The sequence below is a fragment of the Amborella trichopoda genome, chromosome 8 (assembly GCF_054954075.1).
Source record: "Amborella trichopoda isolate Santa Cruz 75 chromosome 8, AtrichopodaSantaCruz75HAP2 v2.0, whole genome shotgun sequence".
Classification (NCBI taxonomy): Eukaryota; Viridiplantae; Streptophyta; class Magnoliopsida; order Amborellales; family Amborellaceae; genus Amborella; species Amborella trichopoda.
Genome location: NC_142343.1, coordinates 2039639 through 2111021, shown reverse-complemented (window position 1 = coordinate 2111021; position 71383 = coordinate 2039639). Strand labels below are relative to the sequence as shown.

Below are 71383 nucleotides of genomic sequence, written 5' to 3'. Positions count from 1 at the left end.
CTTTCCCAACCACCTTATGGTATTGAGCCTTCTCAATTGTAGGTTTCTCTTTTCTGATACCACGGGATCTTGATAGCATCATTGACTATCTTGCTGTAATTGATATTCCAAAAATGGGTGTTGTGCTGGGAAAATCTTCAAAAGTGCATCTTTGGAATATATGGCTAGAGCGCAGCAGAAGAACTTTTGAGGGGGGCTCCCTATGTGCTGAGCGGGTCAAGGATCTTATTTTGCAATCTCTTTGGAACTGGTTTTCTGTTACCCTTTATGGTAGGGGTGTTCTTCGGTCGGATATTTATATAAACCTCAAAGCTCTAGTTAATTCTTGCTTTGCCACTAACCGACCGAACAGGATATGGGTTGTGCCTCCAGAAGGCTGCTTCAAACTTAACTTTGATGGTAGTTCATTTGGTAACCTAGGTCCAGCTGGTGTTAGAGGCCTGCGGCGAGATAATTCAGGAGGGGTGTGCTTCTCATTCTCTCACCCTTGTAGCTCCACTACTGCCAATGAAGCTGAAATGATGGCTCTCCTTCAAGGTCTTCAAATTGTCATTGACAAAGGATTTATTGGAGACATTGTAGTGGAAGAGGATTTACTAAACATCATCAAACGGTGTAGGAGAGATCAAAGAGTATCGTGGTCCCTTTTTACTCTCTAGATCAAAATCCAAAATCTTGCAAGAAACCATCATTGAAGATCTATTTTATCCACACCCTTGGGGGAAGCAAATGATAGTGAGATGGTCTTGTTAAAATGGGTGTCTCCCTTCCCTCTCTACTTGTTTCCAACTCTATGATATCATTGTAATTCCATGCTCTTGAAACAATTTTTTTGATAAAAGCTCATAACATTCGTCAAAAAAAAAAAAAAAAACACTTGTACATTTTATCAAACACTTGTGATAATTTTACAAGGGTACGGTTTGAATAAAGTGGCAATTTTACTTGTAGAAATAAAGTAGCAATTTTACTTGTAGAATGGCAATTTTACTTGTAGAAATAAAGTAGCAATTTTACTTGTAGAAGTAAGGAGTAAGGAGGGGGGTGAATGCTTAAGTTGTGATAGCAAAACTTTAGATTTCTATATAGAGGGAGAGATGTAAGATTTCCTTAGAGAGAGAGAGAGAAAGATGGATAGTATAGAGAGAGGGGGGTGGGGGAATTCATTATATTGCTCAAATGTTATATATATATATATATAGATGGATAGACATATAGACAGAGGGGGGTGGGGGAATTTATTATATTGCTCAAATGTTATATATATATATATATATATATATATATAGTGCTTACATTGAGATGTTGGGTGTCTACATATTAAAAAAGCAATGTGTATTTTCATGGCTGGGCCACCCGAATCCATGTCCCTATACTTTTTGCTCTTTATTCCCTTGCATGCATGCCTCGCAAAACCCTAGCACTAACCCTAACCCTAAAAACAAAACTTCACTTTATGAGGCACCACCCACCATATGTGAACAAAACCCTAATCCTGCCAAAGGAGGTGGTTGGTCACACGTGGGAACCGCCACATGACCAGATCTCGTGTGGTAGTTAATGTTACCACCGTTTTTTTTCTCCCAGGAGGAGCACGTGTATTATGCTCCCGCGGGAGCAATATTGTATACCTACTCCCTCCTTATGACTCCCATAGATGACCTGCTCGGTTATTTTGTAGAAATTTGGGAACCTAGATGATTATTTTTTGAAAAAAATTGGATTTTGAGTTGTTTAACACTTAGATATCACCCTCTAAAATTTGGTATATATGGAAGCCACTACACAATACCTAAGGGGAAAATGAACAACATTTTCACCCATAGGCTCGGCGCTGTCCGATTTTTTTAGACGGTGTGGAATAAAAAATTGCAACAGACATAGTAGGTCCATTGCAATCAATTTTCATGCAAAAAACATGGGATTTCGCCACGGAAATACTGGAGATGTTGCGCTTGTCAAGCAAAAAAGCAAACGTGCAACGGCAAGCGAAACACTATTCAAATTCAACCATAGGTGTTTTTAAGACTTTTCCTGTATATATATATATATATATATATATGGGTGTGGTTTCTATAAAGTTACAACCTTAAACAATCCAATTACGGCGTACCTCCAAATTTTATCATAACATATAATTTTGGTGTACAAAAGTATTAGGATTATCTCAAAATCTATTTTCATAACTTACTATAAAATTTTAAAATCCAAAAATGGTTAAAATCAAGTCGATCTATAAACACATGAAAATCTTGAAAATGGACGGTCTAGATAATGTGTTGCAAGATGCACTATTTCTAAGACGCAAAATATTTTTTTTTTTCAAATTCATATATCTCGATATCGAGATGATCAATTAGAAGGTTTTTCAATATTAAAATAACATTTTCCGATGGATTTTTGAGGTGCATCTGTAATTCTACATTTGAAGGTTGCAATCTTATATAAACTTTTTCATACATATATATATATATATATATATATATATATATATATATATGAGTAATGATACTATGAGACCCTTCTACACCCATGTGAGTAGAACCCCAAAGGATCACTATTAAATTTTGTGAGTAGGATCCCAAAGGATCACTATTAAATTTTGATACAGATCTCTAGAAAAATTATCAATAAACTCATTCACCTAAGTCTCACACCCATGTGATAACTTTCTAGAGATCTGTGTTAAATTTAATGGTGATCTTTTGGGGTCCTACTCATATGGGTGTGGGAGGGTCTCATAGTGTCATTACTATATATATATATATATATATATATATATATATATATGTTTGAGCTTGGTCAATGGAATAATTGTAGCCGCCCAATTTCATATCCAATGGTTAAGATTAATGTGACTACTTTGTATTAAAGGTAAATGATATCATTTTATTGTATCAATAAATTTTGAAGTACTAAAAGGACGCAATTTCTGTAAGGCCTAGGCTTTGTGAAACAAAGTAAAGTCTCGCTTTGTATCCTAATCTGGATCCATAACGGCTCTAAAATCAATTTCCAATGCAGATTATGAGAAACGTAAAAAATAGTATAGATCTTGTAGATTCGTGAATACTTTTTTTTTGGGCGAAATTGACGATCTATTTGATTATGTTATAATATATATTATTTTTAAGACTTGAAATCCTATTTTTTTTTACAACCATGATGGTTAAAATCTTGTGAGTCGTGGGATGAGGCTTTACGTATTTTGATAAGAGTATTGCCCTATCAAAATATTTGTCGTACTAATACTCCTAAATTGAATTTTAATGGAGGGAATAAATAGACAGCACCCTCCCACTTTTGGCTAAAGGAGAACTACGAATCACTAGCTTTCGAAATATCTTAATATTTCGGTCCAATGGTTCAAAATGCCTGACCATAGTTATTGACTTTAATGTTAACACAGTTGATTGACTCACATTAGAGGCCAATTTAAAAAGGTCACGGTTTTTATGAAAAAGAAACAAAAAAAATAAAAACAAAAAGGGACATTTTTTTTATGAGTACGCTGACTGCTACGTAGATATGCGTCTCCTCTTCATGATCCATTTTTTAGATGGATTTTGGATTTAATTTTTTAAAAAATATATAATGGGAAAGTATATAATGATATCATTTACCTTTAGTACAAGATGGTCACAATAAATCTTGACCATTGGATGTAGAATTGGATGGCTTTATTTATTTCATTGACCAAGCTCAAAGTTCAAAAGAATTTTTCTCGAACTTTGTGACACACCCCATCTATAGATTTCACATGGAATGGTTGTAAGTAATTGTAACCTCCCTATTCTAAAGGTAAATGGTATCCTTTTATACAATTCCATATATAATATCCAATATGAAGGTCACTAATACAAAAAGTAAATAAATTTTAAAACTAAAAATGATAATTTTTTGTAGAAAATTTTTGAACCCTCGGATTTTCTTTTTTTTGAGGGACCACAACTTTACATCCATCTTTAAGAGGGATGTTTTATGCATCCGGGGATGCAAATTTAGAATTGCATCACCAGATGTATAAAACACTTTTTTATTTAAAAACGGGAATCAGAACCCAAATTTGGGATCACCGGATACAACTAGCATGATTTTAAAGTTAGATTTGGCTATACTAGACACAAAAAGATAATAAAAGCCGGAAATTGGGAGAAAATAAGTTATTTTGAGGATCCATGAAGTGGAATCACCTCTTTTTTATTCTAATTTAAAGAGACATTTTGATCTGGATCATCAATTTTTCAAACTATGCAAAATAAACCATGCTAAATAATATAACTAAAAATAGGTAATTGAGTTTTGAAAATATTCCAGTAGGAAGCATGGACCTACATAGAATGTTACGACTATTGAAAAACATTGCATGAAAATAACGGTTGGCATAGGATCGCTCTTCCATTGAACCAATCCGGATCAATGATTTTAATACAAATTGGCCAATTCTCAGATGTCAAAAAATAAAGTATGGAAAAATATATTTAAAAATCAAACTCAGGTGACTAAATTTGGTGGGAATCAAGAATCGCCGATTCTTGAAAATGACCTAGATCTTTCATGGAGTTAGGTGTCTCCCAATATTGGATTGATTCTGGGTTCCATGAAGAAATCAAGTCAAGTCGGTCTACTACCAAAAATTTGATCCAAATCAACGATTTTCCAAATAAAGTTTAAGACAATGATAAAAATAAAAAATTATCAATGGAAATCGGGCAATTATAGGGCTCGCAATAACTGGGTCAGCCACCCATTGGTTCTAATCCAAATCGGCTAGTTCTGATCCATATCAATTGATCGGGATCAGCATTTTAAAACCCTTTGTTGCTGCCGAGGGGTGACAATGGACCCGACTAGACCTGATACCCAACAGGTATACCAGACCTTGGGTCCGCGTAAGGGTCCAAATTTTAGACCCGAAAGGTCAAGTCCGGGCTTGGCTAGAGTCCGAGTCCGAGTCCAAGTCTAGCCAGACCCAACTTGAATAATATGGATATATGTGGGTATTCATAAATGTTGCCAATACATTTGTTTCTTAGCAATTTTTATTACATAAAACAGTAAGGAATATGGGTATTCTTAAATATTGTGCAATACTGTAAATGTTGTTAATAATATGAGTATATGATGGTAAGAAAGAAAGGCCAAAAAAAAAAAAGAGTTCATAGTCATAGGGGGGCAATGGACCCGATCAGACCCAGGACCTGAGAGGTAGACCCGACCTCAGGTCCAAGTATGGGGTCCAAATTTTGGAACCGAAAGGTCCTGTTCGGGTCCAAAACCTACCCGAATGCTATTCAGGTTTTGGTCCAAAACCTACCCAAACGGGACCCGACCCGCTGCCTCACCTATTTCTGCCATTATGAAATGATAACATTTCAATTTCGGCTTCCATTCATGTTTCAAGCTACCTATTTGGATTAATGTTGCCTCGTTTGATCTCACACTAGAGTGTGTAAAAAAATAATAATTTCTAAGAATTTGGGCATAGGTAAAATATCACCAAAAAGAGACAAGGCCCAATGCCGAAATTTCGGCTAAAATGCGGGCCCCGACAGCCAACAATCCACTAACACACTTCATTTTTGCTTTCTCGAAATCCAGATTTCGGCGGAAATTCGTTGAAATTTTGAGGTATGAAATGTATACGAATGAAATTAAAATTTGTTTGTTATGTCATAATACCTATAAGTTTATTCCATTGCTTTATTGAGAGAGGAAATAAATGGGTTTAAGTTCATGTGAAGTTACATTCTTATTTTTTAAAAAAATGCAATGCATTTATTTTAGTTGGATGCTGGAGATTTGATTGTGTCTTTTAAATAAATGTAAAAAAAAATGATATAATTTTTAAGATAGTGCTAAATCTACATCATTCAAATAAAATTTATTCAAATAAAATATATGATGTGGATTACTGGTATGGATTACCATAATTATACTTCTACCACTAATATTACAACCATTGTTTCAAAGCTCAAGTCGGTGGGGTGGATTGTTCATCTACATACATGTCAAATCCTAGATTAGTGATTTGGATCGGGCGAATCACACATCGATGATCTAGAAAATTGATAAAAAATATAATAAAATAAAATTTAAAATTTATGGGATATGAATACAAAAAAAACTTTAAAAATATTAAATAAGTTATATATATATATATATATATATATATATATATATATATATATATATATATATATATATATATAAAGGATTTTATGGAGAGTGGCACCACGTCCCATATCATCGGGATTTTATGAGGAGCGGCACCACGCCCCATATCATCCCTGAATCAATTTAGCCCTAACCGATTGTTATCTAAATCGTAGATCCAAATTGGAAATTGTTCGGTTTAAAAAACAATGCTTGCAACCTTATATAACTTTTTTCTAAAATAAAAATAAATATGCAACGAAAGTGAAAAATATAAAATTGACCCAAAATACGAATTCATGCATGCAACGTAGCCGTAGGGATTACGCGATACACAGTGGGCCTACTCATTTTGTAATAATAGTACGGATTTGTAAAATAAATAATAGAAAGAAAATCCACATAGGCAAAAATATTTTTAAGTAATAAAAAAATAGTTAATTTAAGAGCAAGGGGTGGAAAAGGGGTTTTGTAACGGCTCCCCAGGCGACATAACGGGACCTCGAGATGGGACATTTTTAGGCTGTTTTTTTGTTTTAATTATGGAAAATAATGTAATTATTTATCGGCTTTCAATTATAATTTTTAGATTTTTTTTTGTTTTTTTGGTGCTTTTTATTGAGATGCCAAGTACGGACGCGGCCATTTTTAGGGGAATTTTTTGACCCAAAAGGCACCATGTTTCTTGTGTAAATGAGTAAGATCCTCAACTTTTCTGACAAAGTCAATTGGGGTCCCAATCTTTTTTCAAGTGACCTTTTGATCCCTGGACATGGTTTGAAGTTTCAGTTTTGAATATCAGATTCTCACTTTGTGGCTAGCATATTAAGATTTTTGTAGCCGGTCTCAATTAGTTGAAAAAAAAAAGCTTTGATGTTAATGATGATTCTGACTTTGTAGCTGTGATTGAAAAATTGGAAATCGGCCCAGAATTTCTAGGTGTTTGGTTTGACTCTGGCCATTATTGAAAAAAATTTTATTGCATATTTCCATCCTAGGGCTAGATACATTTTTTTTTGTTTGTCTAAAAAATCTTGGGTTCCCTTTAAATCCACTAGATCACCACTTCTAGAAAAAGAAAAAAAGAAAAAAAAATAGAATCTCCAGTTTCTAATCACTTAGATTTGACCATACAAAAATAGTGTTTATTTTTTATTTCAATTGGGGTTGGTAGCTAGCTTGAGGAGTTTACATACCCCAAAGCCTTAAGGTCCTAAAAATACACCTAAACATGAAGTAAATGTACAGTTTTCTTATTAATCAGAAAAAAATAACATTTTTCTTTTCAGTTTTATGATTGTCGACGTTGAGATGGTCAATCATCGTCAGAATCACATTTTTTGGCAAGAATTGAAATTCGATAGTTTAATAGAAGCCTCATCATAATTCTTGGATTTATTTGAAATCCCTCAAATTTTATTTGCTCAAAACTTTTGAGATAATTTTGTTGGAACTTGCATTATGGATAAATATAGCTTACACAATGTCCAAATTTACATTAAAAACAAGACTCAAGGTACATTGCTAAGGTCATTTATGGCATTGGCAGAAAAGTTATGCCCTCTTTTGGGGTGCTTGAAATTCAGTGGAGGGTGTTTTGGTCACTTCTCACTCACCAAAGAGAAAGTGGAGACCTAAAAACAAGAAGAATTCCAAAAAGAAGAGAGAGAGAGAGATAGTTCAATAAAAATAAGAGAGAGAAAAACAAAGCTCAATGAAAAGAAGAGAGAGAAGATAAATAAAAAGAAGAGAGAGAAAAACAAAGAAAAGGAAGAGAGAGAAAATAAATGTAAAAAACAAAGAAAAGCAGAGAGAAGAAAGAGAAAAGGAAAGGAGTGCAGGAGCACTAGTGGGGGTCTGATTGCTTTTGCTTTTTCGCTTTACAGGAATCTTTGAAAAATTGGGGGAAAAAAATGGACTCTTTGCTGCTCTCTCTCTCTCTATCCAGTAAGGGGATTGTTTTCTGGGGTTTTTCTGTTTCTGAACCAGCAAGCTTCTCTTTCTCTCTCTATGTCTACTCTTCTCTCTGACTACTCTCTCTCTCTTGCTCTGAAAAGTGGAAGCATTGAAACCCAGTCGTGCATTTTGTGCTAATGAACCAGCAAGCTTCTCTTTCTCTCTCTATTCCCATTGTTCTTTCTCTGTCTACTCTCTCTAGCTCTGAGAAGTGGGAGCATTGAAACCCAGTTGGGCGTTTTCTGTTTCTGAACCAGCAAGCTTCTCTCTCTGCTGTCTACTCTGTCTCTCTCTGATAAATGGTAGATTGAAACCCAGTTGGGGATTTTGTGTTTCTGTAACAGCAAGCTTCTCTTTCTCTCTCTATCTCTACTCTTATCTCTCTGTCTAGCTCTGAGAAGTGGGAGCATTGAAACCCAGTTGGGCATTTTTAGTATCTCTCTCTATGAAAGTGGAGCTGTGAAATACAGTGGGGCATTTCCTGTTAATGAAGCCAAGCTTTCTCTCTCTAGGAAGAACCTTACTTCATGAAAACTGGAGTTAGGGATTGCCCTGCGGTCTCTTCCTGCATCTGAAGTAGCAAGTATTTCTCTCTCTAGGGGCAACTGGGGGCTGTGAAATCCCTACCATGGAGTTTTTTCTGTTCCTGAAACAGTAAGATTCTCTCCCTTTCTCTCTCTAGAGTCTGGACTCGAAGGGGGCTGTGAAATCCTTTCTCGGTTTTCTGTGACTTTGTTATTTCTAAACCAGCATTTCTCACTCTCTTTTTTTATTTTTTTTGAGGCAATAGCATTTCTCACTCTCTTTTTTTTTTTTTTTTTTTTTGAGGCAATAGCATTTCTCACTTTCTTCTCTCTCTATCGAAAGATTTCAATGGGTACAGTAAAATGCGGCAAGGTTTTCCAATGGCTTCGCTCTTTCTAAACCAGCATTTCTCCCTCTCTCTCTCTCTCTCTCTCTCTAGATTAAACTGTGTAAGCTGGAAGGGGTTTTCGTGTTTCTGAACCAGCACTGCGTCTACTTTCTCTCTCTATAAAAAGGACTGAATGGTTGGGGTCTTTGGGTGTTTTCCCTGTTTCCTAACCAGCAATTAGCTGCATTACTCCTCTCTTTCTCTCTCTATTTCCATTTCTCTCTAGGGTGGCTGCCAAACCCCATAGCACTTTTCTTTTCCTTTCCCATTTGCTGAATCAGTAGTCTCTCTCTCTATACCACGCATTGGGAGCCTCAAAATCCAGAACAGTATCTGACTGACTCTCTCTCTCTCTACCCTCAACCATCACACCGCTCCTCCGCTCTCTCTCCATCTGTATACCTGTAATACGTTTTTCCTCTCTCTGAACCATCACTTCTCTCTCTCTCTCTCTCTCTCTCTTTCTCTTTCTCTTCCCCCTCTGAACCGTTATCCCCATCTCCCATCTCTCCTCTCTGAACATTCTCCCCCTTGTCTCTTGCCCCCCTCTATCTCTCCTCTCTTCTTCCTGAACCATCACCCCCCTTCTCTCTCTCTCCCCTCATTCTGAACCATCATTCCTACTCTCTCTCTCTACTCTATCCTACATCATCATCTTTTTACATACTGAGCCATCCTTTCTCTCTCTCTCTAGCATCATCTAGGTCTACTCTGTGAACCTCACACTCTCCTCTCTCTCTACTTTCTCTCTCTAACATGAGACCACGCTTCCTCTGAGATGAACCCCTCCGACCCGCCTCCGCCTGTCCCTCCCCGCCTCTCCAACTCGGCCAACACCAAATGCCCGCGCCACCCTGACGACCCCGTCACCGGCTTCTGCGCCGCATGCCTCTGCGAGCGCCTTGAGACCTTCAACCCCAATGCACCTCGCCTCCAGAAATCAAACAATGCCAAGCCATCATCATCTTCAATCAAATCCTTCCTCTTCTCGAATAACAATAACAGTTCTGTGAGGCCAATATCAAAGAATCAGCCCAATGATGCATCGACTGCTTCTTCTTCTTATTCGGCAGCAGCAAGCAATCTTTTGCCGCCTCAGCTGAGGCGTACAAAGTCGTTCTCCGCAACACGGGCAAACCCACCTCTTCCGTCATCCTCGTTCGAGCCCCAGAGGAAATCATGTGACGTTAGGGTGAGGAATACATTGTGGTCTCTGTTCTATTTGGATGATGAGATTAAGCCAATAAAGGAGGTTCATGGAGAGATTGAGGTGGAAATTGATGGCCCTGATGAGATTAAACCAATAAAGGAGGTTTATGGAGAGATTGAGGTGGAAATTGATGGCCCTAATGCTCTGAACCAGTTCCAGATTGCATCTGAGACATTCGATAATGGAGGTGGAAGGGGCTGTGAGCCTGAGATCAGGGTATCTGATGAGCCTGAAATTATGGTTTCTGATAAGCCTGAGATTAGGGTTTCTGATGAGCCTGAAGTTACAGTTTGCGACCAGCCTGAAATTAGGGTGTCTGAGGAGCCTGAAATGGGAGCTCCAAACCCCAAACTTTGGGCTCAGGACTCCAAATTTAGGGTTTCCGAACATGAAATTCGGGCTCGCGACCCTGACATTAAGATTTGTGAACAAGGAATTAAGGTCCGGGACCATGAGATTAGGCCTCGAGAGCATGATATGAGGGCTCGGGACCATGAGATTAGGGCTAGGGAGCATGAACTTAGGCTTAGGGTTCCTGAGGAGGTGCTGCCTATTGTTGAAGAATCTGAACCTGAGTTGAAAACTATGAAAGCTCACATTGATTTGGATTCTCAGTCTAGGGGATCAGGCCGAAAAAATTTGCCAGAAAAGAGAGGAGAACACCATGGGAGCTTTTGGTTAGCTTCGCTTTTTAGCAGGAAGTTACAGAAATGGCGTCGAAAAGGCAGGGGCTCGAAAAAAGCAGCTGAGGCAGAGGAGAAGAGGCCAAATGCTAGGCAATTTAGGGATACTCAATCTGAGATAATGGACGGTCCTCGTTTCTCATGTGATACCGGTCCCAGGTTCTCACTCGATCTTGGCCGTCCATCTTGGGATGAGCCTAGATATTCATGGGATGAGCCTCGAGCTTCTTGGGATGGTTACTTGACTGGAAAATTGTTCTTTAGGCCACCAATGTCAAGTGAAGATCCACCCATTAATCGATCCGATAAGCACTTAACAGTTGAACCAGTGAGATTGGCTACTGAAGATCCGGCTATACCCGGAGGCTCTGCTCAAACTAGAGATTACTATTCTGATTCTTCTTCTCAAAGAAGAAGGAGAAACAATCTCTCTGAAAAATCCGACTCTTCGAGTTCGAGGAAATTCAAGTTAGAGGATACTAGTAAGCATTGTTCGATAGATACCAAGAATAACAATACAACAAAGGTTTCTCCAGCCACTCTTGATGATTTGAGCAGTAAATTTGCAGCAACGGAGTCGAATTTTGGGGACCATTCTTTGAGAGACGACTATTCAGAGAGTTTTGGGAGTTCTTACAGGGAAATGAGAGGACCCAAGAAGTTGCAGAGATGGAGCAAGGCTTGGAATCGCACAATTGCCGGATCCATTTGGGGGCTCATCCATAGGCGAAGCAGCAAGGAAGAGGAGAGAGAAAGCAGGGGAGAGAGAGAATGCAGAGGAAATTTTATGGACCATTCATTTTCAGAGTCATGGCAAGAGAGAGAAAGTAATGGGGTTGGAGATCGAGTGCTCAGAATGAAGGAGCTTCGAAGTAACAGCAGTGTGAGCTCGAGGAGCTCTTATGGGAACGGGTGGACTGGGCGTAGGGGCAGTTTGGGGAATTTGCAGAGAGAAGGGTCTGCTCGCTATCAGAAGAAGAGGGATGAAATAGTAATTGAAAGGAACCGGAGCGCACGATATAGTCCTGGGCATCATAATATTGATAATGGGCTCTTGAGGTTTTACTTGACCCCCATGAGGAGCAGTCGAAGAAGTGGCCATTCAGGCAATAACCGGCTCAAGGATTCAAATTCATTTGCGAGAACTGTGCTTCGTCTCTATTGAGATAGAGAAACAGAATTCATGGAAGAGTTAGAGTTAGAGAGCATGGTTCAAGGATTTGTTGCCCATGGGCTTGGATAGTTAGCGGCAGTTAAATACGTGCTGGTGTAACATTCATGAGGAAGAGAGATAGATTCAGAGCCTTTGAGCAAGGAATAGAGGGAGAGTTTGATCATGAGTTCAGTGGAATCATTGCTCATGGGCTCTGCAGATTTTGACGAACGATTAATTGGGAGTTGAGGCCAAATTGGTGATCAAATTGTGGCATTTACATTAATCCTAATGACAAGACCAGTTATGGATGGTTATGTCCAAAGGCTGCTTATTGTAGATTTGAGCTCAAGACAAAGAAGGGCACCATCAGGTCTTATTTGTGCTAAGCTTTGTTATTGTCGTCATGTATTATATATATATATATATATATAATCCTTTGGTGATCATGTTAGATATGTGAAATGGATGCTATATATAGATATACGCATGCTTCTCCTTTTGGGAGCATGCAGTATGTTAGTATATGCTTATGTTAATTGCATAATAATGAAAATATTGTCATCTAGTTTTATCTGTTCTATGTGATTGTGTTTTTAGTTGATTCTGTTGAAATTTCAGAGTTGTTGCTGGCTAAGCTGTCTGACTTCTTGGTTTCTTGGTCTTTTGGTTGGATCTTATGACTCTTTGGACTTTTTTTAAAAAAAAAAATAAATTAAAGAAATCGGATATCTATTAAACTGTGAACTTGTTTGAAACTGATAATGTGGTTTTACCATGTTAGTATTCAGAAATTGTGGGCTATAGAATTTATAAATGTTAGTTTTTGTCAATTATTAAATGGACTGCATGAACCAATGACATGTTTGTGGTCAAAGGAGTTTCTTGGATTCTACAGAAAATTATCAAAATACACCTGACATATCAATTGTTTGACATTTTACCCTTTTGCAACTATTCGAAGTCATGATCATGTATATTTTTTAAATTAAATCAAAAGAAATGGGTACAAAGTTATATAGTGCATTTTGATAAATTTCCCTAGATTCTGTTTGAAATAGGAGAAATGTTATAGGAATTACATCTGTGAGGTTAATTGTTTTGATAATATAAAAGAAAGCTCAGAAAATTAGTTTTTAGATTGCAGCAAGAAAGGGACTGAAACCGTCGGGCAATTTAGTGAAAACATGTCTGGAACGTTTCAAAGACTCATCTCTTATGCTTGAATCCAGAACATATCGTCACTCAGAGCTTAACTTTTATGAGGCTTTTCTGGTTTTTTGAAGACCAGGAATCAGGCCGTTAGGGCAGAGGCTCTTGTATCTTGGGTTTTAAAAAAAGGTGCCATTTACTTATTTTCTCTGGTGGAGATTTGTTATATAGCCTCTTGCTATAAACCTCTGAAACTCTTCTACTAGCTCTTTTTTCATTTTTTAGAGTTTCCTTGTTGAGCGCTTGAGATCTTGCAGTTAGGAGATGAAAACAGAAGCTAACAGGGCTTTTGCAGTCACAACGTTACTGGTTTGTGGACATTTCTTTTTGTATATGAATTTCCATTGTGTTTTTTTCCCTATTCCTTGTAAATCATTTCTTTAGCAGTTCTACCAATTGGACTAGTTGAACCAGATAGAATGGTCACTTATTTCAGAATGCCTTATTTTATCGCTCTAAAAGTGGTGAGAAAACAGCATCATATAGAAAATGTCGGCTTAGGGAGCAAGTTAGAAACTCTACTAGATTAGAGCATGGGAAAGCATATACTATTGTGATCCTTAGGACCTCATGATCTATGCAGTCATAATATCATCCAATCACAGTGTTGGACTGTCATGGAGAGATGTGGGATAACCCCTTGATTAGATGGGAATTACTTTATGATTATATAATTTATGTGATTGTCTCATGGTGGAATACTTTCTCTAAGAATATTGGTAACAAGCATTAGAATATCCTAAGGGGTAGATTATTACTTCTTACTTCATGGAGCTCCCATTGTAGATGTATTTCAAGTCATAAAGAAGAAAAATCAGTACATTTTTCCATTGGATGGATTGATTTAATTAGGTTATATTATTTTTTAAAAGTATTTACAGTTGGTGTCTATCGTGGACATATGGGAGCTAATGTCATGGAGATCCTACTTAGATGTTTTTCAAACACAAGGCCATACCTTCTGCATTGGGCTTGTTTTTAATTAATATTATTTATAAAGGTCAGTGAAAATTTGTTCGCGAGATTGTACCTCCTTCGTACATTATAGGTGGTCTAAAACAAGGAACCAGACTTGGTAAATCCCCAGCTTGAGTCAGGTCTGACAAACTTGGCTGAGTTTGTACCTTAGGTTTTGGCTTCGTCGTAGACATATTGGTTTGGTTGAGGGAGGTCAAGGGTTGTTCAGACCCTTGGAGTTGTCCACAAAGCCCAACAAGCTAACCTAGCCATTTTTTTCTTTTTGAGTCTGTCATAGACTGACCTGAGTCCTAAAAGAAAAATTACATGAACAATATTAGAAACCTGTGAGATTCATCCGGTTTTAGGTTATACATGGCAGCCTGCTGAATCCAAGTAACTCAAGCAAGTCTAAATCGGACTCTCCAAGTTTTGATTCACTGCACATCACTCACAGGACCCGAATTAAGCATCAGTGCCACATTAAGATGAATGTTCTCAATTAGAGATGGTATTTTTGTCATAGAGAATTAGAGTTGTCCCCTAAGAATTCTCGGAGAAGCCATAGAGAAAGGGTTTTTGAGTGACAGGTTTTAAGCACTTTGGGTACCTCTGTCGGTGCGACCTTCTAGATCTTATTGCCTGTTTACAATGAGTGTTAAGTGGTTGTGGACTAAATTTCTAGAGGGTGATGGAAAAGGATATCATTGCGATCATGAAATAAAAATGAAAAGGAAGTATTTGTAGCCTAGTGGTAGGACAGTAGAATATAGGAGTCTAATTGTGCTGTCTGGGTCAGGCCCAACTAAGCAGGGTCTAAGGCAGACCCAGACCCGACCTATACCCGGTCTAGTCTAGGTCGATCAGACTTGGACCCAACCTGACCTGATTAGATGCGGACGCGGTCGGGTTGGGTTTTGGACAAATGGGCATGGACCCAATCCGCTGGTCCACTTGGCAGGTCCAGACCTGGGACCTAGGTTGGATTGACATGCACACCAATTATCACCCTTAAATGACTGATAACACCTTTGCTTTGGATATAATCATGGTCATTTGACTGCTCCGCAATTGTGGTTTGTACAAAATAATCAGGTATTTGTTATGGGGTCAGGCATGTTAACACTTCATGAATGTTGTCTCTTGGGCAGAATCATTGCTTGTTAGTGGGAACTTTCATTGTGACCTTATACTGATATGACAGCCATTAACATTACATAATAAATATCATATCTTAAGTTTTGGGTTGGATACATAACACACAGTCACCAATCAAAAGAAATCGCAAATGTATACAGTGAGACTATTTACCTTTTGGTGCAAGTCGGTCACAATTGTTATTGACCGTTAATGTGAAATCGAGTGGATAGGGATGTTTCATTGATCGGGAACGAAAGCCCCATATGAAATTTTTCGAATGTTGTGGAACATTTTAATTTGTTGGAGTTCACATTTAATGGCTAAGAATAATTGTGACCGCGTGCTAAAAATAAATGGTATTATAGTATGCAATCTCAAAGAAACAAGGAGAGAGAGAGAGAAAGAGAGAGAGAAGGTTCATATGTTATCAATAGATTATTTTAGCGAAAATATTTCCGTACCCCCCATTTTTACGTTTTATATCTCAATAAACCCAAGGTTTCAAAATATCTTGGTTCATAAAAATTATAAGTTTTGTATCTTTTAACCCCCTAAGCTAATTTTATCTCCTTTAAACTTTTTTTTTTGCCCCAAACAAATATAAGAAAGACATTCTTTCTAAACACCATTTTTTTTCTCTCTTCACTTGATTTTCCCTTAAATCTCACCTTCTACCTATTTTCCCGCAATCTCTCTCCCTTTTTAGAGAGACAAAAAAGGTGAATATTAGAGAGAGAAATTTGAGAAGAATCAATCACTCAAAGAGATGAAGGCTCCACAATGAACATGTTTTTTTTATATTTGTTAGGGCTAAAAAAAAAAGTTAAATGTGGGTAAAATTAGTCATGGGGTTAGAAGATATGTTTTGAACTTTTGGGTCGATTTGAGATAAAAAAACTTAACATGTGTTATTAGAATGACCACCGGACTATGAGGTTTTAGTCCAATCAAACCGGTTGAACCACTGGTTGAATCGGTTAGATTGTATTTTAGAAAAAAAGAAATCAAATTAGATATAATAGTTGAAAATATAAAATGTATTAAAATTTTTTTCCAACTTTAATTAGCTGGTCAAATTAGTTACAACTGGCTGGTCCGACTGGTCAAACATATATTTTTCTTTTCACCAATATTCAACCAAACTAAATTTTTACCTTAGATAAGATCGGCTAAGGCACTGGCCGGCATTACGCCAATCAAGCCTCCTTTTCAGTAAATCTTGATAACTATGATCTTTAACACCTCCTAGATGTTTTCTATCCTTAGGTTCTTTTCATGCATGTGATTTGAATTCTATTTAATGAATTTCATTGATGACAGAGAAAAATGAACGTTTCATTTGTCTGGCAACATCGGATTGCAACAAAGTGGAAGTACACTTTAATTGACTGTACCCAGAAGAATTGGGGTTCAAACCTGCACCCTCAAGTTTCAAACAACCTAGAGAGAAGGCAAAGTTTATTCTGCTCATAATATGGGGGGCATAGAAAAAGACCGAATTTTGTAGGGCTGCAGCATTACAAAGTACACATCACTTTTTCTTTTCTTTTTTTTTCATCAAATGCAATTCGGGTATCATAAATATTGTAAATTGATCATCTTAACCATTACAATCATGCATTTGTTTAAAAAAAAAAAAAAAGATTTCAAATTCTAAAAATAGTCTATTTTTAGAACATCTTTTCTTGAAAATGGTTTATTTCAAGTCTTTAAAGATCTGTTGTACATCATCATTGTTGGATCTTCGAATTCCAATAATTAAGTCAACAATAGATTTGCATGCCATCACAAGAGTTTTTTATGTCAAAACTATACTTTTCAGCAGCATTTTGAGGTGTGACTTTAGCAGATATCGTAAATCTGCAGCCTCAGAAAACGCAAGGTCAATAATTATTTTCCGTCAGTGATACATGGGTGGGACGAACAAGAGTGGGGACACACCTAGTGATGTGCACTATGGTTATCGCTAGGATACAATTTTGTGCACAAAGAAGAAAACAATGCTTTTATAAATAGAACTAATCATCTAATGGGGGAGAGAGAGCGAGAGAGTTGTTAATCATGTAAATCTGAATGATAGTTTTTTGGTGGTTGACTTAGTTTCTGTACGTGTGCAAGAGAGATTGATCCTAGGCAAATGAAATCATCATAAACAATGAAACGGAGAGAGCGACATTATGTAATAAAATTTTGCTGATATTTAACCATTCAGTGAAAGTGAAATTAAAAAAACAGTTAAGAGACAAATGGTGCATTTCATGATGGGAGGCAGATAATCATTTCTTGTATTGGAAGGGAAGCAGAATGATTATAAGAGAGAGAGAAGATACGACTGAGAGAGAGACTACAACCCCAAGTAGATTTGAGAGAGAGAGTGAGAGACCATCTGATAAAATCGAGAAATTGTACAGATTTTTCAAAGTTCAAAAAAAAAAGAAAAAAGAGGAAGAGAGGCTACAATCCCAGGTTCATTGAGAGAGAGAGAGAGAGAGAGAGAGAGAGAGAGAGAGAGAGAGGCCACCCAATGTAACTTGAGAGAGTGAGAGAGGTCCCACTCTATGTAACTTGAGAGAGAGAGAGAGAGAGAGAGCATTATCTTGAAGTATGGATCTGAACCATAACAGTTTGCCAACAAAAACAAAGAATAATGGAAACCCAAGTATGGAAATGAAGCAATTGACTAGTCCCTCAATTTCTCATCTTTATCACTTGGAGAAAGTTACAGCATCTCGTGGCTACAACAACGTTTCTCCTTCATTTGCCTCAGTTTCTCTTTCTACAATATGAAGGGCTCACCAATGTCTTAAAAGATAGAAAAGAATGAAAAAGTGAATTCACCCTGTACCTCCAAAATATGTAAACAGAAGCTTAAAACAACAGGAACCAAGTACACCTATCTCGATCTACAAGCTATAATGTCTTTTCATGTCTCTAAAACGAGCCACTGATTCCCAAGAACTTCCTCTATTCAAAATGCAACGACAAACTGAGAGAGAGAGAGAGAGAGAGAGAGAGAGAGAGAGATCCGAGATTTGACACTGCAAGTGCAACCTCTCAGGTCACTGAGATTAGACACTGTCACTTCTCAGGACACCTGTTTGGATCGAAAGCTAATCAGGTCCAACTAACGTTTCCCATAAAACACCAATTCTGCCATCCACCAAGTCCAGAAACACCTTCTCTCTGGCACAAACTGTAGTTTCAAGCTAAAATTTAGTTACACCACCCCATTTTACTGAACCCAAATCTAAGGCACCCCTCTCTGCACATAAGACTCCGACAAAATTGCCCTCTGTAAGTCTCTAACTCCACCTTCATCATCATCACTGTCAACTTTTCCATAGGCCATTCTAGTTTGAAAGCTCATCCTCCTCAAAACAAATACATTGAAGTAGTAGCTAACCAGGCTCTCTTTAGTCTTATCATAAAATCTCATGACCAGAGGCATCCAAAACCTCTTTTTCTTAGAAATTGGGTTAAGCCTCACGAGGCTGGTGAAGCTTTGCTCGTCTTTAAGGGTCCAATTCATTGCGACCTCCTCACCCATATCATTAAAGCCCCATTTGTCAAAGGCTGGACCCAACTCGCTCCTTAGCCTTTGCCTTGACTCAGCCACATGAACCCGAGCGCACTGAACTGATCCGGGCTGAGTGCACGAGCATCTATCAGGTCGACCTTTTCCAATCAAACCTTGATCTATAGTTAAGTTTAAGCCTTCTATGGGCCAAACTCGAGTACCCAACCACCTCGAGTCATCAAGTGTGTTCTGTTCATTAGTTGAACGTGCCCGTTTCCGAGATGGCTCGGTCCATTCGGGCACGTCAGCTTGGAAGAATGGGTCCACAGGGACACGCTTCCTAGGCTTGTCGCTGTTGATTTTTAGGTAAGTCATGAGCCTCTGTGATCTTTGAACTGATTGGTTAGGTTGGTCGGGTTTAGTTGAAGAAAGTAAGGAAGAAGGTTGAGAGAGATAATCACGTTGGCTTCTGGTGGATGGTGGGATGGCACGCCTGCTTGATTTCGCTGCCTTTTTCTGCGTTATCGAAGACATGCATACTTTACATGCAACTAACATGATATCATATAAACACGCAAATAACATAGGTTTTGAAACAACCATAACAGAAAAGCAACATTGCATTCGCAAGTATATGTTGTAGATAATGTCATTTTATTGGAGTTTCAGAAAGAAATTTTCCAAGCCCAATTGCATCGTGCATGCAAAAAACACAGTTTGTCTTGTTCAAGTTTGGAAGGAAAAATCACATAAAATATCGACATTTTGATAGCCAGTTTATGTACCAGCAATATGTCCCCTGAAGCGGTTTCAATAATATATTCTTGATCAAGCCTTACTCTACTACCCTGTTCCTCATATTTATTTCAACAACGTTAGGGGATTTTGCATGGTTATATGCTAGTTTGCTATAAGGTGATGGTCATTTTCAGTGTTTGAAAACATGGGCTCAACCTGGGACAAACCAGGGTCCTGAGCCCAAGTCACACAAACTGACTTGGCAAGTCCAAATTGTTTATCAAAAAGTCCACATAATATCTGCACTATAATCCAGTGTTAGAAAGTGCGACTCAGGTAGAGTAATTGGTCCTGGCCCGAGCCGATTGCTGGGACCAAGTCTGAGTAACTCGGCCGAATAGTGCTGAGTACTATAGCAACAAAAAAACGTTAAAACAATTATGAAAAATATAAAAATAAAATCCAAAAAAAAAAGGAAGTGTATGTTCCAAGTAAGATTAAGCAAAAAACTTCAAAAATTTTGTTAAAACAGTAAAAATATAGATTTAAAAAATCAACTTCTGACTCGGGGTATTTTTGAAATAATCCAAAAAAGATGGAAAACATAAAAATAAGTATTTATGACCAAAACACTTTCTAATCTTTGCCAAAATGATAGAAAACATAAAAAAAAAAATATCCCAAAAAAATATCCCAAAAAAATTTCTTTTTATTTTTAAATTTTTTAGTAATATCCCCGAGTTGGACACCAACTCGGGACAACTCAGGCTCGGCAAGGGCTCGAGCCCGAGAAACTCGGCCGAGTAAAAACTACTTGGCCGATTTTCAATGACTGCTATAAACTATCAAAAGTCATCAGACACCCTCCAAGAGGGAGTTTCACCAACCATGATGGCTTGTTATCATCTTTTCGGCCAAACGAGAAAACTATTATTGTCTACGTCGGAGAAGAGTAATCCAAGTATACTTGTCAGGTTCCTAGGTCACCCACTGACATAAATAAGTGACTACCTCTAAGATATGTTTATTTCAAGTTTTCCCATTTGAGAGATGTTGTGTATGGCATATAGGCGGCAACCAGGAAGAAGAGAGGATAGGCATGGTGTGTTTATGTGGAGGTTGGACTTGATGATGGTGGGGAATTCAGGTTAAAGCCAACACTGCACCAATGTAGGTTAAGGCTAGAATTCCATAAAGCCAACACTACGCAAAACTGGGTTTTCCATGACATCAACACCATGAAGGAATAAGCATTAACAGCTTCAGAGATGGAATAGACACAAGCTTGAAAAGCCAACTTAACCAAGCTATATTTCTATGCATGTTTACAGTAGCCCTTGAAGCTTAATCCTATTTTACTTGGAATACAATTAATCCTGGACTTGACAAAGATCCAATGAAAGGAAAAATAAAAAGGAAAAAAGCAGCTAGAACATTTCACAAAAATAAGAAAACACAAAAATGCCCAAATTAAAACTCATCACTAAACCTAACCTAATTAACTTAAAATTCATAATTAATCTTTCATCAGGCCTCAAGTCAAGCATTGATGCCCGAAACACCCAAAGTAGGAAAAATAACGGAAATAGCAGTTGTTGCTCTCGGAAAGATCTTCAAAATGAGCTTTGGATACCCACAAACAGAACATCTGTGTGAAAAATTATGCCTTTTGGAAGCGGTCAATATCACTGGTTCACTCAAATTTATGGTTCTATTATTTTATAGCTTAAATTTAAAATCAAACAAGCAAAACATGTTGCATGCGTGCTGAAAAGTCCTTGGTCTAATTTTCTGTCAAACTGGACCCACATCCTCAACCACAAGCACACTAGGCCAGCATGGTCAGCCCTTTGGAGACCACCAGACATAAGAGCAGTCAAACTCAATTTTGACGGCTCTTACTTAGGAAACCCCGGCCTGACAGGCGTGGGGGATTTGTTTCGGGACCACTATGGAATTACTCTTCTCTCCTACTCCCTCTCCATAGGACTAGCTGAGTCCACCGAGGCGGAGGCCATGGCCCTCCTAGAAGGCCTTAAATGATTTGATAGCTCTTGGGGTCTCCCTCTCCTGGTGGAAGGAGACTCGCTCAACACCATCTCCTGGGCTTAAGGAGAAGTCCAACCACCATGGAGGTTATGGCATATTTTTTATGCAATCTTCGACCTTTGGCAAATAAAGTACGAGAAATAAAACATAAAACACATACCACAAGAACACAAAGATTTATGTGGTTCACCCCAAGAGAGCTATATCTATGGGCATGACAAACTAAAATCCACTATACCAATAAAAGTTACATCATAGATTTTGGGACATAGAGTTACTTATCTATCCCTCGACAAAACCCAGTCGAACAAACTCTTTTAAACTACTCTCCCAACTGACATCACATGCCCGTTCTTCCTTCTCTTTACTTCTAGCAACCATTATGGACAACACCAAATAAAGTCGCAAGAGCAACGAGAAACTGACTATCTCTAACTAAAAGAAGAAATTACCCAAAATCTCCATGGGAACCGCTTCTCTACAAGAAACCAACCTCTTAATCTTCAGCAATCTACAGGAGGCACCATTACAATTTTTCTCTCCATAGGAAGCTCTCTTTTCTCTAAGGGTGCATTTGTTTTTCTTAAAGATATTTTCTGAAAAGTTGAATGTTTTTAAATCTTTTGCAAAGTTGAATGTTTTGTTTTGGAAGGTTTAAATAAGTTATGGGTACTGTGTTTGATAACGTGCTGGAATGTTAAGAAAGTTCTGGATAGTGTGTTTGATAACATATACATATTAACCATATAAATATAAATATATAACATAATATAATATATTTTATATATTTTATTAATGTATATTTGTATTATATATAACATATAATATAATGTACGATATTTATATATTATATATGATATAATAATATAATAATATAATAATATAAATATTATATAATATAATATGTAAATATGACATATATATTATATAATATTATTCTATAGTAATATTATATTATATTATATTATATTATATTATGCTATAGTAATATTACATTATATCATATTAATAATACTAATATTATGTATTTATATTATGCATAATGAATACTGATCAACAAAAATGTTATGAAAGAACAAGTTCCTACCCCTCCCCCTAGGAACTTAATCTTTCACTTTTTAACAAAGGAATGAGAACTTTTGTTGAAAGATTAGTTTCTGAACTTTTCATGGAAAGTATGAAACAAACGTGGAACTTTTTCAATATCTGAAAGAATACTTTCTGAAATAATACTTTCAGAAAAACAAACACGCCCTAAGAGAAGACCTTGCACCTTATGCACAGGAAGCCCCTACCCCCCTCTCTCTATAGAGGAACCACGATTCCCATATGGTGACCCAAATATGGCACACAAATTCTCTGCTCTTTCATCTCATATATATAAGGTTAGGAATCCACACTAAATAGGAAACTTCCTATAGATATTACATATATCTCAAAAACCAAAAGATATATCCAAGAGTCCTAATCTTTCTAGATTTCTATTTCCATCAGGAAACTTATCAATATCAATCTCAATCCCACATGATATGAGATTTCATTATGTGGGTGATTTTGGATAGCACCAAATCCAAAAGCATGACAGCGGCTCATCACCTCCATTCATTGATAAGTGCGGACAGTGGATGGCCTATGTTAGAACCCCATAGAATACTCACATTGAGTGTAAGATATTTTCCATTTTCCATAATGATACTTGAAACAATGACATTTGCGGATTTCCTATCAACATCTTATGCCTTTTTGGCTTAGTTATAGATGCTCTTAATTCAAATATTTATGTACTCAGTAACTCTAATCGCTCACCACTACAACCTGCAAGATTATACTGGAAGGCATTATTTGGCCCTTAAATGCAGTAGAAGAAAATATCTGCCATCACCATCATATTATAGCATGACAAAGATCATAAGATAGTGATCCATAGATAAGGGGACAGGCCTTATTAGTAACAAAACTATGCAGCTTCTACCTAGGAGTATCAGCTTCTACCTTGAGGAAATGTAATATCCTTTCACCAAAAAAATATTCAAAAATAGATTTCGGCAAAATGATGATTGCAGCAACAAAATAGAGGGCAGTTATCTTAGACAGCGGTTGACACACTAGCACCCCTTTTAAGACAACCCATCACTACACATATATGAGCAACCAGGCTTAACTTAGCATGGTAACTAGCACGTGGATTGGAAAAATAAATGCAATACAGATGATCAAATTTATGAAGGGTTCTTCTGAATGAATAGAATGTTCAATTGTTGATCACCATCCTATCAATGAAATGAGTGCATATGTACATAATTCTTTTATTTTATGTTATGAGACCAAAAAGAAGACATGGCAAGAGAAATGCTTATTGGCCTCTATGTACTATCGATTGGGAATCGTTGAGGCATTTGTACAAATAGGTATGATCCATGTAACCACATAAATTGATCTTGCCACAGTTTAACGATCCTCTTTGGATAATTCATCTGGTCCAAGAATAGTTATAATGTCCTGACGATCTTTGTAACGTTGTAAAGTTTACTCAACTCTTTGCACAGTTTCGTAGTGTTCCTCGCCAACGGTCCGAGGTTGGAGCATAGTTGATGTTGAATCTAAAGGATCTACTGTTGGATTAGCCACCCCTCCGCACGTAGAAAAGGCATAAATAAATCGATCAAATTACAGGAAGCTTCGTTGTTCTAATGACATTCTCATAGCAGTAAAATTTAGGAAATTTCATCTCAAACACAATTAAATTCAGCATTTCCATTATCCAAAAAGTGCCCATTCTACCTTCTACATATCAATTTTCTTGTTGTCTGTATGAACATATTGACCAATGAATTCACTCTCAATAGCCATGTATTCATTTCTATTAGTTGATCTCGAAACATTATACTACGACTTCCAATATAGTTTTTGGGACACACGATAAAAGACTATGGAGATTCAACAGCTCAAGTCATTCTAGTATCGATATTCACATATGCAACAAACTATCTGATGCAGGGAAAAAAATTAAACCAGAAATATAAAAATAAAAATAAAAGTTTGAGAGATTATACCCTCTCCGGAGTGTCCACCTCAATATCTTTTCACAAGATCAAACTCTTTCTTTATTCTCCAATCATTCTTTTTTATTTGCATCATTCTCCTTGGTTGGGAGAAGCTCAACCTCGAGCTTATTGAACTTAAATCTTTTAAAGGCCTTCTCAAAAATTGATGATCCAATCCCAACATACTTCTTGGTACATTGTCTTCAATAAACTAATTTATCAAATACTTTATATGCAACTTGAAGTAGAACACTGGGATCTTAAACTTAATCTTAATTTATCCTTCAAACTCATAGGCTTGGATTTCAAATAATGCATCACACATATCTTTTTCTTCATAATTGATTTTCATAATTTCTTGCACATTTGGGTTACAAACATCATATTTTGTATTGAGATCTACCTCTTCATATTCTTCTTCTTTATCCTGCAATCGACTAAATAGATCGTGTAGACTTTGTTGTATTACTTTGTCGATACATTCTATAAGATCTACTTTGAGTCTCTCAAATTTTTTATCTAATCACTCAAATATTTAATCTACACACTTCATAACTAGATCAACAGTTGTTTGTGATCAATAGGGATCTCAAGGATTTGATACCAATTCATATAGGCAAAAAAGTAAACCAAAAAAATAAAAATAAAGGTTTGAGAGATTATACCCTCTCTGGGTCTGCAAGGGAGTCCACCTAAGATCTTTTCATTCTTTTTTATGTACATCACCAATTATTCGATTGGCTTCTGAAGGATGTAGGCTCGACCCGAGCTTACAACAAGAAAAATAAAGGACTAGAAACATTTTAAAAAAAATAAACCTCTATGAGTCTGCAAGGGAGTCCACCCCAAGATCGAACTCTTTCCCTATTCTCCAATCACTCTTTTTTTTGCATCACCAATTATTCGATTGGCCTCTGAAGGATGTGAACTCGAGGTCGAGCTTCACCCAGCCTCGAGAGAATGATGCAAATAAAAAAAAATGATTTTTTTTAATTTTTTTTATTTTTTAAGGACGTAAAAAATATGTTATTTGAATTTTTAATTTTCTTTAGGATTATTCATGTTTTTTTACTTGTAAAAATTTAAGGGGTAAAATTGGAATATTAGTTTTTTTTTTTAAAAAAAAGTGGATATGAATAGGGATTAGCATGGTTGGGTTGGTTAGGATACTTTAGACTTGGTTTTAAAAGATAAGGGAGAAATAGAGTTTAGTATTTTATCTTTATTTTATTTTTATTTATTATTCCTTTTAGTTTATATTTAAAGGGAAGATGTTCCTACTTTGGAGAGGAGCGATTGGAGAATAAAGAAAGAGTTTGATCTTGTGAAAAAATCTTAGGGTGGACTCCCTTGCAGACTCAGTGAAAGGATATAATCTCTCAAACCCTTTATTTTTATTTTTATTTTCCTAGTTTATTTTTTCCTGCATCACAATCCTATCCAAACATAAGAAGTAAAATGGGAGGTCCCCACTATACAGTAGATAGAACAATAGAAAACAACTCGAACTAACAACTATCAAAAGATAGGTGACATTGCATTGACAAGTTATGTGTGACACATGAATCTAAACAAGGAATATAAAGTACAATCCTATTCTATGAATCGAGTATATCATCTAAGTATTAGGACATGTAAATCTGTTAATCTATATTGCAGTTAGTACCACAATTACGAACATCATTTGTTATATGTTGATTGCATAATGTATATGCACGGCACTACAGTATACACACACATGGACACAATGAATTGTTGTCCACAGTATCTTTATTTTTCATTTTTTAGAAAGAAGTATCTTTTGTTTCTGATGATTTTTTTTATTATTTTATAAACTCTGAAATATAAAAATGTAAAATATATTTATACACACACACACACACACAGTCTTCTTATAAAAGAAAGGAAAGCAAGAAGCACCAGTCTTCTTATAATAAGGAAGATCATTCAAGCTAGTTCTTCTTATCCGGGATATACTATTAGATTTGAGAAAGATGAAAGGGACTTAAGAAAGGGAGTTCCTCTTCAATAAGTCTTAAATATGAGAAAGACACAGCCTGCTTAAAGGGAGGCCGAGGAAGGCTACTAAGCTCATTAATGATAGTAGTCAGGCTAGCTCATTCCAAGCTATAGAGTGATTCTCCTTAATGCCATATTCGAAAAACAGCCCTAAGCAGCGATCCAAGCAAGGAAAGGAGATCAGATTTGGTATTAACACTACCCCCTCTTGTACCAAAGCAAAGCCCTAAGCCAGCCAGGGAGTTCTTCTCTTGTATGCATGTAAGCAAGGGAGTGGAGTTGAGAAAGAGTATCCTCAGCAAGCGAGCCAGGACTCTTATTAGCTCCTTAATACGAGTAGTTATTAATTAGAAAGGCAGCTCATTAAAGCAAGGCAGTTCTTAATAAGTATGCATGTGTATAAAACAAAGCCCTATGAGACGAAAGGGATACCACTAAGCTCATTCATGACAGTACTCCGGTAGGGAAGCAAGCTTGAATGATGGTAGTCCGGTAGGCAGTTCTGATTAAATAGTCTGAATAATCAGAAAGATCAAGCCTGCGGAAAGAAGGGAGGGAGTTCTTAGTATGCTATAAACACTGGCCGAAGCAAGAAAGCAAGGACGAGGATATCAGATAGGAAAAAGGTAAGACCTGCGCTATCTCAAAGGAAGGCTACTAAGCAGCTTTAAGCTAGTAGTTCTGATCCTGTACCAACCAAAGCTAACCCACTAAGAAAGGCAGATCGGGATTATATCGTCAAAATGAATTCACATCCAACAATGAATCTAGACCATTCATTTGGTGAATTTCAAAATCTCATCCTTTACAAACTCAAAATAATTTTTTCCATTTTTAATATTGTTCATCTAATGATAATAAAGCCATATAAAAAATTTGGAAAATAAAAATACCTCTAAGGGCTAGATCTAAGCATCTTATCAAAATGGACGGCATATGTTAATTGAGCTAACAAAAGACTTTCTAAGTTAGGTTTTCAAATTTTTCTTCTTTGTGATTGTTTATTAGAATGAAAAGAGTGTGTATTTTAAATTTGGGATCAAACAAATGGCCCTAACATTGTTTTTGAAGAAGGTTGCATCATATTATGATACAACCGTTGCATGAAATCATTGCCCATATATATATATGGGGCACACATATGTCGAGCCAGCGGGACAAATTATATATTTGGTTTCACAGGCAAAATAACCAGTGAGGGGGACTTTTTTGTAACCTGAAATATTTCAGAAAAGATCCTTGATTCACCTTATAATCAATTTCACAAAACAAAAAATGATTTCGAGCTCCTAAAAATCCTAGATTTAAACAGACCATCAGATGAATGGTCAAGAATCAACCAGAAATTATTTAAAGCAAATTTTGAGCTCCAAATCAATACATTTTGTTAGATAGATCTTAGAGATGTATAAAGATGATGTGAAATGATTTCTCGCTCCCACAGGTGCATAGTGCCCATTTGTTCCCTCGATTAAAATTCATGCTAGGTGTACTTTTAGAACGCAAACTCCGGTAACCTCTTGCACTTAGTGATATATTAAAAAAATAAAAATCAAATCACACAATCTGTGTTTGAAAAAAATAATATCCCAAGACTGAACAAGGACCATCCAATTTATGGAAGGCAATAACTAAGTGTTCAAAGACCCAAATCCAATTTTTCTTTTTTGAAAGTAATCATCTAGTGATCCCTAGATGGATCCTGAAATTTCAAACCAAAAAACTTCTCAGCTCTTTTGCCCAAGGGAGTTAGTGTACAGTATGCTCCTTTGGGAGCATGCTATATGCGCTTCAACATGATTTGGAAGGTTTAGCGGCCCTTAAAATGTGTTTTACCTGCAGAACCAAGTGTACAATATGGTCCAGCATGACAACCAAAACTTTTTCCTATACGTACAGTACGTACATGTAATCACTGTTATGTAGCATATAAAGAGTATATACAACAAGGGTGCGGTTTGTATAGAGCCGAGGCTCTAAACAATCAAAGTAAAGCACACCTTCAAATAATGTTGAAAAATGTGGTTTCAATACTGGAAATATTTGTGATAGCCTTAAAATATGTTTTAATCTTTAAGTATAAAATTTAAAGCTTCAAAAATAGCGTAGATCAAGCAAACCTATGAAAACTTAAAAATCTTGAAAATTGACAGTCCAAAAATGCGTTACAAGATGCACTATTTCCAAAACTTGAAATCCATTTTTTTCTCATGTCCATGCATCTTGATTTCGAAATGATCAATTTGAGAATATATGGGCATCAAAACAACCTCTTCTAGTGAAATTCTTTAGGTGGGCTCTAATTTGATTGTTTAGAGCCTCGGCCCTCAATATAAACTTTTTCCATACAACAATGCATGTATTCTTTTATAGAATACAACACAAACAACAAAAAAAGTAGTTAATTCAAATTTTTTTTTCAGGTGACAGTATACATTTACAGTGTAATGTGCATAGTAAATTCAGTAAGTATTTGCTGCAATATATAAGCAGAAATTATGTATATATAATCTAGAAAGAGAACTTGGTTAAAAGGATCTTTATACATTTTTAATACTTTAACATTTTTGTGCACCAAATCCCTCTACCAATCATATAGAAGTGGAAGAACCCATCAAGTGAAGCACACAGCCTTGAGATATCATGCCAAGGTTTTGTTGCCTTAACATTTATGAGGACATTTTTTAAATCTCAGGATAAGATAAGGGATGCTAGCACACTCCCTAGTGACTGCAGAAAAATTGTTGATAAAAGAAGGCGACGAAAATAAATGCCTGTACATAGTCAAGTGGTTGGCTTTTTTTAATCATCTCCTCCCTTTACCAACAACATTTTTGCACTTAACAAAGAACTAAGATAATAATAACAATAATCTGGTATGGGGGATGAAAATAGGGATTGGATCTAGGGTCTCAAATGTCTCCAACCTTGTTCTAATAATATCTGAAAATCACGATCCTAATAGAATGATGTTTCATTTTTTTTTACCATGGAATTATCGTTCATCACTTTACCCACATTTACTTTATCGACTTACAACTTGTCAAAGTCACTGATTAAAACTAACTAATCTTGAGAAAACTTAATACAGAAAGGAAAATTAGAAAATAAAACTAGTGACCAAAGTACCTCAATACTCTAGAGCACCACTATTAAGAAAATGATGAATAATAGGTACAATATTAACAGCCGTGTTACGTCATTGAAGAGATTATCGAAATAAAAGCAGAGGCAATTTTAACCTAATGTCCTTGGACCCACTAGTGCAGAGGCCGATCTCCTCCTTAAAAGGAGAAAGCGGGTAGATTCTCTCATTTGGTGACAACTTTTTAATATTTTCCATCTATACATGATTTTTCTTCTACAACTTCAATGCAATTTAATTTTTACTTCTTCCATGTTGTGTTAATCATGTTTATTTCTTCCATGATGCGCTACATGTTATATATTGCAAATGAATTTTTTTACTTGACTCACCATGTAATTTATGTCACTACAGCATCTTTTGTTCTAGTTCATAGTATAATAGCTCTATTTTAATAATATTTGTCTGATTAAATTTCACTTATGTATCTTTTATGCTAATACATAGTATAGTAGCTTTATTTTAATAATATTTGTCTGCTTACATTTTACTTCTAAATGCTAGGAATACAGTTATTGATATCCCGTTAAGAATTTCACTTAATTATTGATTACAAACTTAATTGGAAATAAGCAAAACAAAATAGGTCCACATATTTCATAATATATAACTGAATATTAATGTTTAATTTTGAATTTACAATATACATGCTTCTTTTTGTGCTGGGTAAAAAGGGTAGGTCAACTTGGTTTGTTTTTTTGTTAACAAACTTCATAGTGTGGAACACTTGACCACCGGTTCACGAAACCGGTATGTCTACCACTATAAGTAAAACCCTAGGGGGGAAAACATACATTGTTATGTTATATGATGCAATCAAGGAATCATCATGATAGTCAAACATTTTCCCAACTAAGTGGGTTCGGCTACACGAATCATGATCCGCCATTCTGCTTTATTTAGGGTCATACCCTCAGTGAGGCCATAAGTCCCCGTATCTTTTTTAACAACTTCCAACCATATTCTTTTGAGTCTATCCCTTGCCCTTTTTGAGCCTTCCACTTGAAACTAACTCGCACTTCCTAACAAGTGTTGTATTGGGTCTGCGTCACACATGGCCAACCCACCTAAGTCTACTTTCTTTCATCTTATCGCCTATTGGTGCCATACCTAAATTTTTCCGAATATATTCAGTTCGAATTCTATCTCTTTTTTGTCTTGTCACCCATCCATCTCAACATCCTCATCTCCGCTACAATCATTCTATGGGTATATTGTTTTTTGACCGCCCAACATTCCACCCCATAGAGTAAAGCTGGTCTCACAGTTGTCCTATAGAACTTGCCATTCAGCTTCATTGGTATGCGTATATTATTTTTTAATCACCCAACATTCCGCCCCCATAAAATAAAGCTAGTCTCACAGCTATCCTATAGATGCAATTAAGGAATAATTTCTATTAATACTTGTGCCGAATATTATCTCAAATTTTGATGCAAGTCTACAAGCTATGTTACATGGATTCTTCTGTTTGGGTACCGCACCCATGTCATACAAGTATCGACACACATATCAACACAGATTCTTCTGGATTCTTCTTGTTTATGAACCGTTCATTACATCATTTTAGAAAACTTGGTCTTCTTTCTTTGTTTTGAGTAGACACGTGAACTTTGAGAATGTCTATCGAAATTTGAGAGCATCTAAGGATTCAACCAATTAAAGTATAACTGATTATTTCTTGCTATTCATCATTAATTGTATAGTAGTAAAGCATTATTAAATTTGGTTCTCTTCATCGTACAGCGATGTCGCAAAATCCTCTTCTTCACTGCACAAGGAATCCAACACTCAGTGCCAACGTCAAACCCTGACATACATACCTGTGTCCATGCAAGTATGCAACATATCTATTATTGCATTATTAAGCGAAGGTTAAGGGGTGGACATGTGTCAAAAAATTAGAAAAGGACTCTATGCCTAGAGACAACTCCATCCAAAATCAACTTTTACTGTTGGACAAGATTCCTTTTCACAGTTCCTTTTATGTTTAGATGTTAAAGGAAGTTTAAAGTACTACTCAAAATTTGGGGGCTTGTTTAAAGAAAATTTAAAAAATCACCTCTTATTCCCCTTCCTCAAAATCAGGAGCGAGACCTAGAGAAACACGCAGATGGCACGCAAGCACACACAACAGAGATAGAGAGAGAGAGAGAGAGAGATGTAACATACAAATAAAAAAGATTAATACAGATGCTTAAAGCTCCCATTACATAAGTCCATGGGGAAACAAATATCACATATCATATCAAAGTTTCCACACAAAATCAACTAAATGCTACTTCTTTTTCAGGGTAAACAGACCAGCTTAAAAAGGAATAAGACACAGGACATGATCCATCCAAAATTCACCACATTTTCTTTGAATTCAAATGAATCAGTTCAGTAAAAAATCCATGGTTAATTCAGCTTAATACTAGAAAATGTAAGAAGAGAGAGAAATAAAAGGTATTAAGAGAGAGAGAACCAGGGCCATTACCTGATAAGGATATTCTTCTACACAAGAAGCATTCTGAATGTTGAGAAATAATGCCTCTCGAGCCCTCAAGTTTTGAGCCAATAATTCTCCATACCATCCTTCTTTTTGATCCGATGAAGGGTCACAGGGATTCTCTGCAACTTTTCTCAGCCAATGAATTAAATTCAAAGTCGATTCTTGGTTTCTCTCACTAGAAAACGGGTTTGGAGAATCAGAACTCAATTGTGCTTCTCGCTTTCTCCCACTTGAACGAGTTTTCATCAACGACTCACAGTTTATCTCACTAGAACAGGGGTTCGATAAATAGTTATCCAATGGTGATTCAAGCTTTCTCTCACTAGAGAATGGGTTTAGAGCACCAGCGTTTGATGAAGACCCATGTTTTGTCTCGCTAGAAAATGGAAATGGGTTCCCAATATCAGGGGTCAAATGCCCTAAAACACCTGATTCTATCTCATATATAGTGTTAACATATCCATTCTGAGATGGAAAGCTCTCATTTCCATGAAAACCAGAGATTGGGGGTCTCTGTCTCTCTGAGCATGAATGCAAAATGTGGTTAAATAAACCAGTGAAGTTAATTCTTGTCTCTGGGTTTTCTCTGTGTTCCTGAATAGGCCCACGAAAACGCTTCCCTGAAACAGGAACCGCACCATGGTCCCAAATGGACCAACCAGCCATTTATAAACCAACCGGATTTTCTCTCTCTACAAGAAAGGGAGAGAGAAACTCTAACAGACGAGTCTTTCTCTCTCTAAAACTAGAGAAAGAGACAGCAGCTGCCGGAACTCGAACCAGAGTAACCACCAATAACAGTTTCCCGGAATAAGGGGAGATTTGATTTTCCCACCCTAAAAAATGAAGGTTTCTCTCTCTAAAAGGGAGAAGAGGGAGGGAGAGAGAGCATTTGCGAGTGGCAGTTACGGTTGGGTTCGCGCGCTTGCTTCTCTCTCTAGCTGCAAAGAAGAGAGAGAAAGAGAGGTTAGTGGGCGCACAAAGACGGCGCATACATAAGATTAGAAATCCCGTACTTTCATGCGCATGCCCCACTGATAAGGATAGAGAGAGAATCCCTATTTCGTAGAGAGAGAAAGTGTGAGGGGGGAGACGTTCGAGTGAGGGCGGGAATGGGGAAATTTTAGAGAGAGAGTTTTTGGACTGAGCATTGGAAATTTTTTATGCGAGGGGCATCAGGGTGAGGGGAAGAGAGATAGAGAGAGAGGGGTAACTGTTCATTGGAAGGCTAGAGAGAGAAAGTGTGTGGATGATTAGAGGGAAGAGAGAGAGTGAACGGTTAGAGAGAGAAAGTTTGTGGATGATTAGAGGGAAGAGAGAGAGTGAAAGGTTAGAGAGAGAAAGTGTGGGTTTGAAAACAGGGCAGAAGGAATTGAGATGCCCTCCTGGAGAGGATTTCGAGGAGGAAATTGTTTTTAGAGAGAGAAACTAGAAATGCCCTCGAGAGTGTTTTGAAGAGGAAATTGTTCTTAGAGAGAGAGAGAGAGAGAGAGAGAGACTAGAAATACCCTCACGAGGTTTAGAGGAGGAAATTTATTTTTAGAGAGAAAAGGTGGATTGTTCTTTAGAGAGAGAGGGGCTAGAAATGCCGTCGAGAGGGTTTTGAGGAGGAAATTGTTCTTAGAGAGAGACTAGAAATGCCCTCGAGAGGGTTTTTGAGGGAATTGTTTTAGAGAGAGAGAGGACCTCTGATCGCGATTTGGGTTAAGGGCAGATTTGCATTAGAGAAGGTTTTGTGGAGGCATTTGTGTGTGAGGAGAGAGAGAGAGAGATCATGATTTTGGCATAAAAATACCTTAGATAGGGTTGAGAGAGAGAATTTGGGGGCAAAAATGCCGTAGAGAGGGTAGGAAGGGTTAGAGAGAGTGGGAGAGTTTGGGGCAAAAATACCTTAGAGAGGGTTGCAGAAGCAATGCTGCCGTATTTTATTCGGAGTCTTATTTGGTTAGGCGTGAAAAAATAAAGCAATTTGGTACTTCAATTTATTTAGGGGAAGATTTCAGATTTTTTTATAAAATTTGATAAAACAAATTTAGATATTATATATAAAAGAGTAATAATCCGATAGGATCCTCCCCCACCATGTTTGTAGGAAGTTAGAATGAATGAATATTTAGTTCGTGATCGTTTGACGTCCTACTTATACGAGGGAGGAATCCTGAGATCATTTCTCTATATAAAAACGTATAATCAAAATTAAAAATAAATTTGAAAATATTTTTATATAGATATTGTTTTGCTGAATCGGCCGAATCGGTCTGAAATTGATGGAATAAGACCGAAGCAGCACACTTCTAGGAATTTCCGTAGTTTTTTAGTAGAGGAATTAGGGCCACAAATGCCCTAGAGAGTATGTGTGTGGTTTTGAGAGAGAATTTATCTTTGCCTTTGCCGAAAGAGAGTGTGATTGTGGTTTTGAGAAAGAGAATTTATGTTTGTTGAGGCTCTCTAATTTAGACACCGACCCCAATTAGTTGAAAAAAAGTTTCGACGATGATAATAACGGTAACGAGACTCTAATCTTGAGAGAGACATCACTAATATTGAGTTGAGGAATAAGGGGTAAATTTGCCCTAGACAGGTTTTGTAAACAAATTCTTATGAGAGAGAGAATTTTGAAAGATTAATGATCCAATCTCTACGGAGAATAAAACAATGGGGAGTGTTTTGTAGAGAGAGATTTGTCGTGTAAAATTTTAGAGAGAGAAAGAAGAGAGAGTAGCTTTTGTAGCTTTTCACAAACACCCACACCAACAAGAGAGAGAGAGAGAGCACCTGGAATTTTTTTTTGTAGCTTGCTGTACTTTGTAACAGCCTCTGCCAAAATCCGAAATCGAAACTTAGAGAGAGAGAGAGATTTAGAGAGAGAGCCCAAGGGTTCACCCAACCCAAGCACGAAGGTCTGTGCACATGTGTGGGTCTTAGAGCCAAGGGTTTAGAGAGAGAGAGACCATGGGTTAGAGAGAGAGAGAGATACGTTGGGAGGATTGTGGGTTAGAGAGAGAGAGGGGAATATGAGTATTATGGTTAGTGGGGCGTAGGATGATTTTTGTAGAGGCAAGGAACAACAAATCATGGTTTATTTTTAACCCTGGTTTGCGTTGGAGGTCAGGATTTTAGTTGGGAGTTTTCTTGGTATGTGTGGGGCTAGAGAGAGAGAGGAAGAGATTTTCTAGAGAGAGAGAGGGTAGAAGATGGGAGTTGGAGCGTTTAGAATCAAAGGCAATAGGGGTTTAGACTCTTCATTTATTGGCTTGTAGAGAGAGAATCCAAGGGTTTGGAGAGAGAGAGGGACCTGGCTTCTTAGCAAAATGGTGAAACTTGTGTGAGTTTTTGGGAAATTTTCTATAGAAATTCGGAAGAAAAAACAAATATAACAATTAGTACTTAGTGCTTGGCAGCTCGGCCATGCCAAGGACTCAACCTTTGGCCGGGTCGAGTTATTAAAGTTCAGTAAATCGGATGAAAAAAAAAAATGAAGAAATAAGAAAAGGAGAGAGAGAGGGGGATGAGATTTTTTTTATAGAGCTTTTTCATCTGAGAAAAAGAGCTGGGGCTTAATTGGTTAGCCCTAAATGATTTTTCGTCCGAAAAAAAGAGCCCGGTCTTAATTGGTTAGCCCTAAATGATTTGCAACACTGTCATATGCTCAATTCTACAAAGGGTAAGGATCCTCTCCCCTGTTCTGATTCACCCAAAAAAAGAGAGCTCCTTTAGCAAAAGAAGAAGATGCAAGAGGAAGATAGGGAGATGCAAGAGGAAGAGAGAGATTTATAGGTCGACTTTGTTCTCACCAAAATTTCAGAACCCCTCTCCTTTTCTCTCTTAACTCTCTCTCTTTAAAATTCCAGCTACGAAATATAATTTAGTCATGGATTTGTGTTATTTTTTTAGGTTTTTAAACATTTTTGTTTTAAATTTCTCGTGGGAGATATTGGTTGGGAGCTAATTAGTCACCCAACTCGCCTAGCCTTGGGGATGGACACATGGTAAGAGAAGAGAGAGAGAGAGATCTACAGAGAGAGAGTGATATAGAGAAGGGAGGGATATCTAGAGAGAGAGTGGGGGAGAGAGTAGATTTATGGAGAGAGAGATCTAGAGAGAGAGAGTGATATAGAGAAGGGAGGGATATCTAGAGAGAGAGAGTGGGGGAGAGAGTAGATTTATGGATTAGATGTGGGGATGGACACATGGTAGACATATTGGCACCAAAGAGTACCATCCATGAGAGAGAGAGAGAGAGAGAGAGAGAGAGAGATTTCCATCTTTTGATGGGTACACTCTTTACTTTAATCCATGCAGTAAAAAACCTATAGCAGTTTAGGGCTTAAATATTCATATTATCACCAACACAGGCAAAGAGAGAGAGGAAGAGAGAGAGAGGAAGAGAGAGAGGGGAAGAGAGAAGAGAGAGAATGAGCTGAGAGAGAGAGGAAGAGAGAGAATGAGCTGAGAGATAGAGAGAGAGTGCGCTAAAAAGTAAGCCAAAAAATGTCTTACCTGAGTCGGCCCTCTCTTGAGTCCTTGCCCCTCTCTCTCTATGTGCTATCATGGGGTCTGGTATCTGCACATAAAAATGAAAATGAGTAACAACAAGGTGTCATGTGTTTTTTATTAGGGTTTTCAATTGGAATACATACTAAGAAAAGGGTGGTGCCTCTTAGCAAAACCTTGGCCCTTAGATAACTTAAAAAACATCTTTATCCTATGGCACCCAAAAAATAAAAAATAAATAAATTATTTTAGGTTTTAAAATACGGTGATGTTCTAGTAGGCCGCGGCTCCATAGTAATTGGTAAAGTCGCACCTCAAAAAGCCTACCGGAAATGCAGTTTGGGTGCCGAAAACCCTTGTGATGACCTGCAAACTGATCTATGTTTCCAACGATAGGTTTTGAAGCTCTAAAGATAGTAAAGATATGGCAGATCTGTGAATACTTGAAATGGGTAGTAGTCTACAAATGAGTTATATCGTTTTAGTGTTTTTATTTTTTATATCCATAATTATCGAGGTAGAGATAATTGATTTGCAAGTTTTTTTAAATGTTGAAATAACGTTTTTCTGGCTGTTGGGTCTGTACATACAAAATACCTTCCCTTTATGTTTTGAAAGATGGAGTTAGAATGCCTTTATATGTAAAAATTAAAACTGTTATATCGCCAACAGGCCCAATCCGTTATGATATATAAAGGTATCTTAGAAGGGTAAAAGGGATTCCTCAAGGGGAAAACGGTCTTCTTTTTCTCTTAATATAACGGTCTCACCATACATAACGCTACTTTATGGGAGATATGAGTTGAGAGGGATTTTAACACAATAGGAAAAAATAGTATGTAAAATTTAAAAATAGAGATTTAGATAAGCATGGTATAAGAGGACATTTACTGCACAATGTGCATATCTAGCAGGTGTCAAATTATTTCAGTCGACGAATCAAATGACGACGCGTAGGATGTTAGAGTAAACGGGTCAGGTCTGGGTTAGGGTCCAAAAGAAACATGCATTTAGATTTTGTGAGCTGCTTGTCAAACACCCCCAAATTGTGACTATTGGATGGTCCACATTCACTGATAGAGAGGCATTCTCATCATTTTTTTTCTTGTGTGTGAGATTTTTCATTAAATTTTTTTTTATGTGCTTATATTTAGTGCACCTCTCTCCAAACTTTTAGCTCAAAATGAATTGTAAAAAAATAGAAGTATAGATGTGAAGACACCCCATTTTTAGAATTGGCATTTTCCTGGAATTTTTAATCTCAAAGCATAAAAAATGACCCCCTTGAATGCATAATAGGATCTTTAGACAAGTCTTTGAAGCCCTAGGGACCACATCAGCCAAGTACACCATAGGATACATTAAATCATAGTGAAATGGAATGATAACTGCCCCTCCCTCATCTGCCCACTACTCTCTTAAAAGGATTCAAGGTCTAGACGTCATATTTATTGTTTTCCATATCTACATAAACTTTGACTTGCTCCATTATGACATGAATATTTTATTTGGGCCCTTTAAGGAAGATTGCTAGGAGCTGGATGTTTTGTTTCATTTGCCATTTGTGGCAGATTGATTGTGAATTGAGTATCTAGATAAAGTACTATATAACCACCATGAGTAATGTAAGAGTGGCAACGGGCTGGGCCTAGGTCGGGCCCACTTTAGTCGAGTCAAGAATAAATGAAAAAAATATAGAAGAAAACAAAACAAGAGTTGGGTTGGGGCGCTCTGCACTGGTGTTGGTCCTAACCCGGCCCTCAGGCTGTAGCTTCTAACCCATGCCCTACTTTTTCAGGGGCCGGCCAACAGGCCCATTGCCAACCCTAGATACCAGTGAGTGTTGGGATGTCTAACTGTGAAGAAGTGCGTATTTGTTTGGATCGTCGTAAGTTTTGCTTACAATAGTGTTACAACAAATTCCAAGATATTTCACATTCTCACATTTGGAAGTTCATTTTTAGGCTTTTAGATTGTCTACTGTAATAATTAGAGCCTTTTGATTTTGATGAAATGTTCAAATTCAATGCTCACACGTGTCAGAATATGGAAGCAATTCCAATATCATATGCTATGCAAGTAAATATTGATCTCTTTTTTATTTTATTTTGGGGTAATTCAGTAGGGAAGACAAGCCCTACCTATTTTTTTCAAAGAATTACATGTTAAAGGTGTCAGCGGTAAGAATGGATACCACGATGTGACAAATAGATGTGGGGATGTTACCACCATGACCCCAGCCCCTTTCCAAGTCAATATTGAACCCACTGCATCCATATTGCATGACTATATCCAAAGGCGGTAGTCCAAAGCTCCCAAGAGGAACTTGATTTTCAGAAGGAAGTGATTAGAAGCGTTAAGAGAGGGCTAAGAAATGCAAGATCAAATGAAGATATTGAAGATGAGGATGTCGAAAAAATTGAAAATGAGGAGCTTAATTCTCAAAGTAGGGTAAAGCATGATTATGCAGTGCTGCTCAAGGAGACCATTAGGGATGCCGATCTCGTTAGGGATGTATTTCTTTTTGTGTTGTTTATGTAATGTGACTCCTACTTGTCTCTCTCTCTCTCTCTCTCTTTTGTATTTCCTTTCAAGTTTAATAGTTCATAGAGTAACTTTTGCATTCTTATGAGCAAAAAGAAGCCAAATTGGAATACAAATTTACAATCCAACCCATTTGTATTTTTAATGAATTATTGATGAATCATACAGTAGACAACTAAAACATGCAGTTTTCTCTTACCAAGTTATCAAACTGATTATTCTAGTTTTCCAGATTGGTTATCAAATAGGGTAAACTACTTGCACCTATTTTCCATATATTTCCAGAATCCCAAAGATTGTTAGGTATTCCTGGTGAATCTGTAAAAAAGTTATCAAACAGGGTAGGGTTTTTTGATGCCGGAATAATTTTTTTGGGAGGATATTTTATGTGTATAAAGTTGATACCGAATATAAACTTTTTCATTAATTAAAGAGTTTACTTTATTCGCCAAGTTAATAAAAAGGTTTACCATTATTAAGCTTTGGTAGGAAAATGGCTAAGAGAAAAAGAGACAAAACTAAAATACATCAAAAACTAGGTGGACAACATTAACAATACTTGTGTCATGAGAATAAAGGGGTTAGTTTTTATTTAATAAATAGAATGGTAGCTTATAGTTTATCCTAAAGTCTTTTTATTTTTAAGGTAACTGTCCTATATTCTTTCCAAGGACGGGGTCTGATTTTAATTTTGTGACACATATCTACCCCTTAACTGCACTTTAGTAGTATAGATATATTTTAAAGATAAGCTTGAAATACCTTCCATCGATGTGGGAATAAAAGGGAGTCCTATTGACATGGGAAAAAGAGTAGACGAAAGAGAGAAAAAAAAAATTAAGATCTAGTGGAGATAAAAAAGAGATCAAATTGTATACAAAGCTTTTGGGAAAAGAATCAGAGGAGAGAGCATTTTGGAGAAAAGAATTAGAGTAGCTCCAGGTCCTTCCCTACCAACATAACATCAACATACAAAGACAGCATTTTGATGCTTTTCTTGTAAATCTTAAGGGTGTGGTTTGCATAGGGTTAACACCTCAAAAAATCATAATAAGATGCACCTTTAAATAGTGTTGAAATTTGTTTTTCGATATTGAAAATTTTTGTGACAGTTTGAAACTTTATTCGCATACATAATTGCAAAATTTAAAGCTTAAAAAATAGTTTAGATCGAGAAGATCTATGAACACTTTAAAAAATCTTGCAAATTGACAGTCAATAAATACATAACAAGGTGGACTATTTCCAAGACTTGAAATCCATTGTTTCTCATGTGCATACATCTTCAGGTCGAGATGCTCTATTTGAAGATTTTTGGGCATTGAAAAGACCTTTTCTAGTGGATTTTTGACGTGCACTTTAATTTAGTTGTTTATGGCCTCGCCCTTATATAATTTTTTTCCAAATCTGGCTTTGTGGATTTGGATATACTACAAAACTTCGTAGCTTCTTGAGACCTCTTGAACCTTCAAACTTCAAGGTCAAAGGCTAAGGACTGCAAAACCTTTTGGTTAATTGATCTCCTCTAACAAGCCGCCATTCAAATTTTTCAAGAGTATGTGAGTTTGTTATCTCTCCTTCAAGAAGTCTATATTCCACAGCATGCATCACATGTAGTCATTTGGGAGATTGATCCACATGGGCGGTACTTGGTGAAGTATATGTATAACTATTGTTCCATGACCGTTGAAGATGGTCCATGCCTGAAATTGCCCACCATTTGGAAATGGCCTTTACCTTTGAAGGTTCAAGCCTTTCTATGGCAGGTGGTACAAGATAAGGTACTCACTATTGCCAATCTCATTAAAAGATGTAAGATTCTGCCTAATATTTATTTGTTGTGTAAGGACGATGCTAAAACAGGTCATCATCTATTTCTTCATTGTTCTTTCACCAACAAAATTTGGCGGCGGCTTATAAACTTGGGTTTGCTATGATGATGCCTGCGAAGGTGAAGGGGGTAATCTCAAATTTGTCGGTCAATATGCTTCCCAAAATTGGGGCAGTTATTTGGCAGAATGTGAGAGGTATGATTCTATGGGAAGTCTGGAAGGAAAGCAATCGGCAGGTGTTTGATGGAGAGAGTTTTGAAAAAAAAATAATTAGAGCGAGAAATAAGAGATAAAAAATAATTAGAGAAAGAAATAAGAGATAAATATTAAAAAATAATTGGAGAGATGATGAATAGATAAACATAAAAATAATTAGAGATGAAAAAGATACACAAAATGAGAAAAAGGGTTTACGGCATTCATATAACATGGGGTTAGTGTTTACGGTACTTAAAATGGCGTACAAGGGTCAGTGTAAGTTTATTAAATACCATATAAAATTCCCTAAGCATGACGGTACTTAAAGTACGTATAATATGCACTAACTATTATAGTAATACGACTATTGTGAAGGTCATTTTGGTTAAAAAAAATGAAAATTAGGAAAAATGGTGTAGATGAGACAAACAAAACTTTGAGGTTTTTTTTTCCAATTAAGCTTAAATTAAAGTATATTTGCTATAATTTCATTTTGGTAAAAAAAAAAAACCGAAATTGAGGAAAAAGGGTCCAGACGACATAAACAAAAGTTTTAGGTTTTTTCCAACAAGCTTAAATTAAGGTATATTTTCATAAATATACCTTAATTTAAGCGTAATTGGAAAGAAAATATACCTTAATTTAAGCTTAATTGGAAAGAAAATATACCTTAATTTAAGCTTAATTGGAAAAAAAAAATCCAAACTTTCGTTTATCTCGTCTACACCATTTGTTCTCATTTTCGTTTTTTATAGACCAAAATGACCTTCACGGTAGTGTAATACATATCATTTTATATACCGTGAAGCTAATTACAGTACTTTAAGTATCGTAAAAACTAAAATCCATTATACGACATTTTAAATATAGTAAAAACTAATCCATCTTATGCAGCACTTCAAATGCCGTAAATCATTTTTTCATTTTGTTTTTATTTATCTCTTTCATCTTTAATTATTTTTATGTTCATCTCTTTTTTCTCTCTCTAAATTTTTTTAATATTTATCTTTTATTTCTCTCTCTACAATCTCATCATCCTTTCGTTAGACATATCATATCCTCTGTTTTGCATAGCCAGTGTTTGATTACTCTCTCGAAGGAAACGATGATGAGATTAGAGAGAAAGAAGAGATAAAAATTAATTAGAGAGAGAAAGAAGAGATAAAAAATAATTAGAGAGAAAAAAAAGAGATAAATATTAAAAAGAATTAAAGAGAGAAGTAATAGTTAAACATAAAAAAAATTATAGATGAAAAAGATAAATAGAATGTTCAAAGAGAGATGAAAAAGATAAACAGAATGAGAAAAGGGTTTACGGCATTAGTATAACACAGTTAATGTTTACGGTACTTAAAATGAAATACAAAGAAGTGTAAGTTTATGGTACTTAAAATATACCATATAAAATTCCTTAAGTATTTTAAGTACCGTATAACATGCATTAATTATTATGATAATATGATTACCGTGAAGGTCATTTTGGTAAAAAAAAAAAATGGAAATGAGAAAAAAAAGGTGCAAACGAGATAAACAAAAGTTTTGTTTTTTTTTCAATTAAGCTTAAATCAAAGTATATTTACAATAATTTCCCTAAAGTGTTGTTAATATTATCTTAGAATCTATTTTCATATTTAATTATAAAATTTAAAAATTTAAAATTGGTTAAAATTAAGTAGATCTATAAACTTATAAAAATCTTGAAAATAAACAGTGATACTAAGTTGTAAAATACATTATTTTTTAGACTTAAAATCTTTTTATTTTTCATGATCATAGATGTCGATGGCGAGACGGAGTTTTTCAACATTAAAACATCCGTAGCAATTCATTATAAGGTTGCAAACTTATACAAACCTTTCACCCTTAATGTTTCTTTTCTAGAATGTTGATATTTCTCCTCATCTTTGGCCCGTTCTCTTCTCCTTTGTTGAATAAAAACTGGGGATCTGTCTCCGCCGGGAAACCTCCATCTCTCGCCGGGAAATTGTTGTTTCTCGGGAAACCTTTTATTCGTACCGGGAAGCTATTCATCAATACGAATCCGGCCAACCCATTTAGAATGGAAGAATGATTAGGCACTACGTTAATGCCCTAATGGCAAATCAGTAGCCGCCAAATCCACGGGAAAAGCTCCAGAATTTCGCCGGAAAATTGTCGTATTCACCGGAAAGCCACTTAACAGCGGAAGTTTGGAGTACCCATTCGCCAGAAAAGGACGACTTTGCTCCTGCGTTCCAAGGTACCAGAAAATTTTGCCATTGATGCCGGAAACTGCTTTTTTTTGTCGGAAAACAGATTATGTTCACCGGGAAGGGTTTTAGGAATATTTTTCGGGCAACCCATTTTGATTTTAATGGCTTACCAGCAAGGAATGAGGCCTCTCACGCCTGTCCATGTGCTAAAGCTTCTAAAAGCTGAGAAAACCCCTTCTTCTGCTCTTTCCATATTTGAATCTGCTACTCGAGAGCCAAATTATAAACATACACCTGCAATATTCAAGAAAATTATTGAGATACTTGGGCACTCGGGTTTTCTCTCTCCTCTTCCTCGTATCCTTGATCTTATAAAGCACGAAAGATGCAGGTGCTCAGAAGATTTGCCATTATCAGTCTTGAAAGTTTATGGAAAAGCTCGAATGCCTGACCTTGCCATGGATGTCTTCTTGAGGATGAATGAGATTTTTTGTTGCAGACCAGGTGTTCGATCTTTTAACACTTTGCTTAATGCTTTTGTTCAGACTGGGAATTGGGAAAGAGTGGAGTCTTTCTATAATTACTATCAAACAATGGGAATCCAGTCAAATTTGCAGACTTTTAATATTTTGATTAATGGGTTGTGCAAGAGGAAGCTTTTCGATAAGGCCAAAACTTTATTGGAGGAGATGCACAGCAAAGGGCTTGAACCTGATGGGTATAGTTACAGCGCTGTGATTAATGGGTACTGTAAAAATGGTGATGGTTCAGAGGGTTTGGCGGTATTTTATGAGATGGTGGAGAGAAATTGCAGGCCCGATGTTGTTTGTTATAACGTTTTGATTGATGGGTTGTTCAAGAATGGAAACTTTAACAAGGCTATGGAGTTATGGGGTGATATGTTGGGTGAGAGAGGATGCTCTCCCAATGTTGTTACATATAATTCGATGCTCAATGGCTTGTTTAAGGCTGGGAAGTTCAGCGAAGGAGTCGAGGTCTGGCGTTTAATGGTTAAGGACAAATGTAGGCCTGATACTTTCACTTACAGTACCTTGATTCATGGGCTCTCTGAGCAAGGTGATGTGCATGGTGCTGCTAAGGTTTATTCAGCCATGGTTGAGAATAAGCTTTTGCCCGATATTGTTACTTACAATTGCCTCATCAATGGCTATGGTAAATTGGGAATGGTTGATGGGGCTTTAGAGATTAAGGCCTCCATGGTTAAGAATGGATGCCTTCCTAATATATCTACTTATAACATATTGATAGGATGCCTAATTAAGAATAATAGAGTGGATGAAGCAATGGAAGTTTGGGAAAAACTTTCCATGAATAATTGCCAGCCTGATTCAACCACTTGTGGGGTTTTGATCCATGGATTATGCCAGATTGGGTATGTAAATAAAGCTGTGCGGTTATTAGAAGAGATGGAAGCGAGAGAAACCAAAGTTCTTGATGTGTTTGCCTATTCTTCCATGGTAAGTAGTTTATGTGGTGAAGGGAGACTAGAAGAAGCAACCCATATTTTGTACAAGATGGCTCAAAATGGTTGTTCTCCAAATTGTCACACTTACAATTCTTTGATCAATGGTTTTTGCCGGTCCTTGAGGCTTGGAGATGCGAATAGGATATATAAGGAGATGGTTAATAGTGGCTGTCCTCCTACTATTGTCACATACAACACGCTGATAAATGGGTTCTGTAAAGCTGGAAAATTCAGTGAGGCATCTGAATTTCTTAAAGAGATGATAGGAAAAGGTTGGAAACCTGACATGGTCACCTATAGTTCATTAATGGATGGGCTTTTTGGCACTGGAAAGGTTAAAGAAGCTCTAAAATTGTGGAAACAAGTGTCATTGAATCGGGTTTGCAAGCCCGATGTTATGATGCACAATATTTTGATACATGGGCTCTGCAATGCCGGGAAATTAGAAGAGACGTTGCAGGTTCTTGTTCAGATGAGGCAAAAGAGCTGTAAGCCCAACCTAGTAACCTATAACACTCTGATGGATGGGTTTTACAAAGTGGGTGACTTTGAAAAGGCTACCAAGATTTGGAATGAGATATTAGAAGATGGGCTTTTGCCTGATATTATCTCTTATAATGCTGCTATCAATGGTCTTTGCACCTGGAACAAGATGCCTGAGGCCATGGATGCCCTTGAAGATGCCTTGAGGAAGGGGATTGTACCCTCTTCAATTACTTGGAATATACTTGTCAGGGCAGTAATTAAGCCCCTTTGAATGCACATATGTGTTTTTTTCTTTCACCGAGAGGTTTACTAGTGATCTCTCTTATCATATGCTCGTGGAGAAGGAAGAATGTGACTCTTGGACTGCCTTGGAGAAGCAACCATGGTCATTGAGTTACATAAGCTGAGAAATTTATGCCACAGCTGTCAAGGCTGGATAGAAAGAAGGATGGAAATTCTAAGTGAACCATTTGTGCTTGTAAGTTGTTAAATTCCCACTTGAGTAAGCTATCTGTGTAGATGGTTTTGGATTTTTATGTATAGAATCATCGGGTGCGATGCTAGCTACTTTTTTTGTTTCCTTTCCCAGGTACCTTTAGAGGCTTAGCTATGTGAACAGAGGTTTGTTTGAGGTCTCCAAAGTTTGATTGCTATCCATGCAAAAGGATAGCAGGTATGAATAAATTTTCTAGCGTTCATGTACCATTGCTATGATATTCTGAATAGAATGTTTTATTCTCCTTGTGGGTAGCATGTTTTATTCTCCTTGTGGGGTAGTATTTGGATGGGCTGCATTCTTTATTTTTGTGATGCATTATGTCCTTATAAAGATAACTTATTAGGATGCCTTTCTCTTGGTTGTAACTACAATAAACATGTATTTGTGGATGACTATAATGTTGGTTCTGCTCGAACTAGAATAATGACATTGTTTTTCTATTTTTCTAACCCCTATAGTTAAATGTGAACGATGTAGTGTAGATTTTTATGCTTCTCTGTCTAAAGGAATAACCATTTCTTTCACTTATTTGGTTCTATCATTGACAGCATAGTCAATCTAGATCGGCCTCTTTTTTTTCCAACAAATATATATACTAAAAGGCAATAAACAGTGGGTGCAGTTTGTACAGAGCCGTTCCTTTTTAACGACAAATATATATACTAGAAGGCAATAAGCAAAGGGTGCAGTTTGTATAAAGCTGAGGCCCTAAACAATCAAAGTAAAGCGCACCTTCAAATAATGTCGAGAAATGTGGTTTCACTAATGGAAATCTTTGTGATAGCTTTAAAATATATTTTCATCTCTAATTATAAAAATTAAAGCTTCAAAAATAGTGTAGATCAAGCAGATCTATGAAAACTTGAAAATTAATGGTCCAAAAATGCATTACAAGATGCACTATTTCTAAAACTTGAAATCCATTTTTTCTCACTTCCATGCATGTTGAGGTCGAGATGATTAATTGAGGATATTTGGGCATCGAAACAACCTTTTCTATTGAAAATTTTGAGTTGTGCCCTACTTTGATTGTTGAAAGCCTTGCGCTTATATAAACTTTTTCTATAAACAAATATATATACTTCAGATTAAAAAAAACAAAAACAATTATATATACAAAACGAAAAAGATAAAAATAAAAACAGAGAGCTGTGCCACCTTTTCAATGCATGAGCGTTAAAATGACCAGATCAAACAATGACTGGGCAACCACATCCAAGCGTAAGTTATAACATGGAGCTTCACTACGTCCGCCAATTGACATCTTCCCTGACTAGTGCTGACAATTCTAGTTGAGTAACTACAGTCTGAAATATCATTGACGAATTTGATCAATTCTTCATTGACATGCATAATCCTTATTGATCACCAAAGTTGCATGAGCTGGTTCAGAATTCAGAGTCATTTGAGCCTCTGCCTCAAAGTTGGTTGACTGTTACTAGAAGGTAGAACTTGGTCTCATGATTCAGCTATGCAACTCTTGAGAAAATATTAGGCCTTGTTTCCCTATGTATATGTAGAATTTTGTTGAGAATGTTGACTGTTATATATAATAGAGAAGAGTACAAGGAGGAGAGAGGGAGAGGGGCTATCCACAGTCGGATAGCAGAGTTACAGGGGGGAGAGAGAGAAGTGCTATCCACTACGGATAGCTAGAAAAAGCTAGTAGGAGCTAAAAACAGTGCGGGTACAATATGCAGGATAAGAGAGAAGCCTCTAGAATGGCTATTACAGAACTGGAACCCCACTTGGAGAGGTGTCAAATATCTTCACCGCGGGCTGCTGCTTTCGCCATGGCATCTGCGACATGGTTTACCTCCCTCTCCATTGGACGGTCAGTCCCCTGCATAGGTGTAAGATTTCATCAAAGATATAGTTTAAGACCGAAGGGATAGAGAAGGGATGTTTGGCCCAAGCAATGATGTTCTTTGAGTCGCCTTCTATGATAAAAGGCGAGTTTGAGAAGGGTTGAATCAATCTAATTCCCTCTAACAGCGAGGTAGCTTCTGCCTCCATTGAGTCCAAATGGCCTACTAACTTGGTGGTCGAAGCTACCGTGGATCCGGCGTGGTTCTTAGAACAGCTCCTATTCCTGATGTGCCTAAAGAGCATCCATCGAAGTTGAGCTTAAGATGGCACTGGGGTGGAGGTTGCCAGTGTGAAGCTCTAGGAATTTTCCTCGTGGAATAGTGCAGAAGAGTATTCCAGTTTTGGTGGAAGGCTGTAGCTGAGACACCTTGGGAAAGTTTGTGATTTGTGGCCCCGAAGACTACCCGAGCCTTGATTTTAGAGAAAACAAGAGATGGTGTTTCTAGTTCCCCCCGAAAGATTCTGTTGTTTCGTTCTATCCAAAGAGCCCAGACAGTTGCCGCGATCATAGTTTTCCATAGAAAGATCCCAGCCTTGGGCCAGGGATATGGTTCGAAGGCTCTGAGTACTGAGGGTACCTATTTGGGTAGAACCCACTGCATGCTGAAGAGAGAAAGGATCTTCCCCCACTTCGAATGCAAACAGGCAGGAGAGGAACAAGTGGGAATTTGCCTCCTCCTCGTTGAGGCACAAAGAACGTCTGTTTGGGAGGGAGAACCCTCTTCGCTGCAGATGGTCAACAGTAAGAACTTTAGAATGAAGTGCAACCCACATGAAAAGTTTCAGTCTTGGAGGCGCCAGGGAGGTCCAAGCTTGGTTGACAAAAGAGGTGGGGTTTAAAGGAAAGTTAGGTGGTTGGGATATGAAAGAGTAGAGAGAGGATACTGAAAAGACCCCTGAGGCAGCAGGTGCCCAGATGATTTTGTCTCACCGTGGTGTAGAAAGAAATAAGAAGCCAAGGTATGGGCTAATTTTAAGAACGATGAGAACTCAAGGTCCTAAAGGTCTCTTCTGAAAAAAGGATTCCAGGACATTGAACTGTCCGCAAGATTCAACTCTTCTACTATGAAAGCATTTTGGTGATGTGCCAAGCAGAAGAGTTCCGGATACTGGTCTTTAAGAGGCTGATGACCTATCCAAGGATCCGACTAGAATCGAATCTTGTTCCCCCCTTTAGCTTGGAATTCGATCCCTCTGGAGAACGTGGTAAGATTTAGTGATAGACTTCCAGATCCCGGATGCCTGCCCTGGGATAAGATTTAAGCTCTGGTAGCCAAGGGGTATATGGGATGTGGTATTTAAACCTAAGTATGTCTACCCACAGATGACCCGTAGGGTCAACTGTCTCCATCACCACTTACCGAGAAGGGCAATATTTTGTTGCCTTAGGTTCTGATCCCCAGACCACCCAGCCTCTTTGGTAAACAAAGCTTATCCCAGGCCAAGAGATGGAATTTGTGATTACAAGCGTCCCCAGCCCAAAAGAATCTACGAATGAGCTTCTCGATTCTTTGTGCTACGGCTATAGGCATGCTGAAAAGGGACATCTGGTAAATGGGGATGTTTGCTAAAGTGGATTTGATAAGAGTAAGTCTGCCTGCTGGTGAAAGGAACCTCCCTTTCCATCCAGCGAATTTGTGGTCAACTTTGTCCAAGATGTTTGACCAAAGCTTCTTTGGTTTACCTACACAAAGGGGTTGTCCTAGGTAGGTAGAGCGAAGTTCATCGGCCTCGCAACCCCAACTATCTGAAAAACAATCAGGTATGTAGAATTTGTTGACGGGATTAAGAAACAATCAGTCATTTGCCAATCCGCTGCAAGTTCACCCAATCAGTATGGATGTTCTTGGATCTACTTAGAATATCATGGTACTGAGAATAAACTAGTCATGTCATTGAATAACTTTTATATGTTTTGCTCAGGTCCTGGGTAGGGACCCTTTTTACTTGTAATAACTCCCTTTTCTGGGAGCACTGCTTGTAACACGCGTAGTTTTCAATAATACAATGTTAACATTCTCAAAAAAGAAGAAGAAGATATGTTTGAAAACAACAATATATTTATATTTTTCTTGAGAAACTAACAAATTTGTCACTTATTGGACGATGCATAAGAAGGGCCAAGGAGAACATTTTCCTTTTTGAGTGGGAGGCCCTGATTTTTCCTTTTCTTATTTTCTAATGTTATTTATTTGTTTCTTTTAAATTGTTCAGGAACAAATTACTGGAAAGTATACCCGAATCCAATAGGGTATCATATGGTACTTCAAAGTGGTCTTCTACCATTATTTCCTGGCAATTGACTGTCAAGATTAACGGTTTTTTGTTAGAATGTTAACTTTGTATTAAAGAAATGTAAAAGTACAAAATTGCAGCCTGAAAGTTTGGGAGCTATATGCAACAAAAAATAGGCTCCCCTCAAGGGAGCACTGTACAAAAATCCTAAGGGGTAGAAGTGGAAAGAAGAGGGGGCACTCCACTCGCAACAGGAAAGAGTTGGGGCTACAGAAAATTACTGTCACCTGACTAGTAGCACCTTGTGCAGTGAGGGAGTCTGCATGAGAGTTACATTCACGCCACACGTCTCCAAGGGACAAGGAGATCCAAACATGTGTGCTAGAGACAAGGGATATGTAGCAGAGCCAAATGCCCAGCATATTACATTTTTTGAGTCGCCTTCGATCATCAGGGTTTAAGACCAATTGCACTCGAAGAGTCTTAAGGTCTTCAAGGAGAGCAAGGGCCTCAGCAGAGTGGGAATAGAAGTGACCAATAGGTTTGGAATATGAAGTGAGGATTGTGCCTTCCTGATTTCTAAAAAGACCACCAATACCAGGCGGGCTGGGGTTGCCTAGGGAGCAAACGACTTTTGGAGCACCATATCACATACTCCACATCGGATTAAGGTATGCCTTCACATTGGAATATTGTAAAGCCTGAAGGCTGCAATAATATATAGAAAATATGTTAAAGCACCTAGTCAAAAAGTCGTTTACGACGTTGGAAACAGCATCTGAATCACATACTTTGGCAATGATAGATAGATTGTCAAGACCCCATCTGATGCAAAAGCAAACTACAGGCTTGATGTATCAAGCCCCAAGAACAAGATCACACTTGGGGTTTATTTATCATGCCAAATTTTGGAAAACTTTCTATTTCCAGATTATATATAATATTCCGTTAAAATTATTTACATCTGCTTGAAATATCTAACATTCGGTCCTGTATCTCTCTCGTCTTCACTTCTAGAACATCTTACTGTATTCTTATCATATTTCTCTTTCTTATTAGCTTCTTTAGTATCTTACTCTCTTCTTTTTCCTCACTTCTTTGGTTCCTTAATATGATACTCTCATTTGTTCGGTCTGGCTTGGAGTATCAAACCTTCTTAGGATAATATACTTGGGACTTAATTGTATCTTACCCGATTTTGGGGAGAACCTTCAAAATCTCATAGTGTATATAACATAATTTATATTAGCATCGATATCTTACATTCTAATATTCTCAACTCTCATTTTGGCTTCCCTAATCTTCTCTCTCTGTTTCTTCTTCAATCTCTTCTGGCTTTATAGGTTCAGATGACATCGTCTGTTCATACAAGAACTGAGCGAGTAAGGCCAAGAGCACGGCCCCAAGGAAAGAAGCTTTTCTCCAATCCAATTTGGGAAAGGAGCTTACATAATCCACAACGGAAAGAGTGAGCAAACCAAGAAGTAATAAATAGATGTTTTTTCTGATACCCATTTGTGTGCTTTTACTCGTAACTTCTTTGAGTTTCTGCACTTCCTCTTTAGCTTTAGCTCTCTGAAATTCCTGTCTCTCAGGTGCAGCTTTTCCCAGGCTCTTGAAGAAGAGGCCGTCATTTCGATCCTTCTCCATCTGTTCTTCAAAGTCAGCCAATTCTCTCTCACTCCTCTCTATCTCTGCCTTGTTTGAGCCCATTGATTCTTCAAAGGCCCTCAAGTTCTGCATTATCTGGCCATGGCAGTTTGAGAGAAACTCAGTAAGTAATCTGAACTTTTTGAGTTTGAATTTGCCGACTAAACTTCAGCTAAACTCGATCTTAGAGAAATAAAGCTTTTTGATAAAAGAAAATTTCAATAATTGTTTTGAATATATGTATCTCTGTGAACCGTTGGCTCGGTGTTGGATTTGAAAAACTGAACTATACTTCTTTTGCTAAAACCTGAGGGTGTAACAAAAGGCATAGATGCTAATTGCTAGTCCGATGTCCAGCTTTTGTCAGAAATTTGTAAAATTTGGAATCTCTCTCTCTTTCTCATTCATTTGGACTCTCTCTCTCTCTCTCTCTCTCTCTCTCTCTATGTTGTGCTTGCATAACTTCAGGATCAGTGAGTTCCTCCCAACTCCATTGGCACTACAACGTACTAGTTGATATTACAGCTCAATTGACAAAACCCATATCCTTCCGGGACCAAAACTACCAGTTTCCCAGCTATCTGAACCAGAAACCAACCCTTTCTTCTGCTTGGTCAAGTCCCTTGAGTGTATCTTCAGCAATGGCATCAAATTCAGTATTGGCTTCCTCTGCAAATTGCGTGAGATAAGCCGACCTCTCATCAAGATAATCAGTGAGTCTCACTTTCTGAGCTTGAAGATGTGCAATCTTTGCAAGCAAATCCTGCGTTTTCTCGTCTCCTTCTGGGTTTTGGGGCGACGAGCCTGTGTCATTGGAGCTGCAGGCAACGAGCACACGAGTTCTTTTCCTTTGGTTTGATATTCTGGAATGTCTGGGGGGAGATGATGGATTTGTGTAGGGGAAGGAGCTGAGTATGGGCTTCACTGTGGTCATCTCTCTCTCTTTCTCTCTCTCTAACACACACAGAGGCAGACAATCTATCTCTCTTTCTCTCTCATTGGTTCAAGGAGAGGAGTTGATAATGGCATTGACTCTGTTCATCTCTTGACTGAGAGTTGAGACACTGTTGGTTTGGTTAACAGAAGTGCTCTCTCTCTCTCTCTCTCTCTCTCTCTCTGTGTTTTGATCAACAGAAGTGGATGAAGATGGGCTTGAATGTGTACTCTCTCTCTCTCTAGAGAGCCACCAAGGATTTTGGTTATCTGGTCACTGTTTTTTTAAGACACTAAAAAATTGTCCATGTGAGGGAGGATAATGTTTTGGGGAGGATTACATATATGCCCCCAGTGGTCGGGAAGGATTACATCTCTACCCACGAGGGCAACTTATTTGGATTTTGGGAAATAAATCTCGGTCCCCAATGTGTAGAAATCCTTGTTTGCGAAAGACATGCCACGGAAAAGAAAATATCTTCTTTGGACAAATTAATCCCTCATATTATTACTACCCCATTTTACAACATGTGATTCTCTCTCTCTCTAAATTTTTTCCATGCGATTGTTGTACAAGTATCTCTCTCTCTAAAATTTTAGAACTTTTAATCTCTCTCTCACTCTCGAAGTGAACAAAAAAGTGCTGGTTGCTTTTTGCTTTTACATACTGTAGTGGATGGGGGCTTTTCTTTTAAAAAATAGGGAAAATATAATTCGAGGATGCAACCCTTTAAAAAATCATTTGAGGTGTGAAATTATCCCTATTAATGAGGTCATATATATACTTTTTTTGGGGGGAGAAAGTTGGTTAAAATAAGAGTTAGGCTTTATAGGAAAAAAAAAGTAAAGTAAAGCTTCACTTCAAAACTCATCGAAAATTATAGTTTGTGTTGGAAATGCAAATTTGATTATCTCGACGTTGATCATTATGGTTGTGAAAACAAATAAAAGTTTAAATTCTAAAAATAGTGTATATTATTACACATTATTTATTCCGTTTATTTTCAAGTGTTTATAGATTTATGAAATTGTATCATTTTTTGATATATAAATTTGAAAATATATTATTATTATTATTATTATTAATTTACGGGGAAAAAGTTTATATAAGGTTCCAATTTAAAAATGTAGAATTAATACGCATCTTAAAAATCCATAAAAGGTTGTTTTAATATTGAAAAACTCTTCAATTGATTGTCTCGACATTGAGATTTATAAATATGTATATATATAAAAAAAAAAGGGATATTGAGTCCTAAAAATAATACATCTTGCAATATATTATCTAAACTGTCTATTTTCAAGATTTCCGTATGTTTATAGATTTATTTGATTTAACTATTTTTAAATTTTAAATTTTATAATTAAATGTAAAAATAGATTCTAAAACGATCCTAAGAATTTTTATATCAAATTTTACATGTTATGATAAAATTTGGGGTTACGTTGTAATTGGATTGTTTAAGGTTGCAGCTTGCAACCTCAATAGAAACCACACCCTTATTTATGTAAGTCATTTACAATCTGTTCTATATTTGTTCGAAATTGTTTTGATTATTAGTTTTCCAAACTCTCTCTCTTCCAAAGTCTCTCTCTCATGGAAGAAAAAAAAAACAATATAATTCAGATATAAAGACAACCGAGTTGCTCTCTCTCTCTCTCATCTTCCCTCACTCACAGCAAAACAACACTACAAATTCACTCACACATGTAAGGGCAAACAGCACTACAAATTTCCGATTTAACCAATGACATTTTCTTTTTTGGTGGATCCTCAATTTATCTAGAATATCACTTTTCTGCAAGGGTGTAAATGGGTCCGGGTAGACCCAAACCTACCTGGTTCTATGTTAGGTCTAGGTCATTGGACCCGAGCCCCATGTTGGGTTTGGCCCAAATTTAAATGAAAAATAGTATATGACTTTAACATAGACAAATAATGTATAACTGTATGCATATTATGTATATTTAGATCAGGTCACGCCGAGACCTAACCCGAACCAACAATGTAAGGGATGGACTTGGACTTGCACGGGATCCAATTGTGTCCAAACCTGGACCTGTGTCGGGTCAGCCCTTGCACCCCTACTTTTGTGATGAACATTAGGGAGCTACATGGAAGAGAGGTATTCAAGAGTCTCTCTTAGGTGTTTTCTCAAAAACACTATGAGAGCTAACACAAAAGAGATAAACAGTAACATCTAGCCCTTCTCTTTATAATGGCTTTGTTCTGCAACTCTAGGGAGCTACAGACGCAAGAAAAAAATGATTAGAAATATGCGTGTTTGTGTACCGTGTACATAGAATGCACCATCTTAGAGATATGCAAAGGCAATCAAACAGCCAGACAAAATTGCCTAAACTTCACTGGCTTTGAAGTACCAAACAATTGCTTAAACCCAGTGAATTTTAGGCAAGAAACTTAAGTGAAAAGTTGAAAATTGCACAATCTCACTGATAAACAGAAAAATCGAACCAAACAATCTTGTGTTGATCAAACTCCCGATAATAAATGATCTTCACAGTTTGAATTTGTTTAGAATACGAATAAACCACTTTCAAATCAATTTTAAAATAACACTACTCTGGTTAAAGTTAGAGAGAGGGATAAATAGTAAAACCTTTCTATAACTGCTGTCTGAAACCATCTTTCACATGAAAAACAAAGATCTAGATCATTTCCCACCCAGCCAAATGCCCCCATAACCCCCAATGTATATACACAAACTAAAAGAAACTGCAAAACCAAACAATGCATCCCCTCTCTCTCTTTTTAAAACACCTTCATATCAACAACTTATTTGAAGTTCCCAGTTGGCCTCTTGTATGTGTACCAGTTTGCGATCCCAAGATAAACCACGAAGTTGATCACACTAAGAATGGCCAAGAGCCAAAAGAAGTAGTCAACATGGCCATAATTCAAGTTATCAGGAATCCATCCAGGCTTTCCACCCTTAGTTGTGACATGGGTCACAACAGTCACGAGTAAAGTGCTCAAGTAGTTGCCAAGAGCAACTGTAGTGAGAGAGAGAGCACTACACATACTCCTCATTGCATCGGGGGCCTGATCATAGAAGAATTCAAGCTGCCCAATAAAAGTGAAAACCTCAGCTGCCCCAACAACAAAATATTGAGGCACTTGCCAAAATATACTCATGGGTATGGTGTCAAGTTCATAGTAGTTATGGATACGAACTTGCTCAAGCCTCTTGATCTCTACTATAGCAGCCAAGCCCATGGCGAGAACTGATATAACAAGGCCGATGCCCATGCGCTGGAGTTGAGTGAAGCCTCGGTCATGGCCTGTAAAACGCCGGGCCATAGGCACGATAAGGCGGTCATAGACTGGAACCCAGAATATAACGCTGAGTGTGTCGAAGAGAGAGAGAGAGGCAGCTGGGATCTTGAATGAGCCCATATGAGGGTCCATTGTGTCTCCTTGAAGAACAAACATGGTGTTCATTTGACTGTAAACTGTTGCAAAGATGATGCCACTTGCCCAAATAGGGAGGATTCGGATTATGGCTTTCCATTCCTCAACTTGGGTTACAGTGCAGAGCTTCCATGGATTTGGGATGCCCTTGAATTTATCGGCCTCGGTCTCAACAGCTGCTTTGTCAAAGAATCTGCAATCAAAGGGGCAAAATTGTTGAGATTTGGGCCAGTGAAGTTGGAGTTTCTTTGATCCTTTTGTTGTTCTACATGGGAGGCTTTTGTTTTTTTTGGTTAGGGGGGGGGGGAGAGAGAGAGAGATAGAGAGGGGATATGATTCATCCCCAAAACGGTCACAGCTTTCTTGCAGTGATTTATCTCCAGTTATCAAAGGAACAAAACTCAAAGTAACCACAGACATGGATCTTTCAGTAGAAATGCATTTATGCAGTGCACTAGTGGATGTTTAGTCATGGATCAAACAATAAAAATACATAATCTAGACTCTATGAGTAGTATATATCTAAATATGGAAGACTCTTCTCTCTCTAATAGCTAATTATTGATGAATCAAGAGAATACTCAAATAGGCAATTAAATAAACTTAAAAAGATATAGTGAGACTTACATGAACTCATTGGTGTGGTCAAGTTTCCGGCTCCCTTGAATGACTGACTCCTGCTCAGCTGTCTCATAAAGTAGAGATTTATCAGAAGGCACCGTGACACTAGACTTCCTTATTGAAGCAACAAAAACTTGGGCAATACGAGTTATGGGGCTCCCTCCAGGCTTCTGGTTCCTATACAACCGAGTCCCTGCCAAGAAAGAGAAAATGGCGATTGCCATGGCCACAGCCGGTATCCCAAAACCCCAACCCCAACCTACATTCTCTTGGATCCAAACCAAGAGAGAGGAAGCAATGAGAGCCCCAATATTGATAGAGAAATAGAACCAATTGAAGAAAGAACTCTTCTTCTTCTTCTCATACTCATCAGCCTCATCGAATTGGTCAGCCCCAAAAGAAGAGACACATGGTTTGATACCTCCAGTTCCTAAGGCGATGAGGTAGAGAGACACGAAGAACACTGCGACTTGTCCAGAGGTTACATGGCATTGTCCAGAGTGGCAAGTAGGACTCAACCCTCCAACAGATGCTGATAGAGTCAGTAAGGTCATCCCCTGCCGCCCATTGAGAAACCAAATAAGAATTTCAATGGATATGATGATATATCATGACAAAAAGCATAAATATGTTGTATAGTTCCTTCATATTTATAGATGCACACAGTAGCCCAAGCATTTAAATGGGTTTTAAGTTGCATGTTTTTGTGTTTCCATTTTATATTTGTCTTCGTTTGACATATAAACAGTATTGATATGGGTTTGTCTTTACAATTTTTGGGAAATTTCTACCTGATAACTCTTTTGACAAATTAACATGTCCAACAGGAGCCACCAAAGTTCGAAAAAAATAGGTCGACTTGCAGCATGCATAAAAATTACATGCATGCATGCATACATATATTACATACATATGTATATGTATCTGAGGAAATCAATTGATGATACTTACAACAACATATATAGCAGAGAAGACCGCGATGACCTTGTATCTGCCCCAGTAAGCATCGGCCACAAATGCTCCAACTAATGGCAAGATGTAACATGTTCCAGACCAGTTTGTGACACTATTGGCAGCTGTAGCACTTGGTTGATTAAGACGATACTTCATATAATTCACCAAATTGGTACCCATTCCATAATAAGCCAGTCTTTCGCAGCATTCATTGCCTGAGAAGGAACAAAAATTTTAATGCCTCGAGCCTAATTTTACTAGACCAATTCCATATTTCAGAAACAAAGACTCATATATACGACTGACTGTCTAGGAATATTTCCAGATTCTTTTTGATAAATGTCCATTGTTTTAAATTCTTAAAATTTCAAATAAGAAAGGACAAAGAAATGACAAATTACATATGAATATTCTCCTATTTTAGACAAGGTAATCTTGCATACGAAAAAAAAAAAGGAAATAAGAATTTAATAATCAGAAATGCCTAATTGCCTATGAAAGTCTCCATGTTTTAGCTAGTAAATCGTACCAAGAATGAATGGGCAGGCCTTCCAATTTCCCGTTTTGTCCTTGATTGCAGGTTTCCCAGTATGATCCACAGTTCCATCTTGGGTGTAGATAGCAGGATCACTCATGGTTGCTGTGAAGTTGAATTCAAGACCTCTTGGCCACCTTCTCTGGTTCACCTTCAATTCTAGAATCCATATGTTTTCATAGTTAATCCTCAAAAATTGAAACTAAAACACTTCAACGTAAGATATCAATGCACACCATGCCAAGGAAGACATACCACTCGTGCCTAAAATGAGCAACTTTTATGAGAAAGCTCGTAAAATGCGGCGTTTAAACATGCTTAAGGAAAATATTGGAAGAAATGCATGTCTACGAATTAATGTTTTATAATATATGTTTGTTTTGAATCCTAGCTTATCAATCCAGAAAAGAGCAAAAATATATATACATACATACAGATAATAGAAAGTTTGATCCTGGGTTCCAATCCCAGCTATGCAGTCACGAATAATAGAAACAAATGTTTATAGACTTACATATGAAATGCAAAGAGTTCCATAACAGCAAACAACAAAACCAAACATGAAAAGGCAGAGAGCAGCAGAACACTATGTTTAGGTGCTGCATATCGATGCTTAATTACCCAAAAGACTACGAAAAGATGCATAACAAGAGCACCAGATCCATGAATTCCCAGAATCTTGTGATGAACTAGTCATCCAAATGATAGATAACAGATTCCGAACAAAAAAAAAAGAGGGAAATCCATGAACAAAAGGTCTCGACAAATATATCTGAACGTTCTATGAGTGCTGAGAACAAGCAATTATGTTCCACATACATGAAATTAAAACCAATTCACAAATCCTTCGAGTTTTACCTGTTTTGGGGATCGATTCTACTACCACGTTTTTCCTGCTATGATATACTTATTCTGCCAAATTATGATTGAGTCATTTGGAATGACTGAATAAATAGAAAGCAAATTCAGATACATAAAGTCCTGAAGTAGGGACAGGGAAGGCCCATCAGTTTATGGCCAACCCACAATTTTTACCTATATTGGAAGTTGTTATAGAGTAAGTAAAAATTAACATGGTAATGAAAAAAATGCTTCAAAAAACCAGACAAAGGCGCATTATGTAGAAAAAGGATTACTCTTTCAGAATTAGGAAACAAATGAACTGTCCAAAAATTGAAAAATTAAATTAAACTACATAGAATAGAAGAGCAATTAAATTTTTGAGAACAGTGAGATACTCAAATTTCATTGGGATACTCAAAGAAGAACATGGGTAGTGAAAGGGAAAAAGGACAAAAAAAAAAAAAGAAAGGGAAAAAAATAAGAAAAAAAAACGGGTCAAAATTTATGTCAGTATCAGGACAAAATTAGATGGGGCCCTTCCCTGTTGACCAATGTGAATGAAACTGAGACGCAAAAAAAAAGAAGGATAAATATCAACCATAAAAGAAAGTAAAATGAGAAAAAGGCAGGAAAATGGGGAAAGTTAAGATTTTTCATGGCTAAAAAATAATAAAATAAGCTTAATATCCCCCCAAAATGAGGTTTCTCAGAGAACAGAAAGAACAGCTCAATAAATATTTTAAAAATAATAATTGTTTTTGTATTGAAATACAAAAAAAAGACTGAAAATGAAATAGAGACATGGAAGGAATACACACCCAAAGAATATGAAATAAATAAATCAATGAATAAATAAATGGATAAATAATCTAGGGATGAAAGGGAAAGCAATTGGTAATTTATAGGCTTGAAAAGTAGAATACTTAGAAAAAAAATATACTGGAATAAAGCAACTGATGCCTATAAAAAAAAAGATAAAACAGAATAAAATATCCCAATTTTAAGTGTGTAATGAGAATTTTAGTCAACCGATCTAACAGATTCTCATAGACTAATATGAACAGAAATAAATAAATAGAAAAACAAACCATCAAAAAAAGAATCAAGCCAAATAAATTGCAGAAAAAACTGAAATGACAAAACAGCAAGAACAACGTGCCATATGTCCAAAACAAGTCGCTTCCAAATACTAAATATCCAAAAAAATAAAGAAAATAAATTTATTCATACCGATAATTTCCAACATAAAGTTCAAACCTAATAAAAAAAATCCACGGCAAATAAACAAAACTTATTGATGGAAACACACAGTAATGGGTTCCTGACGCATAAAATGATAAAAATGAATTCCTGGTATTAAAACACACACAAAATGAATTCCTGATGCACAAATAAAAGTCTCATTACTGTTGTTTTTTTTGGTGGGTTTCAGGAATTCAAATTTCTTCTGTTTTAGAAAATACGCAAAGCTGAATTCTTGATAAACACCTTACAAGAAAAATAGAAATCCATCTTTTTTCCACCAGAAACTTGAACAAAAGATGAAACAACAAAGTCCGATCATAAAAGAATAGATTCCGACCAATTTTCCGGCGAAAACTAAGCTCTGAACCAAGAAACTGAATATTCCAACCATATTGCCGGCAAAAACCAAGCAGAGAGTCCATTACTTACAAGTACAACCAAGAGATTCCAGCCACTTTTTCCAGCAAATGAATATACCAGAGAAAGAGAATCCGGCCGTCTAAGAACGAGGAACAACTCTCTCTCTCTAAAAACCTATCCGTCTCTCTCTAAAACTGTGGTTCTTTCTCTCTCTCTAAACCTCCCTCTCTCCAGAATCACGGGAGTCAAAAGAGAATAAAAAGAAGAGGGAGAGAGGGCTTCTTTCGTTCAAAATATGGTAATACGAAAATTTCGGCGTAGATTTCGCAGGCAAAGTGGACGGCCCGATTTGCATGGTGGCTTTTTATACGTAGATGGAGGCGTTAAAAGAAAGTAAATGGACGGTTGATATGGAGACCCGTTTTCTTCGAAGCTATCTCCTCTAATAAAAACCGTCGAGACTTAGCTGTCGAATTAAAACCATGTTCAAAGTGGAAAGTAGAAAACGATGTGCAACGATGAGAGAGAGAGAGAGAAATAATGGAAAAAACTCATTTTGTATTCGGATAGGAGCGTACTTTTATTCTGAATCGGAAATTATTGAGCAGAAAATGGCGAGTTTGTCGGGAACTCCGAGTTTTGGATGCATCGAATTTCTAAGCTCCCTTCTCTTTTATTTTTATTATTTGTTTTAATTTATAATCTTTTTCAAAGGTCAAATCTTTTTTAAGGTAGAAATTATTTATTTTTTCGAATTGATTCTTAGGTGTGAAAGCCTGTTTGATTCTGCGTAGATCCATAGTTAAAATCGGTCAAACAGCTAACCGATCCGGCTCACCAATCCTAGGTTTTTTTAAACACAAGCGAAACAATGACAACAGATCAGTCTTCAACTGATCGGGCAACTATGCTCAAACTATACTAAGTAACTCCGGCTTGCCACCGAGAATTTTCAAGTTGGGTGTTCAATTTGGAAATCAAAAAAATAAAAAGTATAGTTTATCGTTTTGGCAAAGAAATAAAAAGTATTTTGGTTATAAATACTTATTTTTATATTTTTTCATTTAGATTATTTTAAAAATATCTTTGATCACAAATTGATTTTTAAAAATCTATTTTCACTACTTTTTTAACTGTTTTTTAAATCTTATTAAATATATATATTTTTATTTTTTTTAATATATTTTTTGTCTAACCAAAACTGGTTACCTGACGGGTTTCGGGTTACCCAGGCATGGCTTGGTTTACACGGTCGATTCGTGGAATGAACCACGGAGAGAGAGGTAGCGAGAAAAGAGATGGAAAATCGAGGAGAGAGAGAGAGAGTGAGAAAGGAGAGGGGTAATAATGGAAATTGAACACTCGGAAGTCTTGGAAATTCCAGATGGTGATGTTATTTACTGCTGAGCTGAGAGAAAAAGTAGAGTGAGAAGAGAGATGACAGAGAAAACGATGAGAGAGAGAGAGAAAATACGAGCCCTTTTATTGTGCAGAATTTCAAAGAGGATCTTAGAGAGAGGTACGATACCTCATGAATTATGCGTTCATATTTGAAAGTACTGAGAAAATATATAAAGATTTGGTCTCACATATTCGGAAGTACTGAGAAAATATATAAAAATTTGGTCTCACTGAGAATATGGTCGCCGGAAGTATTGAGAAAATATATAAAAATTTGGTCTCATTGAGAATATGGCCATTGATAGAGTATAATAACGGTTTTGCGATACTAAACTATAGTACACTGACCCGGCGACCACAAGTAGCTCTAAAAAGAAACTCTGAATGAAATTGGCAATAGGCCTGTAGGCCTAGCCATGGCCTTGTAGCACTGGCAAATCCAGTAGAAAGGCCTGCTAACTATTATGGACCACCAACCTGGCTAGACCAAAACCAGCCGAGCCTGTTGCTCAGCCTAATTCTAAATAAATCACACATAAAAGAGAGATTATGATGATGAAAGAAGACAAATATTTTATTATTTCAGACATTATAGAGTTTCACATTAAAATATCAACTCTTTACTCATCCCTAAAGAGAAAAAAAAAGCTCATTTCTTCCTAAGATGCATTGAGACAAATATTTTCTTGGGGATCATCAACATCTTTCCATTGGGGTTATCATTTTCTCCCCATTACTAAAATAGAGAGAGCATCACCATGAGGCATGCATATTAGAGAGAGATGGAAATGAAAAAGAGAGAGAGAAAGGATAGGAAGAGAGTATCATCACGAAGTATGAACAAGAGAGAGAGGGCATTATCAGTTCATCACAATGAAAATAAACATAAAAATTTACTTAAAAAAAGATATTATATACTATAAAACCGTTTATCTTTGGTATAAAGAGGCCACAATTATTCAAATTAGTTGGCTTGGTCCAATTTGTTTTTGTTGAACTTTGAGTCTACTTTGTGATACTCTTACAACCACCCAATTTAAACTATGATGGGAAAGAGTAACTTTGCGTCTTTGTACCAAAAATAAATAATCTCCTTATAGACAATATCCGATAAATCTGCATAGCAATTAACTAGGAAAAAAAACCACATAACTACAAGGTAGATAAGATACAAATAAAACAAGAGTGGGATCGTCATAGACTGATTTGCAAAACTCATACATTATTCTACCCAAAAAAAAAAAACTATTGTTAATAAAAAAGGAACTGCATGCAACATATCTCTCTCTATCCCCAACTTTTTTTCTTCTTTTCAGAACTTCTCCACTTTTTTGTATTTGAAATAAGAAATAAAAAGTGAGCCACTGCTTTAAGCTCCTTAATTATATGGATCCAATCCTTCCTAGATTCACTCCTTTGGTGTCATCAAGTTCTTGTCACAAAAAAACACATTCTTTTCTTTTTTTTCCTTCTGCTTTTGACTTAACTGAGTAGTTTCAAAGATTCACAAAACCCAAATAATCTTCACTGATTTAAACCGGTGCAATTCCAAATTTCAAAACTTTTTAATGATTTTTGTAACATTTATATTTAAAATAGCACAGGGTAACTCACCTTGGCCTCTTGCCCTTTAGACTAGTTGGAACCAATCTAGCCGCAAGAAAAGAAAGAAAAATCCCCAAATTTAGAGCATGGAATGACTCACTCTTTGAGGTCTCTCTCCCCATTTTATGCTTGGTTTTAGAGAGAGAGAGAGAGAGAGAGAGAGATTTAATTGTGTTCAAGTTTCAATAAAGAAAAGAGGGCTATTTATTATTATTTTCCTCAGGTTTTTGACTGGTTATATTTGAAGTCATTGGGTGTCCAAAGGCTCCCCCACCGTTTGGCACACGATACAAGGGACCAAGTGCTTTGACTCCTGATTTAGACTCATCATAACAAAAGTAGTGGAGAAAATGTAGATAATAATTATGGATGGGCTTTCTATGAGCGGCTCGACTCATATGTACATGGCCCCCCACTAAAATTTATTTTTAAAGAATAATGTCTTTTTTTTTGTTTTTTTAGTTTTTCATATTCATCATTTAAGCCAAAATGGTCATGAATATGAAAAGAAAAATAAAATTTTAAAATTAAAAATATAAGTTTTTTTTTAGTATTGTTTATGCACAATCTATATCTTATTTATGGACAATACACTTTAGATAACGTCTGGATGTTTGTAGGTCAAACGGGCTCTTGTCCCTGACTCATGAAACACTTTTCCATTAATTAGTAGAATGGAAATGTCTTTGGAGATCATCATTATTATCATAGCTTTTTTTTCAATTAATTGAAGTGGCTATACGAATTTTATTTATTAAAAGTCATACTTTTAGTGAGGTCATAAATCATCATATATTTTCTGAGTACTTTTAACATGTCCTTTTGGACCTACCGAAAGTATCTTTGGAGATGTAGATATTAATTAGGGGTTTCATGCTGCATGGAAAATATCTTTAAAGAACTCATATTATTTATCAAAATCGAAAGATACCAATTTTCAACGCCAATGCCGATTGTTTCATTCCAAGTACCTCCACGAAATGTTTCTCATGAATTTTCTAAAATAATTCCTGTTTGGTTTTGAAAATCTTGAATAATTAAAGGCATTTTGGTACTTCAACCTCCTTAAGTGGCTCGAGCCAAATTGTAAATAAATTCCTGATTGTTCAAGTTGAGAATTCCAAATTACAAATCATAAAAATGCCTCTAGTTCTATATTGTTGACTCTAAGCAATCAAGATTATTTTGGTTATTTATGTATTATTTGCATAGTCATTAACATCAAACTGAACTGGCAGGTCTAGCCACTTGGACTATTCATGGGGGACTTTTGCCAATCAGGTCTAAGGCAAACCTTGATCCAAAATCAATATTTGACCAGCTAAACACAAAGTTGGGCAACTCTTTCGATAATGTATTTCATATTTTTAAAGTGTTATTTTTATTTTTATTATCTTTCTAAAATCGAAATCCAATTAGTTCAAGAGGAAATCCAATTAGTTCAAAAGGCTATCAGGTTGGTTTTGACTGGACTAGACCCCTCATAGATATAGTGGTCACTCTGATCCTTGTAACACCAAATAACCTCAGGTACCACTTAAGTAGGCAAAATAATCAAAATGCCCCTAGTTGTTTATGCTTTCCTACCCTGAATAGGTAATTTTTATCAAATTTTGTGCAGAGCTACTCTTATAAAATGAAACTTAAAAAATTAAACCTTGTCGTGGTGAGTGAAATTTTTAGCTATTTATTAAATTTGGAAGTTAATTTGAATATTTTAATGATATTTTATTATACAATAAGACCATTTGTATTTGGTACAAAGATGTCGTAATCACCTCTAAGTGTTGAATGTTAAATTTGTTAAGTTGTGGAGTTTAACAAACTTCAAAATGTTTTTTTAGGTACTTTAAGCCTGGTTTAGTGTACACCTGTAGCCACATTTTTTCATATCCAGACGCCTAAGGTGATTACGGCCTCCTAATACCAAAGATAAAAAATCTTATTATTGAAAAGTGATTCTACGAAAAAAATGACCGTGTAACCCAATAAGTATCACAATTACCTTTTAAGAATGTACTCTTATGAAATGAAACTAAAACAAAGAAAAAGTTTATACAAGGGTGAGGCTTAAAACGATCAAATTAAGGCACATCTCAAAAACTCAATACAAGAGGTTGTTTCGATCCTAAAAAAACCCTCTATTCAATTATCTAGACCTCAAGATATATGGACATGAGAAAATTTAAATTTTGATAATCGGAAATAGTACATCTTGTAATGTATTATTATCTATCAAGACTGTCAATTTTCAATATTTTCAAGTGTTCATAGATCTGCTCGATCTACACCTTTTATAAAAAAATTCAATTTTATAACTCAAGATAAAAATATTTTTCTGGCCGTCACAAATAGTTATGATACTGAAACAACATATTTCGGCACTATTTAAAGAGGCACCTTCCTTTCATTGATTTGAGCCTCAGCCTTATACAAACCACACCCCTTAAAAAATATACCTTCCTTTGAGATTTGTGCCCAACTATTTTTTTTGCTAACTATTTTTGTTTTGCTTTTGAAAACAACCATGAAAATTTGGACATTTTTGGCGATTCTTCCAAATATAAAACCTCCAACTTCCAAGCTCATGCATAGTGTATGATTTATTATCTATCAATTATGCATTTTTAAACATTACATCACTCTTGACCAATTTTTAATGATTTATCTTGTTGTTTTGGAAAAATAGCAGCAAATATATTATTATGATCCAGCATAATATATTTATTGCGATAATGGGACAATATTCAGTTCAATACTTCAATTTATTAGAACCCTGAAAAAGTTGAGAGCATACAATGTGCTATAGCATGACCACATTGTATATTCACTCCTACGTAAAAGTATCTACTTAAGAATATTTTTTCTCAATATAAATTTTAAAGACACTTCAGTATTATCGTGTATTTTGAAGAAAAAGAATGTTTAGTTCCTAAATACTTAGATTTGACTGTACCAAAATTGGTTAGAGCGCATTTTCAATATGTTGGGTCGATAATCTAGAAAAATAGAGAGATTGGGGGAGATGACGCACATAGAATTAGAGCTGGGTAGGCGAAGTGGAGATGTAAAGCTGAAATTTTATATGATCGCCGAATACTAATAAAGCTAAAAGGCAAATTCTATAGGACAGTTGTGAGACCCTCTATGGAGCAATGTTAGGCGGTCAAAAACAATATACCCATAGAAAGTGTGTAACAGATATGAGGATGTTGAAATGGATGAGTAACAAGACAATAAGGGATAAAATTCAAAATGAATATATTTGGAAAAAATTAGGTATAGCACCAATAGGTGATAAGATAAGAGATAATAGACTTATATCGGCTGGCCATGTGTGGCGTAGACCTAATACAATACATGTTAGGAGGTGCAAGTTAGTTCAAGTGGAAAGCTCAAGAAGGGATATGCCCAAAAGGATATGGTTGGAAGTTGTCAAAAAAGATATGTCGACTTATGATTTAATTGAGGGTACGATCCTTAATAAAGCAGAATGACCGATGATGATTCATTTAACTAACCTCAATTAGTTGAAAAAAACTTTGACAACGATGATTACGATGCTTATAAAACGTATAAGTTTTTTTCCTTTTTTCAGACACGTATAGAATGTATCTTTCCTTTTATTTTTACCCTTTTAAAGGTTTGGTCACTAGGGTGGAGAGGTTAGATCCTTAAAATTCAGATCATAAAAAAATACTCCTGGAAAGAGATATTACCCAAGAGAACATGCACCTTTGGGAGCTGGCAAAAGAGTAAACAAATTCCCAAATTCATGATTATAAAATTGATTTGGAATAGAAAATCCCTTAGTTGATTAAATTAGGGGCACCAATTTGTGGGCATCCCATTGTCCTTAAATGAAAAATGAATGTGAATGCTCCTTTAATCAAAGAAAGCCTCTTTCAATTCACATCATCACACCTTGCACGCTACTTGTTTGTTTTCTAGGATAGGTAGTTTAGGCTTTTGGTCTGGCTCTTTATGATGGGTATTTTCAATGCTTGAAAATACAGAATCAATGGGGTGGATCGTCCATCGTATAGATGTGTTCTATCTTTTTTTCTTTATTTCATTTTTTTTTTTTTTGGTACATTCAGAATATTTGAGGTAGAATAGGGTTGCTAATGGGCCAGGATTCGGCTGGGCCAACCTGCGTTTCTACAAAACTTTAAGCTTTAGACCGCATAAAATTTTTGGATTTTATATTCTGGAGTATTTAGGGGACATTTGATGGGGGGATTTGTTGCAAATTCTGTTTGAGTTTCCCTAATTAATATTTATTTTCATCATATTTTCAAGTTGATTTCGGCGGTTCATGTGAAAGCCAACCTATGGATTATCACAATCAAAACAAAATCTCGGCGAATAGCACCAACCATATTAGACTATTATATATTTATTTGTATTTTTTTTTAGCCGATCTTAAATAGTTGGGATGAGACGGATGTTAATAATAATAGCTTCTTTTTGTTTTTGTGTACTTTTGTTTAATCGCATTTGGCCACAGTTAGCATGGAAATTATTTCCCAATCCATCTAAAAGGATTGTCAAACAATGACAAGTTGATATTGACAAAGAATGGGTCCCAATTATCACAATGGGGATTCCACTAAAGAAAGCTGTTTGTATGATAACTTTTAAGGGATGATTCCCATTGTGCACCGATTTTTTTAATGGAAAATACCAAATAAAACCATAGAAAACATCAGTCAAACCATATAATAGAAAATCACCGCATTTGATATTAAAACAGTTTCTTTTTTGAGTTTTATCAAAACAAATATATTAAAAAACGACCAAAATGCCCATATTCAAGATTAACAACTCTGAGAGGGCAGTGAAGGTGTAAATAAGTTTGATCAACCTACTCCGGTCATAAAATGAGTCGTTGGACCTAGAAAGGGGAATTTTCGTCAAGTTCAGTGGTACAGTTTGTGTCCCAAAGACGGACTTCATGTATTCTGTCTGTCTGTCCCACTTATCTAAAAGATATTGTCCCTGGTGATAAAAATGACCTCCATTCGCCTAATCCAAAAAATCATTGCATATCCAAATAAGAAGTTCCTGTAGATGAATATGAAGAACTGGTGAATGAGTGTGAAGAATGCTTACGTGACGGGTGACTTGTTAAAGGAAATCGATTAACCAAAAGATTTTGTATTCCCTAGCTATATTCTTCCCAATGATAAGAATGACCTCTATTGTCTAGTCCTAAAAATCACTACATATCTGAAGTTTTTCTAGATGAATGTGAATATTGCTTCTCCAACTAGTGATTTGTTAATGGAGATCAAGCAACCAAAAGATTTTGTAGTCCTTGACCTTGAGATTAGAGAGTGCATGGTCAAAAAGTTTATAAATAGTTTCGGCAATCACCAAGTCAGTGGTATATCAAAATCAAAAGGTCATTAAAATGTTATGTTATATAAATTAAAGGGAAAATAGCTTCATATCCTCTATTTTTACATTTTATTTCTTAATAAACCCAAAGTTTCAAAAAATATCTTTCAACCCCTTGGCTATTTAAAACCTATTTTTTAACCTAAAAAAATGTGAGAAAGACATGTTTTTTTTAAACTCAATCATTTCTCTCCCTTCATTTATATACCCCAAACTTATCTAAACACCTCTCTCTTCCCGTATTTATCCAAAAACATCTCTCTCCTCTTGGTGACCTCTCACTACCAAGCATCTCTCTCCTCCCGTATTTATCCAAACACCTCTCTCTCTTCCTGTGTTTATCCAAACACATTTCTCTCACTTCTAGTAACGTCTCACCACCAAGTATATCTCTCCTCTTGTGTTTATCCAAACACATCATTCTCTCTATATACTTATGTGTTTCTTCTTTCTATATACTTGTGTGTATTTGGAAGGAGAGAGTGAAGGAAGAGAGATAGAAAACGTGGAGAGAGACTCTATGTTCTTGTGTTTATCCAAACACATCTCTTTCTCTCCGTATATTTAAGTGTATTTGGAAGGAAGGAGAGTGACGGGAGAGAGATGGGAAATGGGGTGAGAGAAAGTCTTTCTTTCTATATACCTGTGTATTTGGGAGGAGAAAGAATAAAAGGAGAGAGATGGGAAATTTGTAGAGAAAGAGATCGGGACTTATATGTATTTGGGAGGAGAGAGAGTAAAGGAAAAGAGATGGGAAACATGGAGAGAGAGAGAGAGCGAGAGAAACGAGGGAGGGATTAAAGATGGGAAAGACAAAGAGAGAGAAAAGGTGCAAGGAGAGAGAAAACGAGAGAACTTTGGGAATATGGCTTTTAAAAAAAGCATGCTTTTTTAGATTTGTTTGGTTAAAAAAAAATTAGGTTTAAAATAATTCAAGGGGTTAGAAGAAATAAAATCTACCATTTTTATGCTTCAAGATATCTTTTAAAACCTTTGATCTATCGTGAAATGAAACTTAAAAATACAAAATATTGAGATATTTTTCCTAAATTAAAATTAAGCAAAGAAGACACATGGTGTGAGATTAAAAATCTAACGTTGGGTTTCGGACTTCGGGAGAGGGTGGGTGGAGGGAGAGAGATGGATGACACAATCCAAAAGTTAATTCGAGAGTTTGAAACATGCAAACATAGATCATTGATAACTAAGACTCTCTCTCTTAAACCCTCTCTCTCTCATTTCTCTTTTCCCAAAGCTATGTTATATAAATATATATTTCTTACTCCCATCTCCCCTAGATATTGGATTCCTATCAATTTTCTTTGGGTTAACCAACTCTTTTTCTCTTTTTTCAATATCTATATCTATTGCTTAAGATCAATTTCTTATGGAAGGGAAATGATTTCCTTCTGAAAACGTAAACAAAAAACAATTACTTTTTAGTACGAGGGGTCACAATCACTCATGTATGTCAAATTTCAAATCAGGTAGATGTATTGCATTGACTAAACTTCAAAAAAAATTATCAAACTTTGGACACACTTGAAGCCATCCAATTTGACATCTAATGACTAGTAGCAATTGTGACCTACTTGTAACAAAGATGAATGATTTCATGATATACAATGTCTTTACTTATTATGTCAGGTATATAAGTCATCAAAAACCCACAAGGACCGCATTTCATGGGTTGATTTAATCCAAAATCAGTAGAGGAACTTTGAAATGAAGAGAAGAGCACTACTCTTGCACAAAAAGGGAGAAAAAAAAAAATAGCATCGAAAGGAATACATCTGTAGAAAAAAAAACAAGCGGAAGACCCATAAAACACAGCTACAGCTTAAAGAAGAAAGAATGAATTCAAATGAATACTTTGATCACGAGCTCGCTTGAGATGCTTGTCGGCATTGCTCGCTCGATACACCTATCAATATTGATGACAAGCTCACCCAATATGTTTGTCACAATCGGTACAATGATCGGAAACGTCGACGTTGTCTGATCATCACGATAATTATCAAGGGTTTCTTTACTATCAAACCTCCTTTCTCTCTTGCAGACAGGTCAATTAATACATATGGTTTTTATAGCTCCTGCTAAACTATTTTACTCCTTTTACTTTTCTCTTTGTTTCAAGTTTTTATAGAGGAGAGAATGAATGTGAATAGTTCTTATTGTT

The 71383-nt window shown here is 36.5% G+C and overlaps 5 protein-coding genes across 16 annotated transcripts; 2 read left to right on the top strand and 3 right to left on the bottom strand.

Moving 5' to 3' along the window:
• The first annotated feature begins 7850 nt into the window (after positions 1-7850).
• OPS (LOW protein: UPF0503-like protein, putative (DUF740)) lies at positions 7851-12652 on the top strand. The gene has a single exon (XM_006848039.4). The coding sequence runs from the start codon at positions 9804-9806 to the stop codon at positions 12081-12083; it is 2280 nt and encodes a 759-aa protein (XP_006848102.2). The 5' UTR covers positions 7851-9803; the 3' UTR covers positions 12084-12652.
• A 5409-nt stretch (positions 12653-18061) lies between these two features.
• Positions 18062-33309, bottom strand: LOC18437841 (AT-rich interactive domain-containing protein 2). Of its 3 annotated transcripts, XM_088873300.1 has the most exons (3): positions 32372-33309; positions 27180-27285; positions 18062-19413 (listed from the first exon to the last, which is right to left on the bottom strand). In XM_088873300.1, the coding sequence occupies exons 2-3, from the start codon at positions 27189-27191 to the stop codon at positions 18628-18630; spliced, it is 798 nt and encodes a 265-aa protein (XP_088729426.1). In that variant the 5' UTR covers positions 27192-27285; positions 32372-33309; the 3' UTR covers positions 18062-18627. The 3 variants fall into 3 exon arrangements, with proteins under 3 accessions (XP_088729426.1, XP_020525204.2, XP_088729427.1); XM_020669545.2 differs by lacking the exon at positions 27180-27285; XM_088873301.1 differs by lacking the exon at positions 18062-19413 and having other exon boundaries at positions 27192-27285.
• A 9947-nt stretch (positions 33310-43256) lies between these two features.
• On the top strand, positions 43257-53333 carry LOC18437842 (Pentatricopeptide repeat (PPR) superfamily protein). 4 transcript variants are annotated; one of them, XM_088873299.1, is made up of 6 exons: positions 43257-46096; positions 46208-46291; positions 50201-50892; positions 51565-51689; positions 51817-51995; positions 52340-53333. In XM_088873299.1, exon 1 carries the CDS (start codon positions 43808-43810, stop codon positions 45887-45889), a length of 2082 nt encoding a protein of 693 aa, XP_088729425.1. In that variant the 5' UTR covers positions 43257-43807; the 3' UTR covers positions 45890-46096; positions 46208-46291; positions 50201-50892; positions 51565-51689; positions 51817-51995; positions 52340-53333. The 4 variants fall into 4 exon arrangements, with proteins under 4 accessions (XP_088729425.1, XP_088729423.1, XP_020524958.2 ...); XM_088873297.1 differs by having other exon boundaries at positions 51565-51705; XM_020669299.2 differs by lacking the exon at positions 50201-50892.
• Positions 47640-53246, bottom strand: LOC18437843 (8-amino-7-oxononanoate synthase). 3 transcript variants are annotated; one of them, XM_020669300.2, is made up of 3 exons: positions 52470-52805; positions 51733-51967; positions 47640-47960 (listed from the first exon to the last, which is right to left on the bottom strand). In XM_020669300.2, exons 1-3 carry the CDS (start codon positions 52803-52805, stop codon positions 47953-47955), a joined length of 579 nt encoding a protein of 192 aa, XP_020524959.2. In that variant the 3' UTR covers positions 47640-47952. The 3 variants fall into 3 exon arrangements, with proteins under 3 accessions (XP_020524959.2, XP_020524960.1, XP_006848105.2); XM_020669301.2 differs by lacking the exon at positions 47640-47960 and adding an exon at positions 50356-50929; XM_006848042.4 differs by lacking the exon at positions 47640-47960 and having other exon boundaries at positions 51418-51967; positions 52470-53246.
• Positions 53334-55414: 2081 nt separating the features above from the next.
• On the bottom strand, positions 55415-64010 carry LOC18437845 (protein NRT1/ PTR FAMILY 8.1). 5 transcript variants are annotated; one of them, XM_011626422.3, is made up of 6 exons: positions 60865-61028; positions 59206-59259; positions 58342-58506; positions 57810-58027; positions 56865-57415; positions 55415-56430 (listed from the first exon to the last, which is right to left on the bottom strand). In XM_011626422.3, the coding sequence occupies exons 3-6, from the start codon at positions 58445-58447 to the stop codon at positions 55602-55604; spliced, it is 1704 nt and encodes a 567-aa protein (XP_011624724.1). In that variant the 5' UTR covers positions 58448-58506; positions 59206-59259; positions 60865-61028; the 3' UTR covers positions 55415-55601. The 5 variants fall into 5 exon arrangements, with proteins under 5 accessions (XP_011624724.1, XP_011624725.1, XP_006848107.1 ...); XM_011626423.3 differs by lacking the exons at positions 59206-59259; positions 60865-61028 and adding an exon at positions 63811-64010; XM_006848044.3 differs by lacking the exon at positions 59206-59259.
• Positions 64011-71383: the final 7373 nt, after the last annotated feature.

Excerpts from the sequence above, each read along its gene's own strand:
- LOC18437841 (XM_020669545.2), bottom strand. The coding sequence starts at position 33,052 with ATGGCTGGTTGGTCCATTTGGGACCATGGTGCGGTTCCTGTTTCAGGG. Across the intron at positions 19,414-32,371 it reads TAGAAGAATATCCTTATCAG|AAAAAGGCAGCGAAATCAAG; the intron begins GTAATGGCCCTG and ends TCGATAACGCAG.
- LOC18437845 (XM_088873293.1), bottom strand. The coding sequence starts at position 59,044 with ATGACTAGTTCATCACAAGATTCTGGGAATTCATGGATCTGGTGCTCT. Across the intron at positions 58,028-58,341 it reads GGCCTGCCCATTCATTCTTG|GCAATGAATGCTGCGAAAGA; the intron begins GTACGATTTACT and ends GTTCCTTCTCAG. Across the intron at positions 57,416-57,809 it reads TCTCTGCTATATATGTTGTT|GGGATGACCTTACTGACTCT; the intron begins GTAAGTATCATC and ends AATGGGCGGCAG.
- OPS (XM_006848039.4), top strand. The coding sequence starts at position 9,804 with ATGAACCCCTCCGACCCGCCTCCGCCTGTCCCTCCCCGCCTCTCCAAC.
- LOC18437842 (XM_020669299.2), top strand. The coding sequence starts at position 43,808 with ATGGCTTACCAGCAAGGAATGAGGCCTCTCACGCCTGTCCATGTGCTA.
- LOC18437843 (XM_006848042.4), bottom strand. The coding sequence starts at position 52,805 with ATGACCACAGTGAAGCCCATACTCAGCTCCTTCCCCTACACAAATCCA. Across the intron at positions 51,968-52,469 it reads TTGACCAAGCAGAAGAAAGG|ATAATGCAGAACTTGAGGGC; the intron begins GTTGGTTTCTGG and ends TGCCATGGCCAG.